Below are 72,089 nucleotides of genomic sequence, written 5' to 3' on the forward strand. Positions count from 1 at the left end.
AAAACAATCACTGTAAACATGATCATTTAAGGGAAGAATGTAATACAAAATATCAATACAAAGTGTCAAGACAGAATAAACTCTCAGAGTAAACAGAGATACAGTCTATAGGTCCCCAAGATATAGAGATATCTAATGTATTCATACATTGTTTATGTAGGATGTACGCATGTATATATAACCTAATCATATTGTTTCTTCAATTTAAAAATAGCTGACCGTTTTTTTCCCCCTTCTCTGGGATTATATTCCCAGTTTTGATCTCGGACGCATACTTGCCAACCTTGAGACCTCTAAATTCGGGAGATTTGGGAAGGGGGCGGAGGTGAGGTGGGCGGGGCCGGGGTTAAGGGGGGAGGAGTATATTTACAGCTAGAATTCACTGAAATTCTTATTTCTTATATATATATATATATATATATATATATATATATATATATAAGAAATACTTGAATTTCAGTGAATTCTAGCTATATATATGTATTTTATTATATATATATGTACCGGTATACAGGTAAAAGCCAGTAAATTAGAATATTTTGAAAAACTTGATTTATTTCAGTAATTGCATTCAAAAGGTGTAACTTGTACATTATATTTATTCATTGCACACAGACTGATGCATTCAAATGTTTATTTCATTTAATTTTGATGATTTGAAGTGGCAACAAATGAAAATCCAAAATTCCGTGTGTCACAAAATTAGAATATTACTTAAGGCTAATACAAAAAAGGGATTTTTAGAAATGTTGGCCAACTTAAAAGTATGAAAATGAAAAATATGAGCATGTACAATACTCAATACTTGGTTGGAGCTCCTTTTGCCTCAATTACTGCATTAATGCGGCGTGGCATGGAGTCGATGAGTTTCTGGCACTGCTCAGGTGTTATGAGAGCCCAGGTTGCTCTGATAGTGGCCTTCAACTCTTCTGCGTTTTTGGGTCTGGCATTCTGCATCTTCCTTTTCACAATACCCCACAGATTTTCTATGGGGCTAAGGTCAGGGGAGTTGGCGGGCCAATTTAGAACAGAAATACCATGGTCCGTAAACCAGGCACGGGTAGATTTTGCGCTGTGTGCAGGCGCCAAGTCCTGTTGGAACTTGAAATCTCCATCTCCATAGAGCAGGTCAGCAGCAGGAAGCATGAAGTGCTCTAAAACTTGCTGGTAGACTGCTGCGTTGACCCTGGATCTCAGGAAACAGAGTGGACCGACACCAGCAGATGACATGGCACCCCAAACCATCACCCAACCATGCAAATTTTGCATTTCCTTTGGAAATCGAGGTCCCAGAGTCTGGAGGAAGACAGGAGAGGCACAGGATCCACGTTGCCTGAAGTCTGGTGTAAAGTTTCCACCATCAGTGATGGTTTGGGGTGCCATGTCATCTGCTGGTGTCGGTCCACTCTGTTTCCTAAGATCCAGGGTCAACGCAGCCGTCTACCAGCAAGTTTTAGAGCACTTCATGCTTCCTGCTGCTGACCTGCTCTATGGAGATGGAGATTTCAAGTTCCAACAGGACTTGGCGCCTGCACACAGCGCAAAATCTACCCGTGCCTGGTTTACGGACCTTGGTTTATGTGTCCTTTATCATAGCTACATGTATGACAAAAAAAACACACGTGAAAATCAGTGTTATTCAGTGAGGTAAGATTAATTAAATGCTCCTGCCAAATGAATTGCACTGAGTGGAGCGGATCACCACTCCAAGATGGCGACCCCGCGTCTCGTTAGCGCCAGTAAGCAGTAGCGCTCGATGCTGCGTACCCTTATATAAGATGTCTATGATTTTAAACGTCACACAAAACTCACGTTGGATGCCGGATGCTCTTCTTCTTTGACCACAGCGTGTGTCTCGGCGGATGAGCTCGTGTAGTCACTAGGAGGCAACAGTTGATGAATAAATACTTACTAACACGGCCATGATGGCACCAAGCAGCCGTACCTCTGAGTCACATGTGCGCTCCAGTCGGGCTCCAGCAGCACGGAACCCTCCAAGCCGACCACCACGTCCTGCCTGCCTCTCTGGGCCAGGTGCAGCAACTTCTCCATTAGATGGAGCTTCTCGGTGAGGGAAACGATCTCGTTTCGCCCGCGGGTGATCTCGATTCTCAGCATCTTCGACTCAATTTCCACCAGTTTGCCAATCTCCATCACAGCTGCTTTGGACAGCGCGTCCATGATGGCTACTAACTGCGTCTGGAAGCAGAAAGTAGACATGTTGTGCACGGCGGAGGACGTTGCAACACAGCAAACTGTGTGTTTCTGTGCAGCGCTACAGGAAGTGCTGCTTCCATCTAGCGGTTGGGAGGAAATCTTACACCTAAAAATAAAAATTATGCTGAGAAGCAGTCACCATTTTAAGAATCGTTTTAACAATTTTTGGTCAATATTTTTTCCTCCTTGGCCACTGAATCATAAAAACCTTAATTAACCACAATTCCCCACGGTATAAACAGAGCACGTGATTGGCTACACTCGTTACAGGAAGTGATTGTCTATCGTATTTAATTAAACCGTTTTAGCATTTACTTTGCAATGAAATATGTGTGTGGTTGAAATATGTTTTCTTCTCAACAACTTGCTAATATATGAAACATTCCCAGCTCTCTCAGTGAGAGAGATTTACGTGGACCCCGACTTAGTTGAAAAGTTGAAAAACTTAAGCGGGTTGTTACCATTTAGTGGCCAATTGTACGGAATATGTACTGAATTGTGCAATCTACTAATAATAGATTCAATCAATCAAAAAAAAAAGTTGGATACTCCGTTTATTTATTTATTTATTATTATTATTTTTATTTTATTATTATTAATATTAATTTATTAATAATATTTATAAATGTATAATATTTATGTATTTGCTATTATTTATTTATTTATTATTATTTATGTATGTATTTTTTTAAATTTTAATTTAGGGCAGCACGGTGGTACATGGGTTAGCTAGTGCAGGGGGTCGGGAACCTTTTTGGCTGAGAGAGCCATGAAAGCCAAATATTTTAAAATGTATTTCCGTGAGAGCCATATAATATTTTTTAACACTGAATACAACTAGATGCGTGCATTTTTAAGTAAGACCAACATTTTTAGAGTATAACAAGTCTCTTATACTTTTTAATAACATTGTTATTCTGAAGCTAACCAATAATAAATAAAATACTTCTTAACATTACTTCTTGAACAGGTGCGGTAGAAAACGGATGGATGGATTAAAATGCATGAGAATGTTTTATATTTTGAAAGTTATTTTTAACACTGTGATTACCAGCGCAATTATTCATTACTTATCGTGTTAAACAATGTCAGCTAAGATTTATCTGAGAGCCAGATGCAGTCATCAAAAGAGCCACATCTGGCTCTAGAGCCATAGGTTCCTCACAATACGATACGTTTATCCATCCATCCATTTTCTACCGCTTATTCCCTTCGGGGTCGCGGGGGGGGCTGGAGCCTATCTCAGCTACAATCGGGCGGAAGGCGGGGTACACCCTGGACAAGTCGCCACCTCATCGCAGGATACGTTTATTTATGTATTTATTATTATTATTTTATTATTATTAATATTTATTTATTTATTATTATTATTTATTATTATTTATTATTATTTATTATTATTTATTATTATTTATTTATTATTGTTTATTTATGTATTTTTATTTTTATTTTTATTTTAAATTTAGGGCAGCACGGTGGAACAGGGTTTGGTGCATGTGCTCCACAATACGATACGTTTATTTATTTATTTATTATTATTCTTTTATTTTATTATTATTAATATTTATTTATTTATTATTATCCATCCATCCATCTTCTTCCGCTTATCCGAGGTCGGGTAGCGGGGGTAGCAGCCTAAGCAGGGAAGCCCAGACTTCCCTCTCCCCAGCCACTTTGTCCAGCTCTTCCCAGGGGATCCCGAGGCGTTCCCAGGCCAGTCGGGAGACATAATCTTCCCAACGTGTCCTGGGTCTTCCCCGTGGCCTCCTACCGGTCGGACATGCCCTAAACACCTCCCTAGGGAGGCGTTCGGGTGGCATCCTGAGCAGATGCCCGAACCACCTCATCTGGCTCCTCTCCATGTGGAGGAGGATGTATTTATAATGATTTATTTATGTATTTATTTATTTTTTTAATTTAGGGCAGCACGGTGGTACAGGGGTTAGTGCATGTGCCTCACAATACGAAGGTCCTGCGTAGCCCTGAGTTCAATCCCGTGCTCGGGATATTTCTGTGTGGAGTTTTCATGTTCTTCCTGTGACTGCGTGGGTTCCCTTCCACCTCCAAAGACATGAACCTGGGGATAGGCTGATTGGCAACACTAAATTGGCCCTAGTGTGTGAATGTTGTCTGTCTATCTGTCTATCTGTGTTGGCCCTGCGATGAGTTGGCGACTTGTCCAGGGTGTACACCGCCTTCCGCCCATGTGCAGCTGAGATAGGCTCCAGCACCCCCCGCGACCACAAAAGGAACAAGCGGTAGAAAAATGGATGGATGGATGGATATTTTTATTTTTTTATTGAACAACATACATACATTTATAATTCACACAAAAACCCAAGGCACTTTCAACATCAAGAAGAAAAAAAACAACTATAGATAGAGTAATAATACTAAAAGAAATATGAAAAAAAGGGGGGGGGGAAAGGCCTACCTAAATCACTTTAAATGTTTTTAATAAGGATATCAATTTAAGGGCTTTTGTACTATAATTTTCCAAGATTTGATTGATAATTTTTACCCATTAAGCCAATTGGAAAATGAAGGCCTTACTTTCATAAAACGACATTTATGTAAAAAAAAAAAAAAAAAAAAAATTTTGCCTGGAGCATAATGATGTTGACCAGCATTTCTATGTTACAGTCGTTTATAAAAAATACCAAATGTGATCTCTTCTATAGAGAATGGGGATATCTCCACACCCTTGTTTCTCAGCCACTCTCTGATCTCCTCCCAAAACACATGTACATTCTCACATTCCACAAACAGATGATTGACATCCTCTACAGCTCCACAGATATAACAGGCATCAAACTCCATGTTGAATTTCAGTTTCAAAAAATCATTTTAAGGGTATATTGCATTAATAATTTTAAATTGTATTTCTTTAATTTTGTGAAGAATTGGTGTGTAATATATCTTGTCCTTATTTTCCTTAGCTCAACTTTTGTAAACTCCTTTCAGGATATATTGTCTATGAACTGTGCCCCGGAAAATATTCTGTCACTAAAACTGCCCTCCTATATTTGTTGGAACATTTTTCATCACAGAAATGAACATTTTCAATAACTTTTCAGACAAGGGGTAGTATTTGAAAGTAAAACATCTTGAGTCACCATAGATTTTAAGGATAGAGGTATTGTTTTGGTGATCTTTTGAAAGAGATTTTTTTAACAAGTTGGATACTCCGTTTACAAAAAAAAAAAAAAAAAGATACCTCATTTACCACAATGCACCGCGGTCCAAACACAGAGCATAATTGGCTATTTAATCTCGTTCAAGGACGTGATTGCTATTTAACGATTTAAATTAATAGTTTATATAGCGATTACGTGTCATATGGGTACCAACATTTTTGGAATCGTTTCAGTCTTCTTTTTTACTTTCTAAACTAATTTCTTTTCCTCAGGCCACTTAGTTGGACTTTACCATAATGCACCGCGGTCCAAAAACGGAATGTGATTGGTTATTTAATCTCGTTCCAGGAAGTGATTGCTATTTAACGATTTAAATGAATAGTTTTAGCATTTATATAGCAGTTACGTGTCATATGGGTACCAACATTTTTGGAATCTTTTCAGTGTTCTTTTTTACTTTCTAAACTAATTTATTTTCCTCAGGCCAAGTAGTTGGATTTTACCATAATGCACCGCGGTCCAAAAACGGATGTGATTGACTATTTAATCTCGTTCCAGGAAGTGATTGATATTTAATTATTTAAATGAATAGTTTTAGCATTTATACAGCAATTCCGTGTCATATGGGTACCAACATTTTTGGAATATTTTTAGTGTTCTTTTTTACTATTTAAACTAACTTATTTTCCTCAGGCCACTTAGTTGGATTGTACCATAATGCACCGCGGTCCAAAAACGGATGCGATTGACTATTTAATCTCGTTCCAGGAAGTGATTGCTATTTAATGATTTAAATGAATAGTTTTAGCATTTATATAGCAATTACGTGTCATATGGGTACCGATATTTTTGGAATATTTTCAGTGTTCTTTTTTTTACTTTCTAAACTATTTTATTTTCCTCAGGCCACTTAGTTGGATTGTACCATAATGCACCGCGGTCCAAAGACGGAATGTGATTGGCTGTTAAAAATTCGCTGCAGGAAGTGATATTACATTCGCCGACTGAAAATCTTCGTCCTCCACTTTCAACGCCCTTGTATCTGGTAAATGCTGTTTTTAACCTCATAAACTGTAGTTTGAAGATAGTTTGGACCGTATTTGAAATGAGAAAATAGTTATTTCCTTCATGTTTACAGATTTTTAAAACGTTTTTGTACCCCGCCTTCCGCCCGAATGCAGGGACAATCGGTAGAAAATGGATGGATGGGTGTGTTTTGTAGATTCCTGTTTCACTGTTGAAAATCAAATAATTAACTTCACTGTTTCCTCATTGCTGCAAAAAAAAGGACATGTGTCACGGTGACTTGCAAAAACTGTTTCCTCACATACTTGATTGCAACATTTGTATCTGTTCTTTCGTCCAGGCAGCATGGCTGGCAGGAGAGTTGTGGTGTTCCCCTCCTTAGCAGAGCTGGGTCCAGCACTGGCCCACCTGGTGACCTCTCGGGCTGAGAGGGCCATCACCTCCAGGGGCAGGTTCACCCTGGGTCTCTCGGGAGGAAGCCTGGTGACCACGCTCAGCAAAGAACTGCTGGCCACGGCGGGCCTGGACTGCAGCAAGTGGTTGGTGGGGTTCTGTGATGAACGAGTGGTACCTTTTGACAACCCCGAAAGCACATATGGGCTCTATAAGGTACTAGTGCATAGTTTTGTTGATTTGGTTGCATCCATTGTAAATATACTTGCTCACATGAACTAAACTACTGCTCTTTTCCCTCCAGAATCTTTTATTTTCCAAGATTAATATCCCGGAAGATGGAATTTTGTCCATTGACTCCTCCCTACCAGTGAACGAGTGTGCTGAAGATTATGCTCGCACACTACAAAAGGTGCGTCATCTATTTACAGGGCTCGAATGCAACCACGGCAAAAGCCGCGACCGCCTTCATGACTTGCCGTCATGCCCTAAAAAATTGACCAACATCCGCGACAAGAACATGCCGTGACCGACCTTGACTTTTTACATGTTAATGGACAAGGGATGTAACAGTAAAGGGTATAATTAGAGATGTCCGATAATGGCTTTTTTCCCGATATTCCGATATTGTCCAACTCTTAATTATCGATTCCGATATCAACCGATACCGATATATACAGTCGTGGTATTAACACATTATTATGCCTAATTTTGTTGTGATGCCCCGCTGGATGCATTAAACAATGTAACAAGGTTTTCCAAAATAAATCAACTCAAGTTATGGGGAAAAAATGCCAACATGGCACTGCCATATTTAGTATTGAAGTCACAAAGTGCATTATTTTTTTTAACATGCCTCAAAACAGGGGTTAGTGCATCTGCCTCACAATACGAAGGTCCTGAGTAGTCTTGGGTTCAATCCCGGGCTCGGGATCTTTCTGTGTGGAGTTTGCATGTCCTCCCCGTGACTGCGTGGGTTCCCTCCGGGTACTCCGGCTTCCTCCCACTTCCAAAGACATGCACCTGGGGATAAGTTGATTGGCAACACTAAAAAATTGGCCCTAGTGTGTGGATGTGAGTGTGAATGTTGTCTGTCTATCTGTGTTGGCCCTGCGATGAGGTGGCGACTTGTCCAGGGTGTACCCCGCCTTCCGCCCGATTGTAGCTGAGATAGGCTCCAGCGCCCCCCGCGACCACAAAGGGAATAAGCGGTAGAAAATGGATGGATGGATGCCTCAAAACAGCAGCTTGGAATTTGGAACATGCTTTCCTTGAGAGAGCATGAGGAGGTGAGGCGGGCGGGGTTGAGGTATATTGTATATTGTAGCGTCCCGGAGGAGTTAGTGCTGCAAGGGGTTCTGGGTATTTGTTCTGTTGTGTTTATGTTGTGTTACGGTGCGGATGTTCTCCCGAAATGTGTTTGTCCTTCTTGTTTGGTGTGGGTTCACAGTGTGGCGCATATTTGTAACAGTGTTAAAGTTGTTTATACGGCCACCCTCAGTGTGACCTGTATGGCTGTTGACCAAGTATGCTTGGCATTCACTTGTGTGTGTGTGAAAAGCCGTAGATATTATGTGATTGGGCCGGCACGCAAAGGCAGTGCCTTTAAGGTTTATTGGCGCTCTGTATTTCACCTCTACGTCCGTGTACACAGCGGCGTTTTAAAAAGTCATGAATTGTACTTTTTGAAACCGATACCGCTAATTTTGAAACCGATACCGTTAATTTCCGATATTACATTTTAAAGCATTTATCGGCCGATAATATCGGCAGTCCAATATTATCGGACATCTCTAGGTATAATGATAATTCGCAATAAAATTCCTAACGGTTAGTAATACCGTCTAATTTTTGAATTATCGATAAAACTTAATTTATTAATGCATTTTAGGCAACACGAAGTCAGGCGCATGCGCACTAGCGTCGTTTGGCTTGATAATCATGGCGGACAAGCTACACGGACTTTGCTCGGGAGATTTCCCCTCGGAGTAAACGGAGCCAAGCGCTTGGTTTAGCGTCATTTTCCCTCTCTTCCCGCCGTGCGTTTAAGAGCGCACTGTTGTATTTAGATGGAGACAGGTGTGGACAATATTGGAGACACTTGTCCCCACACTAAAAGTACACAGCAAAGGAGGAAACTATTTGTTGCTTTCATCTTCTCAATACAGTGTTCATCAGCTGCTGTGACTGAGAGTTAATGATGTGAGGAAACATGCAGCAACTTCTTTATAAAGTCTTTAGTTTGTTGACTGAGATGTTCACTCGTCCTTTATTTAACTGCAAACTGTATCAGTGTTAGAGATGCGCGGTTTGCGGACACAACCGCGGAGTCCGCGGATAATCCGCGGGTCGGGCGGGTGACATGACGAAAAAAATAGATTTTAAATAGATGCGGGCGTGTTGCGGTTGAACCAATTCGGAAATATATATACATAGTTAAATGTTGTTACCCACATACGAAAAACGTTTAGATTTTATCGGTCCTTTAGGTGGAGCTGATGATGCATCACCGAAAAAGAAAAGGATTGACTTCACAGAATGGGAGGAGGATACACCTGTGCTTGTTGATGAAGTAGAGGATTATTCCTCTACAAACTTCCATCTCGACGGATCAGCAGAGGAAAATCTACTTTCCTTTTGGGGGAAACAAGGACAATCATTCCCACGACCACAACACCTTGCCAAGAGAATCCTATGCGTCCCAGCAAGTGAGCGCTCCTTCAGCGCAGCAGGGCGCATTTTAGAGGCCAGGCGCTCTCGCCTGAATCCTGGCACTGTAGATGCCATTTTATTCCTGCATAGTGCTAACAAAAAAAAAAAGTAAGTAGACATACGGTTGGATATGTTAAACGAATTAGTCTACGTTACCTAGGCTATACCAAATAAGCCCATGTCTAACCGATATTGAGTTCGGTCAGCTGAATAATTTTGATGGTTACGTGTTGTTTGGGCGCACTACAATGCAAAGGAATTAAGGCAATTGCGTTGTTTATTGTGTTTTTTTCTATTCGAGATGTACTACTGTGTGTTAATTATTTGGCCTCGCTTTCAAGTGAAGCGCATCTCCGATTGGCGACAATGTAAGGCTATTTAGCCTGCTTTGTTTGTCGCGACCGTCTATTTTCATTATAATTCAAGTTTGATGATAAAGTGCAGTCTGATGGGTTTGATTTCCCCCCTTCAGCTTTTTGCCTTGGCCAATAAGTTGCAGGCAATTTATTATTATTATTTATTTAATTTATTTTTGTTTAAATAGGGATGACATACATATGTTATTTGTATAATTTAAGTTTGTGCGCGTGATTGACAGCCTAAGGCTTATTGGATCAGTCTCCTTTCTTTAACAGGCAAAAGCTTTCTAACCTCACTAATGCCTTGCATTGTCTATATTAGATATATAACAACTGACGGATGGCGGGCGGGTGTGGTTTTGATAAAATGTTGGTTGGGTGGATGGCGGATGGATGACGACTTTTGTGATGCGGTTGCGGATGAAATAATTGCCTATCCGCGCATCTCTAATCAGTGTTCAAATAACATCAAAACTAGCTCAAATGTTTTGTCATCTCTTTGAATTGAACGCAGGCTGTGAAGATTGTGTATTCGATGTGAGAGGTGACACTCCTCTTTATTTTTGTTGGCCAAACTGTTGCACTGAACCATAAGGAGGCGTTGGAGAATAACCAAGCTTGTTTATTAGACTTCAACTTCATTAACCAAACTGCTTTGAGTTTTATATTAATATTAAAAAGTAAACTCTATGCTTTTTTACATTACTTGTTTTTTTTATGTCACAAAGGTACTACTTTAAAAACCATTCATGTGACACAGCATTTTGTTATTGTGTAAAGTTAATTCCTATACAACATATTTCTGATCTTTTAACTCTTAATGGATCTGTCCCGATACAGCATCTGCATGTACATAACTTAAAAACATAAATAAATAATTATAATAAATACCTCCTTCTATCAAAATGTATAAATAGAGATAAAGGCATCATGTAATGACAAAAAGCTGACAAGTTGATCTGCGGTTTATCCGTTATACAGTGCTCAATACCGGAATAGAATGTTAGGCCAGGAAAGAACACAAAAGCTATATCATCCCTGCTTGGTACTCAGCATCAAGGGTTGGAATTGGGGGTTAAATCACCAAAAATGATTCCTGAGCGTGGCCACCGCTGCTGCTCACTGCTCCTCTCATCTCCCAGGGGGTGAACAAGGGGATGGGTCAAATGCAGAGGACACATTTCACCACACCTAGTATGTGTGTGACAATAATTGGTACTTTAACTTTAACTTAACTAACTAAACCCTGCGAAACAGGCTTGCAGGGATGATATAGCCTTTTGTGTTTTTTCCTGACCTCATATATATATATATATGTATGTATGCACTGTATATGCATGCATGCTTTGGCGCCCCTGCCTGGAAAAAATATAATGTTTGCCTTGGTGCCCTAAAATGTGAGCCCTCTTTTAAGGCAACGCTTGCCTTGACCTTAAAAAGTTAAAATTCGAGGCCTGCATTTAATTATGTTTACATTACAACCCTCAAACACACAGGCCTTCCCTGATGGTGACGTGCCCGTGTTTGATCTGCTTCTTCTGGGTATGGGGCCCGATGGACACATCTGCTCTCTCTTCCCAAACCACCCCCTTCTAGAGGTGAGCATTTCAATATTTTAGTTGTTGTCTGCAATACAAATAATTGGCTTTCATCCCACCCAACTACCAGGAGAGTGAAAAAATCGTGGCTCCTATCAGCGACTCTCCCAAACCACCGCCACAGCGCGTGACCATGACGTTGCCGGTGTTGAATGCAGCACGCTGCGCTGCGTTTGTGTCCACAGGAGGCAGCAAAGCATCAGTTTTAAAGGTAAAACTATCACAAATTTGACTCAAGAGTGTGAGATTTTGAATGTGTTCTTTTGCAGGAGGTACTGGAGGGAGGAGAAGGTCCAACGTTCCCAGCAGTACGCGTCTCCCCGACTAACGGCGAGCTGTTCTGGCTCATCGACGAGCCCGCCGCTGCGTCCTTGACTATGCAGGTGGAGAAGCCGGGCCATGGCGTCAAACTCTAGAACAGGGTTGTCAAACTCATGGAGGAAAATCTGTTCCCACGCGGGCCCGACGGGTAAAATCACGGCATAATAACTTTAAAAATACAACTTCACATTGTTTTTTTTTTCTTTTACTTCAGCCCAAAATAGAACAAGGACATTCTGGAAATGTACACATGACAAATAATCCTCTTGACAAAGCACTTCAAGTTAGTCAAAAATTCTGAGGGAAAAAATTGGTGCAGTTTCAAAAACAGCATGAAGAACACAATGAAATTAGACTTCATCTCAGTGTTTCTACAAACCAATTACACTTTAAGTCACAGCCCATTTTTGACTGAGAAAAACAAAATGAAGCAGAAATAAAAACGCTTCTATGTATCAACTACCTAATTTGTCATTTCCATTGTGGACTTTCTTTAAATTTGCAAAGAATACAATAATTTTCACAGAACTATATCAATGTGCTGTCTTATGCAGCATTTTAAAGGGGGTTACTAATTGTCAGAGGTGGGTAGTAACGTGCTACATTCACTCCGTTACATCTACTTGAGTAACTTTTGGGATAAATTGTACTTCTAAGAGTAGTTTTAATGCAACATACTTTTTCTTTTACTTGAGTATATTTATGGAGAAGAAACGCTACTTTTACTCCGCTCCATTTATCTACATTCAGCTCGCTACTCGCTACTGATTTTTATCGATCTGTTAATGCACGCTTTGTTTGTTTTGGTTTGTCAGACAGACCTTCAAAGTAGGATCCATCGCATGCCTGCGTTTCACCAATCAAATACAGTCACTGGGGACGTTTGACTCCGTTTCACCAATCAAACAGAGCCAGGCGGTCACATGATTAACTGAACATAAAGTTTCAGCGGCAAACAACAAGCTTAAGCTTTCCTCAATGTCAAATTTGAGGAAGCACATCGCGGTAACGTTAGTAGATATTTTGGCTGCCACCTTAGGCTGATGTTAGCTTCCCTGCTATGAATCACTGTCAATTGTACATCGTGTGGGGACATTTATTAATGCACTGCAGCCTCATAGACACACACGCATTCTTAGAAACACCAATCAGTGTGTTCCCAGGTGCAGCCCACACCTATCAGTTTATGGTTTGCGTAAAGGCTAACTTGTTATTTTCCTTTGTAATCTCTGCCTACTGAGCCTATGGTGCTGTTAAATTATTGCAGCTCAATTTGCCGTAATTTTTTTATGTTAATGTATAATTATTTAATATATATTATTGTTTTAGTTGCTTAAGAGATATTCCTGGCTCTGAATTTGCTCATTGCTATTTTTATGTTTTTGTGCATTATTTGTTGCCGTCATCGTTAAACGAACAGGTTACTCATCAGTTACTCAGTACTTGAGTAGTTTTTTTCACAACATACTTCTTACTTTTACTCAAGTAAATATTTGGGTGACTACTCCTTACTTTTACTTGAGTAATAAATCTCTAAAGTAACACTACTCTTACTTCAGTACAATTTCTGGCTACTCTACCCACCTCTGCTAATTGTTTATTTTACTCCTGTTTGTTTTACATTTGCTTGCCTAATATAATTGCTATTGGGACATCCAGTGGACACATTTAGAACAGCAGTTTCTTTAATTTAAAACTGCAGCTTAATTTTACACTAGGAAAACTCATCTCACGGGCCAGATTGAACCTGTCCGGGCCGCATGTTTGACATCCCTGCTCTAGAACATTCCAAGCACATATGAAGAAGATATTTTGTGCACTTCTTTTTTGTTATTCCTAGACAAAATAGAGACTGACTAAAGATGCTGATAGATGACTGAAAAGGTGCTTGTCGAATGTATAATATTTAGTTTTATACCTGCAGTATGAAGACACAAACAATAGAAGAACCAATAAAACTACATATCTCATTCCTGACCTTTTTGAGTTTTATGACTGTGCAAGTCCTTTCGACTATCTAAATTAAAATGCTAGGTTTTACAGAGCTATTATGTTGGTTGTAGTTTAGTCAGACAGACAAGTGTCCTAATATTTAGTGGCACAGTGACAGGAGTCAAAATGCAATAAACAAAAACACAAACTGTGCAAAATATTGTCTTTTTGAAGGCTACATTTTTACGACAGCATTTTTTGGGGGTCCTATTAGGTTGTGCGGGTGTACAACATCTCCATGACAAGCAAAGTGTTTGATCCTATTAAAATGTTACTAATGGTCCCAAGATATGCAGTGTTGAGTGGGACACATTTTTTAATAGATATTACACCTTTTATATATTAATTTAAATGTGTCAATATCATGGGAATTACGTGTATAAATGTGTCATTCATTAATTTAATGTAAAAGTAAATGATGTTGTTTTTTTTCAGTATTCATTTCGCAATTTACTTATTTCATTATTTAGTGATTTATTTAATTATTACATGAATTTATAGTCCGTGTCAAACAGCCATCAAATTACATGGGCGGGGCTATAGGGAATGTAGTCCAACTATTGCCTTGGTCTGAAGCCTGGAACTCTAGAGGTCTTTAAAAACTTGGTGGTAGAGATTTTTTGACCTTGTGGAATATGTGGAAGCAAGACCTGTTGATCCAGAGCATGTAACAGTTAAAGTAGAGACATCTATTGAAGATATCGGCCAGTGCGCCTCCGCTTCTCTGGTCCAACTTCCACAGATTAGTGGGAGTGTCGGTAAACTAATCAGGTGTTAGCCCCGCCCACTAACGTTGACGGCTAGGTTTGACAGAAAAATAAATGTATGTTTATGAAATACTTAATTTGACCCGTGAAATAATTAGATATTGAAATGGTTAAATTATTGAATCTAATTTTACATACATTAAATTAATGACATATTTAGTAATACATCTGTTTTTAATTTCAATTTTAATTAATTGATGACACATTATTAAGATATACTTATTTAATTAATTTTGACCTTCTGTTATGCCACACCAGGCTGTGCCCATTTGTGTTAGTTCCTGTTCTGTGCTTTTATTTTAGCGGCTTTTCCGATTTTCTTGGTGTTTTTTTTCCTGCGGCTGCTTCACTCTTGTCACAGAGAATTTCCCCTCACCTGCTTTGTGTTAGGGATCAAGACTATTTAAGTTGATCCTTTTTCCTCGCTTCGTTGTCGGGACATTGTTTGTTGGTGGATGTTTTCGACTCCCTTTTCGTTGTTGACCAGAGACGATCCTTTTTGGTGCTTCGCAATCCCACGCGTATGTGCGGATGCCATCTGCTCCTCATCTGCCGTAAGTGTTTAGCATTTTGCTTTGTTTTTGTCACAGCCTGTTTCGGTTGGAGCACTTCCTCTTTGCTGTCACTTTTTGTTCATTTATTAATAAATACCCCTTTTACTTTACGCTGCGACCTCGTTAATCGTTAAATGGGGCGGCATAGCTCGATTGGTAGAGTGGTCGTGCCAGCAACTTGAGGGTTCCAGGTTCGATTCCCGCTTCCGCCATCCTAGTCACTGCCGTTGTGTCCTTGGGCAAGACACTTTACCCACCTGTTCCCAGTGCCACCCACACTGGTTTAAATGTAACTTAGATTTTGGGATTCACTATGTAAAGCGCTTTGAGTCACTAGAGAAAAGCGCTATATAAATATAATTCACTTCACTAATCTGCATCCTTAAAATCACGTCAACCTCTGCCGTCTCCCATGACGCACCGCTTGTCATCGCTTGACACACAGGTTCATTGAATTATTCAAAAAATCATTAAATAACTAAATATGAAACATTTAAATTAATTAAATGGTTAAATAATTAGGTATTGAAATTATTAAATCAATTATAAAATGACCTTTTACTAAATACATTGATAAAACATGGATTTAATTTCAATTATGACTCATTCATGACTCATTTAAACAATTAAATATATATATATTTTTAATATGTCCCAGTTTGCCCTCCATAATGCCACAAAGTGTCATGGAATAATTAATTAAATAGTGAAATAATTTGTTATATCATTGAATAATTAATTAAATGTAATTATTAGATAAATACAATAAGTAAATGTACTTTTACGTTGAATAAGTAAATGCCACATTTATTACCACAATTAATTGTTTAATTCTAATTATAATAAATGCTAATAATGATTTAAATGTTTATTTAATTTTGTCCCCGTTTGACCCTTCGTAATGCCACACAGGGTAATGGAATATTTAAATAAATTATTCCATCCATCCATTTTCTACCGCTTGTCTCTTTCGGGGTCGCGGAGCGGGGGTGCTGGAGCCTATCTCAGCTGCATTCAAATTATTAAATTATTTTAAATGAAATCAATAAGTAATTAAATATTGAAGTAATTATTTAAATAGTAAAATGTTGAAATCAATATTTAAATAATAAAATGTATTTTCACATTAAATGCATTAATGACACGTTTAATAACACACATATATATGTACATGTATATATGTATGTATGTATATAACACACATATATATGTACATGTATATATGTATGTATGTATATAACACACATATATGTACATGTATATATGTATGTATGTATATATGTATGTATGTATGTATGTATATATGTGTATATATATATCTATATATATATGTGTATGTATGTATGTATGTATGTGTATATATATATATATATATATATATATATATATATATATATTAGTACTGGCCAAAAGTTTGGACACTAGAGATGCGCGGTTTGCGGGCACAACCGCGGAGTCCGCGGATTATCCGCGGATCGGGCGGATGAAATAAAAAAAAATTAGATTTTATCCGCGGGTCGGGTCGGGCGGTTGAAAACAAAAAAAAAAAAGATTTTAAATAGATTCAGGCGGGTGGCAGTTAAACCAATTCGGAAATATATATACATAGTTAAATGTTGTTACCCACATACGAAAAACGAGCAGGCACCTGCAGCATATGCCACAACAGAAGAAAAAAAAAAAAGAAGAGATGGACACTTTTACGGAGCGGAGAAGGGACGCCTCGCCGGGGTCCGGGACCGAGGCCCCTTCCCCCGAGAGGGCCCCACCGGGAGCCGTAGCTGAGGCGATCCGCGAGAAGGGCCCGACGCACGTCCAGGGTCACCACCGCGCCCACCGCACCGACACCCCGCCTCGTCCGCCTTCGCCGCGGCCGGCGTCACGCGCAGCAGGTAAGCAGCTTACCTGCCCGCCACCCCCGTGGCCGGGGGCTCGTAACAGGGGTCACTCCGCGCGCTCCGCCCGCGCAGCTTACCTGCCCGCCACCCCCTTTGCCGGGGGCGCGTAACAGGGGTCACTCCGCGCGCAGTGCGCTCACGAAAGGGGTGGGGCTCACCCTGGTTGATAAAGACAGCAGCTAGGACGGTGGCCATGGAAGTCGGAACCCGCTAAGGAGTGTGTAACAACCCACCTGCCGAATCAACTAGCCCTGAAAATGGATGGCGCTGGAGCGTCGTGACCATACCCGGCCGTCGCCGGCAGCGAGACGCGCTTGGAGGTGCGCTCAGCGCGGCTCCCATATGATTGCGCACTGGTGTGCGTCTGGGCCGTGACAGCGTGGCACGCGAATGTCTGCACTGCATTGGATCAGTCTCCTTTCTTTAACAGGCAAAAGCTTTATAACCTCACTAATGCCTTGCATCGTCTATATTAGATATATAACAACGGGCGGGTGCGGGCGGATGCGATTCTGATTAAATGTTAGGTCGGGCGGATGGTTGACGACTTTCTGATGCGGTTGCGGATGAAATAATTGCCTATCCGCGCATCTCTATTGGACACACATCATTCAATGCGTTTTCTTTATTTTTCACTGAAGGCATCCAAACTATGAATGAACACATGTGGAGTTATGTACTTAACAAGAAAAGGTGAAATAACTGAAAATATGTTTTATATTCTAGTTTCTTCAAAATAGCCACCCTTTGCTCTGACTACAGCTTTGCACACTCTTGGCATTCTCTCGATGAGCTTCAAGCACACCTGTTTGATTGATTGATTGATTGAAACTTTTATTAGTAGCTTGCACAGTACAGTACATATTCCGTACCACTGAATGGTAACACCCGAATAAGCTTTTCAACTTGTTTAAGTCGGGGTCCTCGTTAATCAATTCATGCTAGTGTGAAGTGAAAACCATTGCAGGCGACGACCTCTTGAAGCTCATCCAGAGAATGCCAAGAGTGTGCAAAGCAGTAATCAGAGCAACGGGTGGCTATTTTGAAGACACTAGAATATAAAACATGTTTTCAGTTATTTCACCTTCTTTTGTTAAGTACGTAACTCCACATGTGTTCATTCATAGTTGTGATGCCTTCAGGGACAGTAAATAGTCATGAAAACTCATGGAGGAAGGAGGTGTCCAAATCAATTCCATTTAGGGGATTATTTAAAGATGTATTTTTTTCCATTATTTTTGTCCCATTAGAGCCTCCATACAGTTACATCCCTTCTCTCCCGCAGGGCCCATCCCCTTTAACGTGACACCCGTCTCGTCCTCCCCTTTAAAGCTCCAACTTTAGCAGCTTTTCTTTCAATTTCCCCCCCCCCCCTTCTCGCCAATGATGTCCCCACAGCACACCTAGTGTCCACCGACCATTTATCTATCTATGTTCTTCTCCTCCCTCCGCGTCTTGTGGAAACCATGAGCGGAATGCACGGCCTCGCCTCGCTGCTGCTGCTGCTGCTGTGCCGCTGCACTCCTTCCCGGGGATACTTCGCCGAGGAGCGCTGGAGCCCCGAGTCCCCGCTGCTCGCTCCCCGGGTCCTGCTCGCCCTCATCTGCCGCAACTCGGAGCACTCCCTGCCCTACGTGCTCGGCACCGTGGAGCGTCTGGACTACCCCAAAGAGCGCATGGCTGTGTGGTGAGTAGTTGCTAAGGGAATCTTTTCATGTGATTGCATGCATGGTGAACAATATTTATAAAAAGTTCCTAATGTGTTGGTAAAGTGTGCATGAAAGCAGCATACATTGATGTGTATACGTGGAGGGGAAGGGGCGGGTGCACATACCCCAACTGTGCACAATTCCCCGGCATGCACCTTAGCAACCAGTCTAACTGTCTAAATATGAAACCATACAGTTTGACCCATGGCCACCAGAACCAAATTGGGGCCCGGAGCAGAATTTTATTTTGAGCCCCTCCACCCCCTTATTGGGGGACATTTCTTAGTATATTCCTATCACCAGTGTTGGGAAATCACTTTTAAAAAGTAATCAATTATGCTTACTAGGGATGTCCGATAATGGCTTTTTGCCGATATCTGATATTCCGATATTGTCCAACTCTTTAATTACCGATACCGATATCAACCGATATATACAGTCGTGGAAATAACACATTATTATGCCTAAATTGGACAACCAGGTATGGTGAAGATAAGGTACTTTAAAAAAAAAATAATAATAATAAGATAAATAAATTAAAAATATTGAATAAAAAAGAAAGTAAAACAGTTACATTGAAACTAGTAATTAATGAAAATTAGTGAAATTAACTGTTAAAGGTTAGTACTATTAGTGGACCAGCAGCACGCACAATCATGTGTGCTTACGGACTGTATCCCTTGCAGACTGTATTGATATATATTGATATATAACGTAGGAACCAGAATATTAATAAACAGAAAGAAGCAACCCTTTTGTGTGAATGAGTGTAAATGGGGGAGGGAGGTTTTTTGGGTTGGTGCACTAATTGTAAGTGTATCTTGTGTTTTTTATGTTGATTTGAAAAAAAACAGGAAAAAAACGGGAAAAAAACGACACCGATAATAATAAAACTGATACCAATAATTTCCGATATTACATTTTAACGCATTTATCGGACATCTCTAATGCTTACTCATTATTTTTCCCTAAAAAATAATTGAATTATTAGCATATTTAGTAGAGATGTCTGATAATGGCTTTTTTGCAGATATTCCGATATTGTCCAACTCATAATTACTGATTCCGATATCAACCGATACCGATATATACAGTCGTGGAATTAACACATTATTATGCCTAATTTGGACAACCAGGTATGGTGAAGATAAGGTACTTTAAAAAAATAATAATAATAAGGTAAATAAATTAAAAATATTTTCTTGAATAAAAAAGAAAGTAAAACAGTTACATTGAAACTAGTAATTAATGAAAATTAGTGAAATTAACTGTTAAAGGTTAGTACTATTAGTGGACCAGCAGCACGCACAATCATGTGTGCTTACGGACTGTATCCCTTGCAGACTGTATTGATATATATTGATATATAATGTAGGAACCAGAATATTAATAACAGAAAGAAACAACCCTTTTGTGTGAATGAGTGTGAATGGGGGAGGGAGTTTTTTTGGGTTGGTGCACTAATTGTAAGTGTATCTTGTGTTTTTTATGTTGATTTAATTAAAAAAAACAAAAAAAAAAACGATACCGATAATAAAAAAAACGATACCGATAATTTCCGATCTCACATTTTAACGCATTTATCGGCCAATAATATCTGTAGGCCGATATTATCGGACATCTCTAATGCTTACTCATTATTTTCCCCTAAAAAATAATTGAATTATTAACATATTTAGTAGAGATATCCGATAATGGCTTTTTTGCCGATATTCCGATATTGTCCAACTCATAATTACCGATTCCGATATCAACCGATACCGATATTTACAGTCGTGGAATTAACACATTATTATGCCTAATTTGGACAACCAGGTATGGTGAAGATAAGGTACTTAAAAAAAAATAAAAATAATAATAAGATAAATAAATTAAAAACATTTTCTTGAATAAAAAAGAAAGTAAAACAGTTACATTGAAACTAGTAATTAATGAAAATTAGTGAAATTAACTGTTAAAGGTTAGTACTATTAGTGGACCAGCAGCACGCACAATCATGTGTGCTTACGGACTGTATCCCTTGCAGACTGTATTGATATATATTGATATATAATGTAGGAACCAGAATATTAATAAACAGAAAGAAGCAACCCTTTTGTGTGAATGAGCGTAAATGGGGGAGGGAGTTTTTTTGGGTTGTGCACTAATTGTAAGTGTATCTTGTGGTTTTTATGTTGATTTAATAAAAAAAACCCAAAAAAAACCGATACCGATAATAAAAGAAACAATACCGATAATTTCCGATATTACATTTTAACGCATTTATCGGCCAATAACATCGGCAGGCCGATATTATCGGACATCTCTAATGCTTACTCATTATTTTCCCCTAAAAAATAATTGAATTATTAGCATATTTAGTAGAGATGTCCGATAATGGCTTTTTTGCCGATATTGTCCAACTCATAATTACCGATTCCGATATCAACCGATACCGATACATACAGTCGTGGAATTAACACATTATTATGCCTAATTTGGACAACCAGGTATGGTGAAGATAAGGTACTTTAAAAAATAATAATAATAATAAGATAAATAAATTAAAAACATTTTCTTGAATAAAAAATAAATTTGTGAAATTAACTGTTAAAGGTTAGTACTATTAGTGGACCAGCAGCATGCACAATCATGTGTATTTACAGACTGTATCCCTGCAGACTGTATTGATATATATTGATATATAATGTAGGAACCAGAATATTAATAAACAGAAAGAAGCAACCCTTTTGTGTGAATGAGCGTAAATGGGGGAGGGAGGTTTTTTGGGTTGGTGCACTAATTGTAAGTGTATCTTGTGTTTTTTATGTTGATTTAATAAAAAAACAAAAAACAAAAAAAACGATACCGATAATAAAAAAAACGATACCGATAATTTCCGATATTACATTTTAACGCATAAAATCGGCAGGCCGATATTATTGGACATCTCTAATGCTTACTCATTATTTTCTCCTAAAAAATAATTGAATTATTAGCATATTTAGTAGAGATGTCCGATAATGGCTTTTTTGCCGATATTCCGATATTGTCCAACTCATAATTACCGATTCCGATATCAACCGATACCGATATATACAGTCGTGGAATTAACACATTATCGTGCCTAATTTTGTTGTGATGCCCCGCTGGATGCATTAAACAATGTAACAAGGTTTTCCCAAAATAAATCAACTCAAGTTATGGGGAAAAAAATGCCAACATGGCACTGCCATATTTATAATGGAAGTCAAAAAGTGCATTCTTTTTTTTAACATGCCTCAAAACAGCAGCTTGGAATTTGGGACATGCTCTCCCTGAGAGAGCATGAGGAGGTTGAGGTGGGCGGTGTTGGGAGGGGCGGCGGGTGTATATTGTAGCGTTCCGGAAGAGTTAGTGCTGCAAGGGGTTCTGGGTATTTGTTCTGTTGTGTTTATGTTGTGTCACGGTGCGGTTGGTCTCCCGAAATGTGTTTGTCATTCTTGTTTGGTGTGGGTTCACAGTGTGGCGCAAATTTGTAACAGTGTTAAAGTTGTTTATACGGCCACCCTCAGTGTGACTTGTATTGCTGTTGACCAAGTATGACTTGCATTTACTTGTGTGTGTAAAAAGCCGTAGATATTATGTGATTGGGCCGGCACGCAAAGGCAGTGCCTTTAAGGCATGCCCCCAATATTGTTGTCTGGGTGGAAATCGGGAGAAATTCGGGAGAATGGTTGCCGCGGGAGATTGTCGGGAGGGGCACTGAAATTCGGGAGTCTCCCGGGAAAATCGGGAGGGTTGGCAAGTATGGCTGGGAAACGCAACTGCTGTGTACTTCTCCATATGTCCGTGTACCACTCCGTACAGCGGCCTTTTAAAAAGTCATAAATTTTACTTTTTGAAACCGATACCGATAATTTACATTAATTACATTTTAAAGCATTTATCGGCCGATAATATCTCTAATTAGAAGTATGCATACTTCCAGGGGAACCATTTCTGACTAAAGCTGTTGTCAACTCAGGCACCTTTGCAAGAAAGTGCCACAGACTGAAATCAGAGGGAACATTTAACAGCTTTTCCCACATGAAATGAAGCTTTAAGTGGAGTTCAGAGGATTTAAATACGGGTGGGCACATTGTAAAGCTATTAGGATGGAAACACTTCACCTTCTTTTAGCAACCTCTCACTTTTACATTCACCAAGGGGATCTAAAACGTCCTTTTTCATCAGAAAACTTGAGCACCAAGCTGGATTCAGCTGGCACTTTCTGTGTGGTAATGCTGAGAGATGTCGTCACCGAGCCAAAATCTCAATGAAAAAAATGATTATACATTATAAAATTGTTGAAGGTTGAAAAACAGTTGTATTCGTAAATTGAGACAACGTTGGATCCACGTTGTTTGTTGGGAAATGACCAAATTTCAACGGTCAAATCAACGTCACAACCTGACATTGGTTAAACGTCGTCAAAAAGATTAAATGAGATAGTACTTTATTAATCCCCGAGGGGAAATGAGATTTTCAGCACAAACCCGTTCAAGATTAGACAAACAAACAGAACAGGAACGCTGATGGGTCGCCACAAGGCGCTCCATAAAAGATGGGGGAAAAAAGGTCAACGCTGGGGGAGGATGAGTAAAAAAAATACAATTCAGACTGGGCTCCTAAGGGGGGAAAAAACCTCCGTAACAAAACATAAACACAACAGAACAAAAACCCAGAACCCCTTGCAGCACTAACTCTTCCGGGACGCTACAATATACACCCCCGCTTCCCCCTACCCCGCCCACCTCAACCTCCTCATGCTCTCTCAGGGAAAGCATGTCCCAAATTCCAAGCTGCTGTTTTGAGGCATGTTAAAAAAAATAATGCACTTTGTGACTTCAATAATAAATATGGCAGTGCCATGCATACTTGCCAACCCTCCCGGATTTTCCGGGAGACTCCCGAAATTCAGCGCCTCTCCCGAAAACCTCCCGGGACAAATTTTCTCCCGAAATTCAGCCTGTTTTCACGTCCGCTTTCCCACAATATAAACAGCGTGCCTGCCCAATCACGTTATAACTGTAGAATGATCGAGGTCGAGTTGTTGGTTTCTTATGTGGGTTTATTGTTAGGCAGTTTCATTAACGTCCTCCCAGCGCGGCAACAACACACAACAACCCCGGGGTTACCCACATATGCGGTCCTCTCCAAGGTTTCTCATAGTCATTCACATCGACGTCCCACTGGGGTGAGTTTTTCCTTGCCCTTATGTGGGCTTTGTACCGAGGATGTCGTTGTGGCTTGTGCAGCCCTTTGAGACACTTGTGATTTAGGGCTATATAAATAAACATTGATTGATTGATTGATTGACAACAACAGCAGTCACGTTTTCGTCTACCGTAAAGCAGTTTGTCTGCCGTAAACAGCAATGTTGTGTCACTCTTAAACAGGACAATACTGCCATCTACTGTACATGCATATGTGACAATAACATCTAGGGCTTTTAGAGAGTGCAGTGCTCAACTGCGCACACAACAACGAGACGAAGCAGAAGAACGAGGAAGATGAAGAAATACGCTTGTAAGTTCCAAGCCGCAGCTGGATAGCCTCCGGGAAGAAGTAGTGGACTACCAAGTGCTTGGCAGTGAAGATCTTCCTCAGGAAGCAAAGATTGACCGGTTTTGGGCCATGCTAGGTAGAGATGGAATATTCCAGACTCTAATGCATTTGATGAAAGCACTTTTGTGCGTGCCACACGGCAATGCATCATCAGAGAGGGTGTTCAGCATGGTTAGAAAAATAGTGACAGAGAATAGAACAAGGATGGACAATTCAACCCTTAACTCAACAATGAGTAGATGAGTGTTATGTGTGTGTATATGTGTAAATAAATGAACACTGAAATTCAAGTTATTATTTTATATATATATATATATATATATATATGAATTACTTGACTTGGTGAATACTAGCTGTAAATATACTCCTCCCCTCTTAACCACGCCCCCCAGCCCCCACCTCCCGAAATCGGAGGTCTCAAGGTTGGCAAGTATGGTGCCATGTTAGCACTTGTTTCCATAGCTTGAGTGGATTTATTTTGGAAAACCTTGTTTTTTTGTTTGGTTTTTTTTCATTTTATTTTTATTGACATCCAGCATCAGACATTCCTATCCATTACATCATATTCACATATATCATATATCTATTGTCTGCCCTAAATGTCAAAATATTTTTGTTTATATCCCACCCATACCCCCCCCCCCCAAAAAAATACAACAACAAAATCAAAGTAATATCTACAAATACATCAATTAAATAAACAAAGAAAAAATAAATAAATAAAATAAAAATAAATAAATAATAAAACATTAATAATAATAGTAATCAGAAATAAAATAAAATATAAACCGATACATATATATATATATATATATATATAAATATATACATTTTCTGCAATACAATCACTAATTCGAAAAATTAAAGTCAGGTTTATAGGGCGTGACATAGTTGACCCAATTTTCCCAGTATGAAGTAAATTTCTCCAATTTATAAAATTATAAATTGAAAAACCTTGTTACATTGATTAATGCATCCAGCGGGGCATCACAACAAAATTAGGCATAATAATGTATTAATTCCACCACTGTATATATCGGTATCGGTTGATATCGGAATCGGTAATTAAGAGTTGGACAATATCGGAATATCAGATATCGGCAAAAAAGCCATTATTGGACATCTCTACTTCTAATCAAGATGTACTGTAGCTCTTGGCTGTCAGTGACGATGCATGCAGGGATATTCTATGAGATGATAATGTGTGGTATGTTCGTGATTTGGAAGGTGGCTCAACTAGGAGCTGCAGAGTTCTCACGCTTCCTTGTGAAATATGTCCCATTCCAGACGTCCCTGGCTGTCTCCTTGTGAGCCAAATACCAACTCTGCAGCCCATAACACAACTAAGATCTTTAAAGGTGGCTGTGTGCAAAAGCAGGTTTTTTTTGTTTTGTTTGGTTAGTCCTGCATCAATTATGGAACAAGCCGCTTCAAACTTGTGGCCATGCAGCCTTGTTAGCGCAGTAGGTAGCGCGTCAGTCTCATAATCTGAAGGTCGTGAGTTCAATCCTCACACAGGGCAATATTTTAGTAGGTGTGTGTCAGTTCCGCAGCTTCGCTGTTTACTCAAGCATTTTGACCCCCGCTGACCTCTCGGCGGGAGGGAATGAGCTGAGGTCACATAATCATGTACACAGAAAGTGTCTTGTGTAACGTATTGATGTGTTTTTTTATACAAATAGTTGGGTTTGAACAACAAATGAGGCTGTGAGAATTGTTTCGTGTATTCTTGTATTTTATTTAAGAGTAGGGTTGTCCCGATACCGATATTTTGGTACCAAAATACCTTTCGATACTTTTCCAAATAAAAGGGACCACAAAAAAAATCATTATTGGCTTTATTTGAACAAAAAGTCTTCGGGTACATTAAACATATGTTTATTATTGCAATTTAGTCCTTAAATAAAATAGTGAACATACTAGACAACTTGTCTTTTAGTAGTAAGTAAACAAACAAAGGCTCATAATTAGTCTGTTGACATATGCAGTAACATATTGTGTCTTATCTACCTATTATTTTGTCTACATTATTAAGGACAAACTGTAAAAAAAAATATTATTAATCTACTTGTTCATTTACTGTTAATATCTGCTTATTTTCTGTTTTAACATGTTCTATCTACACTTCTGTTAAAATGTAATAATCACTTAATCTTCTGTTTGATACTTTACATTAGTTTTGGATGATACCACAAATTTAGGTATCGATCCGATACCTAAATATAGTTTGTCTGCGTTGGCGCTTATGATAATATCACTAATACTTGTTCATATTTATAATAACAATATCACTAATATGTGTTAATATTTATAACATCACGAATACTTGTTAATATTTATAATAACAATATCACTAATGCTTGTTAATATTTATACTAATATCACTAATACTTGTTAATATTTATATTAATATCACTAATACTTGTTAATATTTATAATAACAATATCACTAATACTTGTTAATATTTATAATACCAATATCACTAATACTTGTTAATATTTATAATACCAATATCACTTGTTAATGTTTATAATAACGTCTCTAATACTTAACATTTATAATAACAATATCACTAATACTTAACGTTTATAATAACAATATGACTAATACTTGTTAATATTTATAACAATATCACTAATACTTGTTAATATTTATATTAACAATATCACTAATGCTTGTTAATATTTATAATAATAATATGACTAATACTTGTTAATGTTTATAATAACACTATCTCTAATACTTAACGTTTATAATAACAATATCACTAATACTTAATGTTTATAATAACATTACTAATACTTGTTAATGTTCATAATAACAATATCACTAATACTTGTTAACATTCATAATAACTATCACTAATACTTGTTAATGTTTATAATAATATCACTAATACTTGTTAATGTTTATAGTATCACTAACACTTGTTAATGTTTACAATAATATCACTAATACGTGTAAATGTTTATAATAACAATATCACTAATATGTGTTAATGTTTATAATATCACTAATATGTGTTTATGTTTATAATAATATCACTAATACTTGTTAATATTTCTAATAATATCACTAATGCTTGTTAATATTTATAATAACTATGACTAATACTTGTTAATGTTTATAATAACACTATCTCTAATACTTAATGTTTATAATAACAATATCACTAATACTTGTTAATGTTTATAATATCACTAACACTTGTTAATGTTTACAATAATATCACTAATACGTGTAAATGTTTATAATAACAATATCACTATGTGTTAATGTTTATAATATCACTAATACGTGTTAATGTTTATAATAATATCACTATGTGTTTATGTTTATAATAATATCACTAATACTTGTTAATATTTCTAATAATATCACTAATTCTTGTTAATATTTATAATAACTGACTAATACTTGTTAATGTTTATAATAACACTATCTCTAATACTTAATGTTTATAATAACATCACTAATACTTGTTAATGTTCATAATAACAATATCATTAATACTTGTTAACATTTATAATAATATCACTAATACTTGTTAATGTTTATAATAATATCACGAATACTTGTTAATGTTTATAATATCACTAACACTTGTTAATGTTTATAATATCACTAATGTGTGAATTTTTATAATATCACTAATATGTGTTTATAATATCACTAATACTTATTATTGTAAACATGAACAAGTATTAGTGATATTATAAACAACACATATTAGTGATATTATTGTAAACATTAAAAAGTATTAGTGATATTATAAACATGAACATCACTAATACATGTAAATGTTTATAATAATAACACTAATGCGTGTTTATGTTTATAATAATATCACTAATACTTGTTAATGTTTATAATAATATCACTAATACTTGGTTAATATTCTAGTCACCAATGGAGTAGTTTTTGGCTGGTTATTTATGGGCAGAATAGAGGACCTCAGATTGGCTCCGGATTTTTATTTTATTATTTTATTTACAAGTTAGAATGCATTAAAAAAAACAAATGTTGTGGCCTGTGAGCGTTTGTTGTGCTCAGTCCCACAACTGCAAACAAAAGCATCGTGTTTCTTCCACTGACATTGTTGCATTATGTTTATACATCACATTGTTGTGTTTCAACAGGGTAGCGACCGACCATAACGAGGACAACACGACGACCATGTTGCGGGACTGGCTGGTCAAGGTGCAGAATCTCTACCATTATGTGGAGTGGAGACCCAAAGAGGAGCCCAGGTGGGTTAAGAAACATTTATGTTTTTAAATTATGAAAATAATACAAATGCATTGGTTGTGTTTATTGCAGTCATTATGATGATGAAGAGGGTCCCAAGCATTGGATCGAGCCACGCTACGAGCACGTTATGAGGCTCCGGCAAGTTGCGCTGGAGTCAGCCCGTGAGATGTGGGCCGACTACTTCATGGTGAGATGACGTTTGGGGGAAAAAAAAAAATCCACTTTTTCATGTTGAGAAAATATCCCAAGCTTTGAGAGTGTGTCCAATAACAGGAGCGGGATAAGTAAGTACAGGGCCCTTTTTGGCTCTGAATCATGTTGGAAGTAGACCCTGTCATATTTGTCTGCCTGTGTTGGTTACATATTATCTGATGTGCTTTTTCTGGATGCTTCCTCACACAGTGGCACAAAAAAGTGCATCTTTCTATTTGTACTCACTGCTGCTCCAGCTTAGTGTATAATTTAGTGGCGTGTTCCCTCCACAGAGGAGAGCTGCAACATTGTTGTATGAAACACACTTTGGCCTCTCATAAGTGCTTTTTGTTGGTCATTTTAATGTGTCAAGTATCAACACATGACTGAGGTAGGGTTGTCCCCATTCCAAAATGTAGATACTAGGGATGTCTGATAATATCGACGATAAATACGTTAAAATGTAATATCGGAAATTATCGGTATCGGTTTTGTTATTATTGGTATCGTTGTTGTTTTTTTTTTTTTGTTGTTGTTGTTTTTTTAAAGTATTGGGACACTTAGGACTTAAACTGGACAAAAGTTTTGGGACACTAAGAACCAGAAATTGACTAAAGTATTGGGACACTTAGGACTACAACTTGACATAAGTATTGGGCCACTTGGGACTAAAACTGGACAAAAGTATTGGGACACTTAGGACTACAACTTGACAAAAGTATTGGGCCACTTGGGACTAAAACTTGACAAAAGCATTGGGACACTTGACTACAACTTGACATAAGTATTGGGACACTTCGGATTACCACTGGACACAAGTATTGGGACATTTAGGACTAAAATAGGCGTGCGTGTAGAGAGGGTCCACACCTTCAGGTACCTTGGAGTCCACATCTCTAATGACTTCTCCTGGACAGTCAACACCACATCAATCATCAAGAAGGCTCAGCAGCGGCTAGACTTCCTTAGAGTCCTCGGGAAGTACAACCTGAAGCCTGACCTGCTGCTGACCTTCTACCGCTCGTCCATCGAGAGCCTGCTGACCTACTGTATTACGGTATGGTACGGCAGCTGCACTGCAGCAGACAGGGAGAGGCTGCAAAGAGTGGTCAAGACAGCTCAGAAGATCATCGGCCGCCCTCTCCCCTCTCTGACGGACATCTACACCTCCCGCTGCCTCAACAGAGCCAGTGCCATCATCAAGGACAGCACCCACCCTGGCTCTGACCTGTTCCACCTGCTGCCCTCTGGGAAGCGCTACAGGTGCATTAAAACCAAAACAAACAGGCTAAAGAACAGCTTCTTCCCCAGGGCCATAACCATCCTGAACGGACTGCCCCATTGTCCCTCATAACTGCCTTCTCTTCGGTGCAATAACCCATTCCACCAACCACCCTGTTTTTGTTTTGTTTTTTCATGTATATATTCATTTCACACCATATTCATTGCACTTCTACATTTTTTAAATTTTTATATATTTGCACATTGTTTTTCTAGCATGCACACATCGCACTGTATGGAATGGCCTCAATCTCGTTACCTTGCGTAATGACAATAAAGCTGATTCTGAAAACTGGACAAAAGTATTGGGACACTTACGACGAATACTGGACAAAAGTATTGGGACACTTCGCACTAAAAGTAGACTAAAGTATTGGGACACTTAGGACTACCACTGGACACAAGTATTGGGACACTTACACTGGACAAAAGTATTGGGACACTTGGGACTAAAACTTGACAAAAGTATTGGGACACTTAGGACTAGCACCTGCCAAATACGCGGGCCCGACCAATGCTGCTTGCAGCTTTAATTTTTTGTTTGTTTTTTTTGTTTTTTTTAATTAAATCAACATAAAATACACAAGATACACTTAAAATTAGTGCACCAACCCAAAAAACCTTCCTCCCCCATTCACACTCATTCACACAAAAGGGTTGTTTCTTTCTGTTATTAATATTCTGGTAGGTTCCTACATTATATATCAATACAGTCTGCAAGGGATACAGTAAGTAAGCACACATGATTGTGCGTGCTGCTGGTCCACTAATAGTACTAACCTTAATTTTACTAATTTTCATTAATTACTAGTTTCTATGTAACTGTTTTTATATTGTTTTACTTAATGTTTTTAATTTATTAAACTTATTTTATTAATTTTTTTAAAAAGTACCTTATCTTCACCATACCTGGTTGTCCAAATTAGGCATAATAATGTGTTAATTCCATGACTGCATATATCGGTATCGGTTGATATCGGTATCGGTAATTAAAGAGTCGGACAATATCGGAATATCGGATATCGGCAAAAAGCCATTATCGGACATCCCTAGTAGATACTTTTCCAAATGAAGGGAACTATGAAAAAATGTACATTTTGGCTTTATTTTAACATATATTCTTACAATACTATAAGAATGTTTCCTATTGCACTCAAGGAACAATTTTATAAGGTTAAAATATCAAGGAAAAGGCAAATGTGTTTTTCTTGTTACACTCAAAGAACAATTTACAATTATCCATAATCAAGAATTAGGTTAGAATATAGAAAAACACTTTAACGTATTAAATTATTTGATTTATGGTTGCCAATCCTGGTCTGTGCTTTAATAAAAATACAATTATTAGTAAGTACTAAAAACTAGGGATGTCCGATAATGGCCTTTTGCCGATATTCGATATTCCGATATTGTCCAACTCTTTAATTACCGATACCGATATCAACCGATATATGCAGTCGTGGAATTAACACATTATTATGCCTAATTTGGACAACCAGGTATGGAGAAGATAAGGTACTTAAAAAAAAAAAATAAGATAAATAAATTAAAAACATTTTCTTGAATAAAAAAGAAAGTAAAACAATATAAAAACAGTTACATAGAAACTAGTAATTAATGAAAATGAGTAAAATTAACTGTTAAAGGTTAGTACTATTAGTGGACCAGCAGCACGTACAATCATGTGTGCTTACGGACTGTATCCCTGCAGACTCTATTGATATATATTGATATATAATGTAGGAACCTACCAGAATATTAATAACAGAAAGAAACAACCCTTTTGTGTGAATGAGTGTGAATGGGGGAGGGAGTTTTTTTGGGTTGGTGCACTAATTGTAAGTGTATCTTGTGTTTTTTATGTTGATTTAATAAAAACAAAACAAAAAAAACGATACCAATAATAAAAAAAAAACGATACTGATAATTTCCGATATTAAATTTTAACGCATTTATCGGCCGATAACATCGGCAGGCTGATATTATTGGACATCTCTGATGCTTACTCATTATTTTCCCCTAAAAAAATAGTTGAATTATTAGCATAATTAGTAGAGATGTCCGATAATGGCTTTTTTGCCGATATTCTGATATTGTCCAACTCATAATTACCGATTCCGATATCAACCGATACCGATATATACAGTCGTGTTTTTTATGTTGATTTAATAAAAATAAATTAAAAAAACGATACCGATAATAAAAAAAAAAAACGATACCGATAATTTCCGATATTACATTTTAACGCATTTATCGGCATCGACATCCCTACTAAAAACAAAGCTATGGATAAAAGTACCCAGATAAAACATGTAGCAGGTAAAACACATTTGTTAAAGACAAAAGAAATTGTAGCAATTTGTTAGAAAATATAGTAATTTTACTTGCATTAGTTGACGTTATATGGGCGGTTTTAACTCTGCTAATATTTGGCATCAAGCCAAGCAGCTGTGTACAGGTCTGGGTATCGACGCGTCGGTCTGGGTATCGACGCGTCGGTCTGGGTATCGACTGGGTGGCACTGGGAGCAGGTGGGTAAAGTGTCTTGCCCAAGGACACAACGGCAGTGACTAGGATGGCGGAAGCGGGGCTCGAACCCGGAACCCTCAAGTTGCGGGCACGGCCACTCTACCAACCGAGCTATACCGCCCCGCAACTCGTGCACGTGTAGCGAGGAATATTGAAATGTAATTGTGTAGGAATCTTTCACGTGAGTACACTCTTTAACCATGTAAATGCGGTTAAATTTGTATTGAATTTTTATTTGTTTCATTTTTTGGCATGTTTACTGTTAAAATAATTGTATCTAAGTTATCACAAAACTTTTGTGTTTCAATGAGTTCCCGGCGAGAGGACAAAAGCTGTTTTTGATCCTACCAAGAAGAAGGCTTGTAAAACTCCACTGTGTAGGATGGGAAGCAACATGAAGGTGTTCTGTTTCTTTGATGTATTGTAATCAACAGAAATATATTGTCTTGACCCGAGATCTACAAAGCGAAGAGGAAGCAGGACTTGACTCCCCTCTCGGGACCTCTTCTTTGAACTGTTTACGACCTTTTCTTTGAACTGTTCTGTAACCAAAGGCGATGGCTGTTTACGACCCCCCTCCCTTAGAAACAGCTGTTGCCATGTAATCAGGGAAAGTCCAAATAAAAGAGGAGGCGTACAATCTTTCGTCAGAGCGTGGTGAGACTGTGCAAGAGTACAGCCCAGACGTTTCTCCTCAATTGAGCCAAATTGAATTCTGTCTCTGTTTAATTCCTTGCTTCTTGTCTTGTTTAATAGATGTCGTCAGTGTTTGAACCTGACATCTTCTTTATAAATTTAATGACGTCCTTGTGCAGGTGATGGACTGCGATAACCTGCTCACCAACCCCAATGTCCTGTGGAGCCTCATCAGTGAGAATAAGACGGTCATCGCTCCCATGCTGGACTCGCGTGCGGCTTATTCCAACTTCTGGTGTGGGATGACCAGCCAGGTACGGGACCACGTGGTTGTCAGTGACGACCGTGACTTGACTAACGCCACTTGGGCCTCCCCAGGGCTACTACAAACGCACCCCGGCCTACATGCCGGTGAGGAAGCGCGTGCGTAAAGGTTGTTTTGCAGTTCCCATGGTGCACTCCACCTTCCTCATAGACCTCAGGAAAGAGGCATCCAGGCAGCTGGCCTTTCACCCGCCTCACCCAGAATACACTTGGGCTTTCGACGACATCATTGTGTTCGCCTACTCGGCTCGAAGGGCAGGTAAAAGCTTTAAAACGTATTTGGACTTTATTGTGTAAACATAAGACTGATTACATATCATTGTTTTACTTGTACATTCAATTGTGATAGTGACACTACAATATTCCACATTAGAGCAGAGCAGAACAGAACTTTTAAAATCCACATTAATGATTGGGCTTCGGCCTATGCTTCCTGTGGTGTCCCCCAGGGTTCAATCCTAGGACCAATCCTGTTGTCAGTATACATCCTGCCCATTCAACACAATTTAAAAAAATTATGATACATTATATCTTTATGCGGATGAGATGCAAATCTATGTTGCTTTAAAAAAAAAAACTTGTTTAAAATCACTTTTAAATTGTCTTGAGGACTTAAAAGCATGGTTGGCGGTAAACTTTCTAAACTTAAGTGAGAACAAGACGGAAATTATTTGATTTGACTCAAAAGTCAAACAGAATGCTGCCCCCAGTGACCTGGACCCCCTGATGCCTTGTTTAAAACCCACGGTCACTAATCTTGGTTTTAAGTTGGACAATGATTTTAAATTGGAACATCAGATTAAGTTTTTATCGACTTAGACGTAAACAAATTTTATTGATCCACAAGGGAAATTGTTCCACACAGTACCAATGATTGTCACACACAAACAAGAGGTGTGGCAAAATTATTCTCTCCATTTGACCCATCACCCTTGATCACTCCCTGGGAGGTGAGGGGAGCAGTGAGCAGCAGCAGTGGCCGTGCCCGGGAATCATTTTTGGTGATTTAACCCCCAATTCCAACCCTTGATGCTGAGTGCCAAGCAGGGAGGTAATGGGTCCCATGTTTATAGTCTTTGGTATGACTCGGCCGGGGTTTGAACTCACAACCTACCGATCTCAGGGCAGACACTCTAACCACTAGGCCACTGAGTAGATCAGTTATAAAGGATGGAAAGGATAATGCAGGTATAAAGTAGATAAAAAATGTACCATAGTACATATATATATATATATATATATATATATATATATATATATATACATACATACATACATACATACACACATTAGGAATGTCCAATAATATCGGACTGCCGATATTATCGGCCGATAAATGCGTTATAATGTAATATCGGAAATTATCGGCATCGTTTTCAAAAAGTTAAATTTATGACTTTTTAAAACGCCGCTGTGTACATAGACGTAGGGAGAAGTACAGAGCGCCAATAAACCTTAAAGGCACTGCCTTTGCGTGCCGGCCCAATCACATAATATCTACAGCTTTTCACACACACAAGTGAATGCAAAGCATACTTGGTCAACAGCCATACAGGTCACACTGAGGGTGGCCGTATAAACAATAAACAACTTTAACACTGTTACAAATATGCGCCACACTGTGAACCCACACCAAACAAGAATGACAAACGCATTTCGGGAGAACATCCGCACCGTAATACAACATAAACACAACAGAACAAATACCCAGAACCCCTTGCAGCACTAACTCTTCCGGGACGCTACAATATACACCCCCCGCTACCCCCTACCCCCCACCTCAACACCGCCCTACCCAACCCCGCCCACCTCAACCTCCTGATGCTCTCTCAGAGAGAGCATGTCCAAATTTCCAAGCTGCTGTTTTGAGGCATGTTAAAAAAATTAATGCACTTTGTGACTTCAATAATAAATATGGCAGTGCCATGTTGGCATTTTTTTCCATACCTTGAGTAAGATTTATTTTGGAAAACTTTGTTACATTGTTTAATGCATCCAGCGGGGCATCACAACAAAATTAGGCATAATAATGTATATATATATATATGTATATATCGGTATAGGTTGATATCGGAATCGGTAATTAAGAGTTGGACAATATCGGAATATCGGCAAAAAGCCATTATCGGACATCTCTAATTAATTTATATATATATATATATATATATATATATATATACACACACACCACACATATAGTACAGGCCAAAAAATTTGGACACACTTTCTCCTCATTCAATGAGTTTTCTTTATTTCCATGACTATTTACATTGTAGATTGTCACTGAAGGCATCAAAACTATGAATGAACACATGTGGAGTTATGTACTTAACAAAAAAAAGGTGAAATAACTGAAAACATGTTTTATATTCTAGTTTCTTCAAACTAGCCACCCTTTGCTCTGATTACTTTTTCGCAAACTCTTGGTGTTCTCTCCATGAGCTTCAAGAGGTAGTCACCTGAAATGGGTTTCACTTCACAGGTGTCATAGTTTTAATGCCTTCAGTGACAATCTACAATGTAAATAGTCATGAAAATAAAGAAAACGCATTGAAATGAGGTGTGTCCATACTTTTGGCCTGTACTGTCTGTGTGTGTGTATGTATATATATATATATATATATATATATATATATATATATATATATATATATATATATATATATATACACACACACACACACACACACACACACACAATTTAAAACCAAAATAATAAAATGGAACAAAGTTTTAACAGAACATTTACAACAATGTACACTTTATCCCATGCTTACATCTCATTGTGCAACATGAGACTGTTTTAAGGGGAATGAAATGTGATCTTTGAAGGGTACAAATTATTTCCAAAGTAGCACCCCCACCCAGACATACGATACTGGTACATAGCTCATGAAAACCAAAATGTTTTTATTGTAAGTGGGCTAAATCACCTATATTAGAAATGAATATCATACAATATTATAATTATAAGACATTTCAATTGTTGTGATGTCAGGTGTGAGACAGGTGTGTGCATCTGTTGTCGCTCACATGTGCTCCACTCAATGCTCAGGGAGTTTTTGAGTTTGAATAATTAGAGGGAACATTGCCGATGTACAGTACCACACTTTTTATAACCCCAAAGCTAAAATGGTCTCATGGTTAGAGGTTATAGCGCCTCCTATACATTTCTATCTTTTTTTACCACCGTTATTAAGGACTGCCATTTGTTTTCCAAACCACAAACATTTTCAACTTCAAGAATGTACGCGCCTCCTTTTGCGAGGGAGAACTTAACAAAAGGTTTGTCATCCTCTGCTGTCAACAGACGTGCAGATGTTCGTATGCAACAAGGAGACGTACGGTTTTCTCAGCGTGCCGCTGCGCTCCCACAATACTTTGCAGGACGAGGCCGAGAGCTTTTTGCACACCATGCTGGAGGTTAACGGTGAGTGCGTCACTTTTGTTGGCTGTCATATTCTCATTTCTTAACATACTATTTATTTTTCTTCTTTCAGTGCGCCATCCTCCAGTCTTGCCGTCCGAGTTCATCCCTGCTCCCGCCAGACATCCGGACAAATTGGGTTTCGATGAGGTGAGCGAAGATGCCACCTCGCAAACGTGTAGTTGTATTACAATTGACTGCAATCTATTTGTGGCTCGATGACATCATCTGATTTGCATAATTGTCCATGGCATACATGCATGTCATTTTTGAAGAAAACATATTACCAAGGAACACGTTGTATGACTTGAGGTGGAAGCATGCAAAATTTGCTAAAAAAGTTATTATGCTAATATTAGCATGTTAACAATTAGCATGCTAACAATTAGCATGCTAGCACGTTAAAGTTAGCATGCCTCCCTGCTTGGCACTCAGCATCAAAGGTTGGAATTGGGGGTTTAATCACCAAAAATGATTCCCGGGCGCGGCCACTGCTGCTGCCCACTGCTCCCCTCACCTCCCAGGGGGTGATCAAGGGTGATGGGTCAAATGAGGAGAATAATTTCGCCACACCTAGTGTGTGTGACAATCATTGGTACTTTAACTTTTTATTTAACTGTTAGCATTTGTCAAGTACCACCAAGTTTTATGGCACTGAGGTGTGTGCATGCAAAATTAGCCAAAAACATTAACATGTTAATATTAGCATGCCAACAGTTAGCACGTTAACGTCAGCATTTGTCAAGTACCACCAAGTTTTATAGCACTGAGGTGTGTGCATGCAAAATTAGCTAAAAACATTAACATGTTAATATTAGCATGCTATAAGTTAGCACGCTAACCACATTAACGTTAGCATGCTAACAGTTTGCATTTGTCAGTTACCACCAAGTTTTATGGCTCTGAGGTGTGTGTGCATGCAAAATTAGCTAAAAACATTAACATGTTAATATTAGCATGTTAATAGTTAGCATGCTAACAGTTAGCATGCTAACTGTCAGCATTTGTCAAGTACCATCAAGTTTTATGGCACAGAGGTGTGTGCATGCACAATTAACTAAAAACATTAACATGTTAATATTAGCATGCTATAAGTTAGCACGCTAACACGTTAACGTTAGCCTGTTAACAGTTAGCATTTGTCAAGTACCACCAAGTTTTATAGCTCAGGTGTGCGCATGCAAAATTAGTTAAAAAAAAAAAAATAAAATAAAAAAGTTAACATGCTAATATTAGCTTGCTATTCAATGTTTCAATGTTTATTTATATAGCCCTATATCACAAGTGTCTCAAAGGGCTGCACAAGCCACAACGACATCCTCGGTACAAAGCCCACATAAGGGCAAGGAAAAACTCACCCCAGTGGGACGTCGATGTGAATGACTATGAGAAACCTCATAGTCTATTATGTTAATGTTAGCATGCTAACTGTTAGCATTTGTCAAGTGCCACCAAGTTTTATGGCACTGAGGTGTGTGCATGCAAAATTAGCTAAAAACATTAACATGTTAATATTAGCATGCTAACAGTTAGCACGTTAGCGTTAACATGCTAACTGTCAGCATTTGTCAAGTGCCACCAAGTTTTATGGCACTGAGGTGTGTGCATGCAAAATTAGCTAAAAACATTAACATGTTAATATTAGCATGCTAACAGTTAGCATGCTAACTGTCAGTATTTGTCAAGTACCATCAAGTTTTATGGCACTGAGGTGTGTGCATGCAAAATTAGCTAAAAACATTAACATGTTAATATTAGCATGCTATAAGTTAGCACGTTAACGTTAGCATGCTAACTGTCAGCATTTGTCAAGTACCATCAAGTTTTATGGCACAGAGGTGTGTGCATGCACAATTAGCTAAAAACATTAACATGTTAATATTAGCATGCTATAAGTTAGCACGTTAACGTTAGCATGCTAACTGTCAGCATTTGTCAAGTACCATCAAGTTTTATGGCACTGAGGTGTGTGCATGCAAAATTAGCTAAAAACATTAACATGTTAATATTAGCATGCCAACAGTTAGTACGTTAACATTAGCATGCTAACTGTCAGCATTTGTCAAGTACCACCAAGTTTTATGGCACTGAGGTGTGTGCATGCAAAATTAGCGAAAAACATTAACATGTTAATATTAGCATGCAAACAGTTAGCACGCTAGCACGTTAACGTTAGCATGCTAACAGTTTGAATTTGTCAGTTATCACCAATGTAACCCGGGTGACAAAACCCCATTTAAATATCCTTTCTATTTATTTTTCGTCGTCTAAACTGTTCTTGCGTGCGTCATTACGTCATGCGGTCACGTGACTTGCGTGCGTCATTACGTCACGCGGTCACGTGACTTCATGCGGCTGTCAGACAGCATAAAACCCGGAAGTCAGCTGCTACCGGTGAGAGCGAGAGGAACACACTGTGTGAGGTTGCTGCAGGAGCCGACTACCGGAGCCGTGGGTCGTCCGCGGCAGTGTTTGAGAGTGATTTATCTGCGGAATTGGCCAGGTTGGATGGCGAGCTTAGAGCCCTGAACTAGAGTCTGAAGCCTTATGCCTGGAACCGAACTACTGAACTGAATCCACCCAACCGAACCCCGGGCTGGTAGGAGGCTTCTCAGCAGCCGCCCTCTGTTTTCCCTTCTTTTTGCCAAAACGCAACGAGTTCATTGCAGTCCTCCTGAACCTTCACTTTTTCCCCGTCCCTTCACTAAAACCCTTCTGGACACTGCCACCACAACGTGGACTTTGCGGGGCTGTTTAATGTACTATGAATTTGTGTTGCGCTCATACCACCGTTGGTAAAAAAACAAGGACTAAATCACGTATGCTGATATTGTAAATAACTGAACGTTGTGTGAATTTATGTATATGTGAATGGCCATTTGAATTTACATGTTTAATGTTGTTTGTTATTTTTCCTATTATTCTTTAATATAATTTGGTACCACTTAAACTCAAAACCTGTGTTCAGTCTTTATTACTCTCCATTCCTAGAGCTGAATTTAGTTTCTTCTGATCTAGCCTAGACATATCATTTACTGTTTATTTAGTACTTGTACAGTGCTTTATTGAAGTAACATACAGGTTACATAACGTGGCGAGCTAGCCAGGAGTGGAGGGAAATAACTGAACAATTTTTTTTTTTGTGGTACTTATATTATTGTTTTGGAGAAATGGAAATATTCGAGAAACATGGCATTAAGATTCCAAATGCAGTTTTGATCGAAGACGCGACAGAAACTAAAACCGACGACGAAGTAGTTGAATTTTTACAGCAGTATGGGTCTATTTCAAAAAAAGAAATTATAGATGAACCCGAATCTGATTTTCACTGTTCGATTGTCGTAGAGTACAGCTCAGGCGCCGCATTGGTTGCGTTACGTCCACTTCTGCCGTATACGTATGTGTGTGATACGGAAAAAGTGGCTTATAAAATTTCAGAACTGGCTACAGTCTACGCGGACGAGGTAGGGAAGCGAAAGACCAATGATTACCTCTCTGAGCTAGAAAGAGTTGCGAAACTGACCGGCCAAGATTTTTCAATCATTCTAAGTGGGGTGATGTCTCTGCTTGGTCAGAAGGTCAACAAGCTCCACACCACCGCCACTGAGGACGAGGATCTTTCCGAAGACAGTAAAAAGCATTCGGCTGATCTTGCCGCTTCGAACCAGCACGTGGAACTGCTGCCACGAGTCCAGCCAGATCCTACAGCCCAAACCAGCACAAGACCCCCTCCGCCAGTCATGTTGCACGGTAATCTCAACCCACCTGAAGTTCAACGTTATGTAGTCGAACATATCGTGAAGAACGACGATAGCGCTATGAACCTGTCAGCGCAGCGTCTCAGAGCCTTCTCAGGAAGATCGCCCAGATCTCCAACAGAGTCCGATTATGACACATGGCGTTCTGGGGTAGAGCTGCTACTGAAGGATCCTGCCGTGTCCGACCTACAGCGCTCACGCAAGATCTTCGATAGCTTGTTACCACCTGCTGCGGATATGGTGAAGCACCTGAAACCGGACGCTCCTCCAGCCGTGTATTTACAGACACTTGACTCAGCATACGGCACGGTCCAGGATGGTGATGAGCTATACGCCAAGTTTATGGACACGTTCCAGGATGCTGGAGAGAAACCGTCTAAATATTTGCAACGTCTACAGGTGGCGCTGAACCAGGCTGTGAAACGAGGCGGTGTACTGAATAAAGACTTTGAAAGACATCTTCTGACTCAGTTTTGCCGTGGCTGTTGGAACAACTCCCTAATAACAGAACTCCAACTGAAACTAAGGAAAAAGAACCCCCCAACGTTTGCTGAATTTCTGCTCTTGCTGCGAACTGAAGAGGATCGTGAAGCAGCCAAGTCCATCCGCATGCAGCAACATCTCGGCTCTTCACGCTCCAGGGCTGCAAACCATGCGCAGTACGCCTACACAGACAGTGCAGAGAGGGGAGAGATTGCTGCTCTCACCAATGTCACGCAGCAACTTGCTAAACAGCTGGCTGACGTGCAGAAGCAGCTCGCATCACTCACAGCTGCTCAGTCAAGATCCTGTCAGTCTGCTGCTTTCAAGCCCACGCCTGGTGGTATGTCGGGTAAGGGCCAGGGGGCGGGCAAGCAACCAAAGAACCCGTCTCCTGTTCCCAAGCATGGCTACTGCTATCGGTGTGGTGAAGATGGTCATATAAGGACATACTGTGATAACCCCCCGAACTCTGCATTGGTTGCTGCCAAGAAGAAACAGTTCGCAGAAAAGCAACAAAGCTGGCAAAGATCGAACTTCTCGTCCAGACCATCTTTAAACTAGAGTCAGTTCCAGTTGTGGGGCAAACCGGAACTGTTGTGGACCCACAATGTCCCAACCCGAAGAAGAAATATGTCAAATGTCAAGAAATGACCCAAAGCACTATTGCTGTTCCATCCCGGTTACCTAAAGGCTTGGTCGGATCCCGCTGTACAGCAAACATCAAAATCGCTGGCGAAGAATTCAACTGTTTGTTGGACACCGGATCGCAAGTAACTACGATCCCAGTCTCGTTCTACAACCAGCATTTTGCGGACCAGCCGGTGAAACCCCTGCGTGACTTACTGCAAGTTGAAGGAGCTGCAGGACAGGTCGTTCCGTATCTCGGATATGTGGAGATGGTGGTCACCTTTCCAAGAGAGTTCCTGGGAGCTGATTTTGACGTCTCAACCCTAGCGCTGGTTGTTCCTGACGACAAAGCTCATCAGTCCCAGGTATTAATCGGCATGAATACACTGGAGCCGTTATACAACCAGCATTTGGGGAGTGACTTCTCCAACTTCCAGCCGACGGCAAATGGCTACAGAGCAGTGCTGCAACTGCTGCAAATACGCCACCAGCAACAACAACAAGGCTGCGACGGCGTTGTGAGGTTAGCCAGTAAGTCGCCTGTCCTCATCACTGCTGGGCGCACTACCGTCGTCGATGGCTCCATCCCCACCAGCATGTTGTCTCTCGGTCAGTGGGCACTTGTGGAGCATCCCGCCTCACCACTGCCAGGTGGGCTGTGTGTAAAAAATTCTTTGATTATGCTCCCAAGCCAATCCCACAAGAAGATTCCGGTCATCCTGAGTAACGAGTCGGACCAGGATGTGACCATCCCACCTCTCTCCACCATCGCAGAACTTGCCGTGTCACCGCAGATCTTGTCGCACAGCGTGTCAACAAGCTGTTCACTATCTGAAAGTCCTCGCATCAATCTAAAGCTGAACTTTGGAGAGTCACCTATTCCACCGGAGTGGAAGACAAGAATCACGGAGAAACTCCATCAGATCCCGGACGTCTTCGCACTCAGTGAACTGGACTTTGGACGCACGAACAAAGTGAAACATCACATAAAGCTGGATGACGAAACTCCGTTCAAACACAGAGCCAGACCCATTCACCCTCATGACATCGAGGCCGTCCGACAACATCTCAGAGACCTGCTGGAGGCTGGTGTCATTCGTGAATCAGAGTTGCCATTTTCGTCACCAATCGTCGTGGTCCGTAAGAAGAACAGGGACATACGCTTGTGCATCGATTACAGGAAGCTGAACCTTCAAACGGTTAAAGACGCCTACCCCTTGCCAAATCTGGAGGAGTCTCTTTCCGCTTTGACCGGTTCAAAATGGTTCAGCGTTCTGGATTTGAAATCTGGATACTACCAGATCGAAATGAATGAAGAAGACAAAGCTAAGACAGCTTTTGTAACGCCCATCGGATTTTGGGAGTTCAACCGAATGCCCCAAGGGGTAACAAACGCTCCATCCACATTTCAGCGGTTAATGGAGAAAAGCATGGGGGATCTCCATTTAAAGGAAGTTCTGGTTTTTCTCGACGATCTCATTGTATTTTCGGATTCACTGGAAGAACATGAGCGGAGGCTGCTGCGGGTATTGCATCGTCTAAAAGAATATGGTCTGAAGCTCTCTCCCGAGAAATGTACATTTTTCCAGAAGTCTGTCAAGTACTTGGGACATATAGTTTCGGAGAAGGGAGTCGAGACCGATCCGGACAAAACCCTTGCTTTAAAAACCTGGCCAATTCCAAGAACTTTGAAGGAGCTCAAGTCGTTCCTAGGATTTGCTGGATATTACCGGAGGTTCATAAAGGGGTACTCCGTCATTGCCAAACCTCTCAATGATTTGACGCGGGGCTATACACCTACCTCCAAGTCCCAGAAGAGATCAAATCCAGCAAAGTTTCATGACACGAAACAGCCCTTCGGAGAGCGATGGACACCTACCTGCCAGCAAGCTTTCGAAACACTCATTGAGAAGTTGACCAGTTCCCCAGTCCTTGGCTTCGCCGACCCAAAACGTCCATACATCTTGCATACTGACGCCAGCACCACAGGGCTTGGAGCGGCTCTTTACCAAGACCAAGAAGGCCAGCTGAGAGTAATCGCTTACGCCAGCCGGGGCCTGTCAGCAAGCGAATCGAGGTATCCTGCACACAAGTTAGAATTCCTTGCGCTGAAGTGGAGTGTGTGTGAGAAGTTTCATGACTACCTATACGGGGCCCACTTTGTGGTAGTGACTGACAACAACCCGCTCACTTACCTGTTAACATCGGCAAAGTTGGATGCCGCCAGTCATAGATGGCTTGCTGCTCTGTCCACCTACACTTTCAAGCTGCAGTATCGAGCCGGAAAGCAGAACCTCGACGCCGACGCTCTATCACGCCGCCCTCACAACCAACCTGCTGACCTGTCAGTGCAGAAGGACTGGGACCTCATTAACAAATTCACGGAAGAACATGTTGAACAGAATGAAGTGGAAGAACTCGACCCAGACATCGTATCTGCCATCTGCCACCGCTGTCTTGTCACCAGTCAGCCCAGCAGTTCCGCAGGAAGTCAGATTACCCTGGTCGAGTCTCTGAGTTTGTCAGCCAACGCAGTCCCTGACTGCTACGCCAGTGAAGACCATCATGGCCTACCAGTTGTTCCCGCCCTGTCACATCTGGACCTCAAGGTAAAGCAACTAGCTGACCCAGTTATCAGAGAGGTCATTCACCAGATTGACACTGGGGAAAATGTTCCCCCAACGGCAAGGAGCGAACTCCCGGACCTTGTGCTGTTGCTAAGGGAGCTGAATCGTCTCGAGATACAAGAGGACATCTTGTACCGGAGGAGGCATGACGGAGAACAAGTCTCTTTCCAGCTGGTGTTACCGGAGGAGTTGAAGTCTGTAGTCCTGACCAGTTTACATGATGACATGGGTCACCTGGGCATTGAGCGGACTTTGGACCTCGTACGCACCCGTTTTTTCTGGCCTCGTATGGCAGCTGACGTGGAGAATAAGATCAAGACCTGCAATCGTTGTGTGAGACGCAAGGCACTTCCTGAAAGATCTGCACCACTCGTTAACATCAAGACGAGTCGGCCCTTGGAGTTGCTCTGCATGGACTACTTGTCACTCGAACCCGATCAAAGCAATATTAAAGACATTCTGGTTTTCACCGACCACTTTACAAAGTTTTCAATAGCCATACCCACCGCAAACCAAAAGGCGAAGACAGTGGCAAAGTGTCTATGGGAAAACTTCATTGTGTGCTATGGAATACCTGAACGTCTCCACACGGATCAAGGACCCGACTTCGAGTCTAAATTGATTAAAGAACTGTGCCAACTCGCTGGGATTGTAAAGACCAGGACAACCCCTTACAATCCTCGGGGAAACCCAGTCTCGAGGTTCAACCGGACCCTACTCAGCATGCTTGGGACCCTTGAGAACAAGAGGAAAGCCAAATGGAAGGAACACGTAAAACCGTTAGTGCATGCTTACAACTGTACGAGAAACGATGTCACCGGTTTTACGCCATACGAACTGATGTTTGGCCGTTCACCGCGACTCCCGGTAGATCTGGCCTTTGGCTTACCTGTGCGGGGAAGACAGGCCACCTCTCATTCCCAATATGTTGAGAACCTGCGGTCCAGACTTGAAGAGAGTTTTGAAATTGCTTCGAGGAATGCTGCTAAATCTGGCGGAAGGAATAAAACTCGTTTCGATCAGCGAGTCACTCCGTCGAGTCTGGAGGAAGGAGATAGAGTTCTTGTGCGAAATGTCAGGCTGCGTGGCAAGCACAAGATTGAAGACAAATGGGAGCACGATGTTTACGTCGTTGTGAAGCGTGCCGGGGACCTGCCGGTGTACACAGTTCGGCCTGAGAACGGGACAGATAGACCGAGTCGTACGCTCCACAGAGATCTACTCCTCCCATGCTCCTTTCTGCCAGCCAGTGGTGGTCCAGATCCATTGCCAGTTACACCACCACATCGCCCTGTAACCCGGAGCCGGAAACCAGTAACCGTCGATCAATTTGAAGACCTGGAGGAAGAGGAATGGAATCGACCTCAAGTTCTGATTCCGTCAACCACTTTTCAGTTCCAGAGTTCGCACGCTGTCGAACCTGGAGCTGAACACCGCACTCAGCCGCTGCCCAGGGCTGTGTATTCCTCACCTGTGCCTTCAGTCATTCTTGTCGATCCTGTCTTAGAAACTGAAAGCTCACCTTCTGATGGGGAGTCCTCTGCCAAATCTGAAGCTTCTTTACCTGTGGAAGAAGAGGAACTCAAGCCTGGTGAAAACCCACCTGAGCCTGTCAGAACACCACCAACCGGTCTATTTGAAGACCCACCTGTGGATGAACCAGAGCTCCTTGACCAAGCAGAGGCATCAGCCTGCCAAACCGAGCCGTTGCTCAGTCCAGCAGAATTACCACCTGAAGCTGCGAACTTGCCTGATCGTGTTGTTGAAACCACGACTGTGATCAGTCATCCTAGTCGTCAGCGTCAACCTCCTAATCGCCTTCAATATGCGGTGTTAGGTAATCCTCTCATTTCCGTTGTTCAGACGTTATTTCATGGTTTAGTCAATGCCTATGACGAAGCGTTCACTACCTATGCAGCAAACAACCTTTTGAAATCGGATGTTCGCGACGTTTAGCATGCATCAGGAGTTGCATGATCTAAAGGGGGGAGGATGTAACCCGGGTGACAAAACCCCATTTAAATATCCTTTCTATTTATTTTTCGTCGTCTAAACTGTTCTTGCGTGCGTCATTACGTCACGCGGTCACGTGACTTGCGTGCGTCATTACGTCACGCGGTCACGTGACTTCATGCGGCTGTCAGACAGCATAAAACCCGGAAGTCAGCTGCTACCGGTGAGAGCGAGAGGAACACACTGTGTGAGGTTGCTGCAGGAGCCGACTACCGGAGCCGTGGGTCGTCCGCGGCAGTGTTTGAGAGTGATTTATCTGCGGAATTGGCCAGGTTGGATGGCGAGCTTAGAGCCCTGAACTAGAGTCTGAAGCCTTATGCCTGGAACCGAACTACTGAACTGAATCCACCCAACCGAACCCCGGGCTGGTAGGAGGCTTCTCAGCAGCCGCCCTCTGTTTTCCCTTCTTTTTGCCAAAACGCAACGAGTTCATTGCAGTCCTCCTGAACCTTCACTTTTTCCCCGTCCCTTCACTAAAACCCTTCTGGACACTGCCACCACAACGTGGACTTTGCGGGGCTGTTTAATGTACTATGAATTTGTGTTGCGCTCATACCACCGTTGGTAAAAAAACAAGGACTAAATCACGTATGCTGATATTGTAAATAACTGAACGTTGTGTGAATTTATGTATATGTGAATGGCCATTTGAATTTACATGTTTAATGTTGTTTGTTATTTTTCCTATTATTCTTTAATATAATTTGGTACCACTTAAACTCAAAACCTGTGTTCAGTCTTTATTACTCTCCATTCCTAGAGCTGAATTTAGTTTCTTCTGATCTAGCCTAGACATATCATTTACTGTTTATTTAGTACTTGTACAGTGCTTTATTGAAGTAACATACAGGTTACACCAAGTTTTATGGCTCTGAGGTGTGTGCATGCAAAATTAGCTAAAAACATTAACATGTTAATATTAGCATGCAAACGGTTAGCACGCTAGCACGTTAACGTTAGCATGCTAACAGTTTGAATTTGTCAGTTATCACCAAGTTTTATGGCTCTGAGGTGTGTGCATGCAAAATTAGCTAAAACATTAACATGTTAATATTAGCATGCTAACAGTTGGCATGCTGACAGTTAACATGCAAACTGTCAGCATTTGTCAAGTACCATCAAGTTTTATGGCACAGAGGTGTGTGCATGCACAATTAGCTAAAAACATTAACATGTTAATATTAGCACGCTATCACGCTAGCACGTTAGCGTTAACATGCTAACTGTCAGCATTTGTCAAGTGCCACCAAGTTTTATGGCACTGAGGTGTGTGCATGCAAAATTAGCTAAAAACATTAACATGTTAATATTAGCATGTTAACAGTTAGGACGCTAACTGTCAGCATTTGTCAAGTATCACCAAATTGTATGGCTCTGTGTGTGCATGCAAAATTAGCTAAAAACATTAACATGTTAATATTAGCATGCTAATATGTTAATGTTAGCATGCTGTTAGCATTTGTCAAGTACCACCAAAATTAGCTAAAAACATTAACATGTTAATATTAGCATGCTAATATGTTAATGTTAGCATGCTGTTAGCATTTGTCAAGTACCACCAAGTTTTATGGCTTTGAAGTGTGTACACTACTGAATTGGGGTCTTACGGCCGCTTATGTGGACACTTATACTGCCATCTGGTGGTGTCAGAAGACTATAGCATACAATGAAATTTGGAAAAAAAAGTGTAAAAATAGGAATTAGCATGTCACTAAACACGAAGTACACGTTTGTGTAATTAAATGATAAATAAATAAATGGGTTGTACTTGTATAGCGCTTTTCTACCTTCAAGGTACTCAAAGCGCTTTGACACTACTTCCACATTTACCCATTCACACACACATTCACACACTGATGGAGGGAGCTGCCATGCAAGGCGCTAACCAGCACCCATCAGGAGCAAGGGTGAAGTGTCTTGCTCAGGACACAACGGACATGACGAGGTTGGTACTAGGTGGGGATTGAACCAGGGACCCTCGGGTCGCGCACGGCCACTCTTCCACTGCGCCACGCCGTCCCTACTTATGGACTAAGTACATCATATCAAAAGATGTTTTTTAGTTTTTATTCTAATTAGGGTCCAATAAGCCCAAATAGCAAAGAGAAATAAAAAAAGCATGTAAACAGCTTGGGCCTTAAGAGGTTAACGTGTTAATATTAGCATGCTAACAGTTAGCACGTTAACGTTAGCATGCTAACAGTTAGCATTTGTCAAGTACCACCAAGTTTTATGACTCAAATGTGTGCATGCAAAATTAGCTATAAAAAAAAGTTGACATGCTAATATTAGCATGCTAGTATGTTAATGTTAGCATTCTAACAGTTAGCATTTGCCAAGTACCACCAAGTTCTATGGCTCTGAGGTGTGTGCATGCAAAATTAGCTAAAAACGTTAGCATGCTTTTCAGCATTCACACAATAATGCCAACTTGTGATTGTTAGAAACCAAGTTAAAGTTAAAGTCCCAATGATTGTCACACACACACTAGGTGTGGCGAAATTATCTGCATTTGACCCATCACCCTTGATCACCCCCCTGGGAGGTGAGGGGAGCAGTGAGCAGCAGCGGTGGCAGCGCCCGGGAATCATTTTTTGGTGATTTAACCCCCAATTCCAACCCTTGATGCTGAGTGCCAAGCAGGACCTCCCTTGTATCACTTTTTAAACTGAACTATGGTCGGGCATTTTTTGATGAGCAACACTGCATTAAGCGTCTGCATTGCGTGGCCAGGTGTTCATGATCAACCTGAAGCGGCGCACCGACCGCAGAGACCGGATGCTGAGAGCTCTTCACGAGCACGAGATTGCTTGCAAGATCATGGAGGCTGTCGATGGAAAGTAAGTCGCACTGATTCCCAGCATCATTTTCCCAGGTGTCATTTCACTGTTAGTCCTCCTACTCTCCTGTCAGGGCTTTGAACATGAGCGACGTCCACACCATGGGCATCACCATGCTGCCTGGCTACAGCGACCCTTATCACGGCCGCCCGCTGACCAAAGGAGAGCTGGGATGCTTCCTTTCCCACTTCAACATCTGGAAAGAGGTAACAAATTAATTATGCCAGGATAATAAAACCCAAAAGCAGTGAAGTTGGCACGTTGTGTAAATGGTAAATAGAAAGAGAATACAATGATTTACAAATCATTTTCAACTTATATTCAATTGAATAGACTGCAAAGACAAGATATTTAATGTTTTTTTTTCCTGCAAATAATCATTAACTTAGAATTTAAAGGGGAACATTATCACCAGACCTATGTAAGCGTCAATATATACCTTGATGTTGCAGAAAAAAGACCATATATTTTTTTAACCGATTTCCGAACTCTAAATGGGTGAATTTTAGCGAATTAAACGCCTTTCTATTATTCGCTCTCGGAGCGATGACGTCACATCGGGAAGCAATTTGCCATTTTCTCTGGAGCTTTTTAAAAAATGTATGAAAAATGGAAAAAGATGAGGGGAAAAAAATATGTTTTTTGTTTTAATATGGTTTCTGTAGGAGGACAAACATGACACAAACCTCCCTAATTGTTAGAAATCTCACTGTTTATATTAAACATGCTTCACTGATTCGAGTATTTGGCGAGCGCCGTTTTGTCCTACTAATTTTGACGGTCCTTGAACTCACCATAGTTTGTTTACATGTACAACTTTCTCCGACTTTCTAGGACGTGTTTTATGCCACTTCTTTTTCTGTCTCATTTTGTCCAGCAAATTTTTAATGTTGTGCGTGAATGCACAAAGGTGAGTGTTGTTGACGTTATTGACTTGTGTGGAGTGCTAATCGGGCATATTTGGTCACTGCATCACTGCAAGCTAATCGATGCTAACATGCTATTTAGGCCTCATTTGTAGGTATATTTGAGCTCATTTAGTTTCCTTTAAGTCCTCTTAATTCAATTTATATCTCATGACACACTATCTGTATGTAATATGGCTTTTAAAGGGGAACATTATCACCAGACCTATGTAAGCGTCAATATATATACCTTGATGTTGCAGAAAAAAGACCATATATTTTTTTAACCGATTTCCGAACTCTAAATGGGTGAATTTTGGCGAATTAAACGCCTTTCTAATATTCACATCGGGAAGCAATCCGCCATTTTCTCAAACACCGAGTCAAATCAGCTCTGTTATTTTCCGTTTTTTCGACTGTTTTCCGTACCTTGGAGACATCATGCCTCGTCGGTGTGTTGTCGGAGGGTGTAACAACACGAACAGGGACGGATTCAAGTTGCACCAGTGGCCCAAAGATGCGAAAGTGGCAAGAAATTGGACAAAATTTGTTCAAAATACGAGGCTGTGGGGAAAGCCGACGAAAATGGTCAGTCGTTTGTTCTGCACACTTTACCGACGAAAGCTATGCTACGACAGAGATGGCAAGAATGTGTGGATATCCTGCGACACTCAAAGCAGATGCATTTCCAACCATAAAGTCAAAGAAATCTGCCGCCAGACCCCCATTGAATCTGCCGGAGTGTGTGAGCAATTCAGGGACAAAGGTCCTCGGTAGCACGGCAAGCAATGGCGGCAGTTTGTTCCCGCAGACGAGCGAGCTAAACCCCCTGGATGTCTTGGCTCACACCGTCCCTTATGCCACCGAAAATGATCAAGAGAAGAATATCGACCCTAGCTTCCCTGGCCTGCTGACATCAACTCCAAAACTGGACAGATCAGCTTTCAGGAAAAGAGAGCGGATGAGGGTATGTCTACAGAATATATTAGTTGATGAAAATTGGGCTGTCTCTCAAAGTGCATGTTGTTGCCAAATGTATTTCATATGCTGTAAACCTAGTTCATAGTTGTTAGTTTCCTTTAATGCCAAACAAACACATACCAATCGTTGGTTAGAAGGTTGATCGCCAAATTCGTCCTCGCTTTCTCCCGTGTCGCTGGCTGTCGTGTCGTTTTCGTCGGTTTCGCTTGCATACGGTTCAAACCGATATGGCTCAATAGCTTCAGTTTCTTCTTCAATTTCGTTTTCGCTACCTGCCTCCACACTACAACCATCCGTTTCAATACATGCGTAATCTGTTGAATCGCTTAAGCCGCTGAAATCCGAGTCTGAATCCGAGCTAATGTCGCTATAGCTTGCTGTTCTTTCCGCCATGTTTGTTTGTGTTGGCTTCACTATGTGACGTCACAGGAAAATGGATGGGTGTATATAACGATGGTTAAAATCAGGCACTTTGAAGCTTTTTTTAGGGATATTGCGTGATGGGTAAAATTTTGAAAAAAACTTCGAAAAATTAAATAAGCCACTGGGAACTGATTTTTAATGGTTTTAACCCTTCTGAAATTGTGATAATGTTCCCCTTTAATGGCAGCAACACATTGCAAAAAAGTTGTCACAGGGGCATTTTGACCACTGTGTTACATGGCCTTTCCTTTTAACAACACTCAGTAAATGTTTGGGAACTGAGGAGACACATCATTGTAAGAGGCCCGCGGAAGCTTGGGAAAAGTGTGTGTTAATAAACAAAATGAAGTATTTTACGGGAATGTAAGTACATTTTTATTTAAACACTATAACTACAAAAAAAAAGGAAGTAAACAAAAGGCGCGCCCAATGGCGGAGAACAAACTATGAAACCAAAAAGACTATAAACATGGAACAAAAACTTACTTTGGCATGGGACATGAAGCAGGATCTAAGAGGATGAAGAGTGTGTAGAGCATAATTGTGGGATGTCGTCAGAACGACAAACTGAAAACAATGAACTTAAATACTATAGACATGATTAGTGAAAGCAGGTGCGTGACTCAAAACGTGAAGCAGGTGCGTGACGTGACAGGTGAAAACTAATGGTTGCTATGGTGACAAAACAAAAGTGCACAAAAAGTCCAAAAACAAAACCGAACATGACCAAAACAAAAACATGATCACACAGATATGACAAAGTGCAAATAATTATTTAGATTAAGGAAAAAAATGCTATTCTTTTAAAAGTTATTATCTAATCATGCCAAATATTACATTATTATATAGTGTATTACAAAAATATGTTAGTAAAGATAGCATTAGTTTGTACATGAAAAAAATCTAATAATCAAGTGCATAGGCAATAATGTAATAATATGAGGTGATTACTGGTACACATTTATGTATATCAATGCTGTTAAATGGTATTTTTTTTAAATAAGATAAATTAGACTTTTGATTAATCACAGGTTATTGCCCGCATCGATAATTTCAATTAATTTTTAAAAAGCGGCCCTCTGAAGGCAGCCATTACTGCAATTTTGCCCTCATTGAAAACCAGTTTGACACCCCCTGGTTTAAAAGAATGATCTAGCTAGAATCCAAATACCGTATTTTCCGGACTACAAGGCGCACTTAAAATTATTATTCTTCCCTCAAAACTCGACGGTGCGCCTTATGTACGGAATAATTCTGGTTTTGCTCACCGACCTCGAAGCAATTTTATTTGGTACATGGTGTAATGATAAGTGTGACCAGTAGATGGCAGTCAAACATAAGAGATGCGTGGCAAGAGGTATAATGACAATATGACTGAAGTAAACACCACCATCATTTTATATGTTCATTGAAAATATAGAACATTACACACGGCGCTCAAAAATCAGTCAAAATGTTTTAGTAGGACTTTGGTAAGCTATGAAGCCGCACCGCTTGATGGATTGTACTGTGCTTCAACATAGGAGTATTATTATGGTATGTGTATAAGGTAAGACATATTATCTGCCGTTTTGTTTTGCAATATTATGCAAAAGCAACTGTTCTTACCTTCTGGTACCTGCTGATCTGTATTTGGGATCTGCATAAGTTCTGAAAAGTTGCACGCGTCCGCCTTTGTAGTCGGAGCCGACGCCGTCGTCGATAAGCTTCTTCTTTTTCTCTATCTTCTTGTTATGTGACATTCATCCTCCGCTGTTGCCATTTCTAATATAAAGTAGTGTAAAGTTCTTATATCTGTCAGTAAACACCATGAAAGCGCTAAAACATACCGGTGTAGTGACTTTACATTATTCACCCAAGGAACTTTAGTTATTAGAGAGTTCCGGTCGGACGGTTTTTCACTGGACACATTTCTGGCCTTGTGGTTGTTTCCGAATGATGAGATGCTGCTCCGTTATTGATTGAAGTAAAGTCTGAATGTCATTAAAACAGTTAGCGCCATCTTTTGACACTTTTTCCACTCCCGTCCTTGCACGCTACACCGCTACAACAAAGATGACGGGGAGAAGACGTTGTCGAAGGTGAGCCACGTAAATAAGACCGCCCACAAAACGGCGCATCCTGAAGTGACTTGAAGATGATCTGTAAAACATCATCTATGCAACATTTTGACCAAAGAACCACCATTACATGTTATGTAGACCACAAAGAAGTCTTTTATATGTAGAAAAAAAATTATAATATGACTCCTTTAATGCGCCTTATAATCCGGTGCGCCTTATATATGAAAAAAGCTAATAAAAAAAAAAATCGACCATTCATCGGCAGTGCGCCTTATAATCCAGTGCGCCCTATGGTCCGGAATATACAGTAATAATTAGAGATGTGCGATAATGGCTTTTTTGCCGATTTCCGATATTGTCCAACTCTTAATTACCGATTCCGATATCAACCGATATATACAGTCGTGGAATTAACACATTATTATGCCTAATTTTGTTGTGATGCCCAGCTGGATGCATTAAACAATGTAACAAGGTTTTCCAAAATAAATCAACTCAAGTTATGGAAAAAAAATGCCAACATGGCACTGCCATATTTATTATTGAAGTCACAAAGTGCATAATTTTTTGTAACATGCCTCAAAACAGCAGCTTGGAATTTGGGACATGCTCTCCCTGAGAGAGCATGAGGAGGTTGAGGTGGGGAGGGTAGGGTTTAGCGGGGGGTGTATATTGTAGCGTCCCGGAAGAGTTAGTGCTGCAAGGGTTTCTGGGTATTTGTTCTGTTGTGTTTATGTGCGGACGTTCTCCCGAAATGTGTTTGTCATTCTTGTTTGGTGTGGGTTCACAGTGTGGCGCATATTTGTAACAGTGTTAAAGTTGTTTATACGGCCACCATCAGTGTGACCTGTATGGCTGTTGACCAATTATGCGTTGCATTCACTTGTGTGTGTGAAAAGCCGTAGATATTATGTGACTGGGCCGGCATGCAAAGGCAGTGCCTTTAAGGTTTATTGGCGCTCTGTACGTCTCCCTACGTCCGTGTACAAAGCGGCGTTTTTAAAAAAGTCACAAATTTTACTTCTTGATACCGATAATTTCCGATATTACATTTTAAAGCATTTATCGGACATCTCTAGTAATAATTGTCACGTTGGCTGTCAGGTGGTGGAGCGAGGCCTGCCCATCTCGCTGGTGATCGAAGACGACCTGCGCTTCGAGGTCTTCTTCAAGCGGCGCCTCATGAACCTGATGAGCGAGATCGAGGACGAAGGACTGGACTGGGACCTGATGTGAGCTTTGTCACGACTCGCCTCCCTGGCCAAAGTCCCAGTCGGACCTGCTTCTCAACCCCTTTTTCTCCTCCTTCTTGCAGCTACATCGGTCGCAAACGGATGCAGGTGGATCACTCCGAGAAAGCGGTGCCAAATATTCACAATTTAGTCGAAGCGGATTATTCCTACTGGACTCTGGGCTACATGATCTCCTTACAAGGAGCACAGAAGCTTTTAAGAGCGGAGCCGCTAAAGAGAGTGCTGCCCGTGGACGAGTTCCTGCCAATCATGTACAACAAACACCCGGTGTAAGTGACTTTATCTCCTAAATAATGATGACCTAAACCAGGCCTGGGCAATTATTTTGACTCGGGGGCCACATTTAGAGTCAAAAATGTGTCTGGGGGCCGGTATATCTATTTTTAGGAACACTAATACAAAACCTCACAATAATGTCTGATTGAATGCTAAAAACGTTATGACAGACCGCCTTAAAAAACGTAATGGAATTTTATTTTTTTCTATGAAAGATAAAACACTGAATATTGACAAAATATGAATGTCACACCCCCTTTCGATCGACATATTTGACAATCAAGTGAAACGCAACAAAAATGCAACAAACAGTGAAATATGAATGCGAAGGGTACAAAATAAACCCACCTACAGTCTGATATATGTGATATATCACTAAGCTTTAGAACTTTGTTGTTAAAATCTCCTTCCGCGTCTGTGGAAACGCTTCCCGCCCACACTGCTTGGTGCCTCGTCTGACTTGTTGTGATGTAGATTACCATAATAACTAATTAGATGACCGTAGTAACTAGATTACCATAGTAACTAATTAGATTACCATTGTATATCACCCAAAAGCGCAGATTCCAACCATTGAAATACTTTGTATAGTTCAAGACTTGTCACTGCACATCATAATGGCAGCTACAGTTTCCATCTTAAAGATCTAAAAAAATTATTTGGGCCATATTGAAAAGCTCAACGGGCCGCATGTGGCCCCCGGGCCTTAATTTGCCCAGGTCTGACCTAAACGATCCCAAAATGACATGAACATTCAGTATTTATAATAACATTTATTTCCCTTTAAATAATGATTAAGAGTGTAAGAAAAAGCTGCGTTTATGATCAAGAATATTGCACAACACAACGCAATGTTATAAATATGGAGGGCCAAATGGGATAAACTTAAATACATATTTAAATAATTATATTCAGGACTTATTCAGGATAGCCCCTTCAGATGCAGCATCTAAACCAATCAAGGTTGTTTTCAATATGACCTTCCAACTTCACAATGTACCTGAGGTGCTTTACAAGACAAGTTAAAAACAAGAACAGATTTAAAACACTTGTGGTAATTGTTAAATTGTTAAAAGCCAGTTTGAACAAATATGTTTTTGTTGAGATTTAAAAGCTTTATGTATCATTGATTTATTTAATGTAAATTTACATGTAATTATTTCATGATTGAATTATTTCATGATCACTTATTTTATCATTTAATTGATTATTGATAAAACAAAATCATATATTGATTCATCATTTCCTTTTTAATTGTTATTTTATGATTTATTGATTGTTGATTTCATGATATAATGAATCTTTTCATGATTTCATTCATTTTTTTATTTCATGACTTCAATAATTAATGTCATTATTTAATGGTTTAATTAATCGATTGCATTAGTTAATGATTAAATTATTGATTTCATGATCCAATTAATTATTTCAGTTTAATTCGTTATTGATTTTATTATTACATGTTTTTATTTAATTAATTAATGATATATTAAAGTAATTATTTAAAGATTTCTTTAATTTGGCAACTGTCAGCGCATCATGAATTTATTTTATCTGTTAAACTCCACTTTAATTAAATGATTAAATTAAATTATATAATTAATTCAGTAATTAAATAGTATATCTATATATATATATATATATGTATATATATATATATATATATATATATATGTATGTATATGTATGTATATATATATATATATATATATATATATATATATATATATAATTTAATTATCAAATAATTAAATCTACTTTTTGGATTACTTAAATGTGTCATTATTTAATTATAATTGGAATTAAATACACAAATACATGTATACATCTATATATGAATAAATACATAAATGTGTCATTAAGCTATATAATGTAAAAGTTATTAAAAGGATCACACATTTATGTATGTAATTCAAATTCAAATTAATGAATGCCAGATTTAAGTAATTATTCAAGGATTTATTTATTTAATTTTGTCCCATTTGGGCATCAATAGATACAGATGTTGACCGCTCAAATGCAGCTACTGCCATCTTGTTAATAAAAACCACATCAGGAGGTTGCCTACAGCCATACCTGTTACTGCCAAAGTTTTTTCACCTTATGCTAATTACAATTATTTTATTTTGCGGACAAGCTGACTACAAGAGACTCTGTGGTTAGTTGAATCTCGTTTTGCCCTTTAATGAGAATATTTTATGATTTATTGATTGTTGATTTCATGATTTCATTCATTTTTTTTATTTCATGACTTCAATAATTGTCATTATTTAATGGTTTAATTAATGGATTGCATTAGTTAATGATTAAATTATTTATTTCATGATCCAGTTAATTATTTCAGTTTAATTCGTTATTGATTTTATTATTCCATGTTTTAATGTTTTTATTTAATTAATTAATGATACATTTAAGTAATTATTTAAAGATTTCTTTAATTTTGTCTAATTTGGCTTGTCAGCGCATCATGAATGTATTTTATCTGTTGAACTCCACTTTAATTAAATGATTAAATTAAATTATACAATTAATTCAGTAATTAAATAGTGAATTTAATTATCAAATAATTAAATCTACTTTTTGGATTACTTAAATGTGTCATTAGTTAATTATAATTGGAATTAAATACACAAATACATGTATGCATCTATATATGGACCATGTATGTGTCATTAAGCTGTCTAAGGTAAACGTTATTAAAAGGATCACACATTTATGTATGTAATTCAAATTCCAATTAATGAATGCCAGATTTAAGTAATTATTAAAATATTTATTTATTTAAGTAATTATTTAAAGATTTCTTTAATTTTGTCTAATTTGGCTTGTCAGCGCATCATGAATTTATTTCATCCTTTAAACTCCACTTTAATTGATTAATTAATGATATTAATTCAGTAAATAAATAAATAATTATCAAATGATTAAATATACTTTTTGAATTACTTAAATGTGTCATTAGTTATTAATTGTAATTAAATACACAAATACATGTATACATCTATATATGAATAAATACATATATGTGTCATTAAGCTGTCTAATGTAAAAGTTATTAAAAGGATCACACATTTATGTATGTAATTCTAATTAATGAATGCCAGATTTAAGTAATGATTCAAATATTTATTTAATCTTGTCCCAATCCTGTTACTATTTTCACCTGATGCTAATTAGAATGATTTTATTTTGTGGACAAGCTGACTACAAGAGACTCTGTGGTTAGTTGAATCTAGTTTTGACCTTTTTATGAGAATATATTGTTTAAACAGCCACCTCTCGTCCACAGGTCAGACTACATGAAGCACTTTGAAAGCCGAGACCTCAAGGCTTTCTCAGCAGAACCCCTCCTGGTGTACCCCACCCACTACACGGGCGACTCGGGCTACATCAGCGACACGGAGACGTCCACCGTGTGGGACAACGACAAGATCCGCACAGACTGGGACAGAGCGCGCTCGGGGAAAACCCAGGAGCAGGCCGAGCTCAGCACCGAGGCCCAGAACTCCGACGTGCTCCAGTCGCCTTTGGACAGCACGGCGCGGGACGAGCTATGAGACCAAAACAAAAAGTACCATTTGGTTATTTTTAGTTTTTTTTTTAATAACGTAATATTGCTATGGCGTCACAGATTAAGGGATGTAAACAAAAAAATGTTAGTGTTTCATCAAAAAGGCACTAGACTTGCCACACAGGATGGCATTTGCAGTACCCAACTTGTGTCTGTCATACAGAAACTACTTCTTTTTGCACATCCTGTTGTGACGCTACACTGTGAATCAGGCTAGGAATGCATGTCACGCTGCAAAATGTACTTCAATGTAGTAAATGATGGCCTTCTCTGACAATCAAACCTTCCTCATTTCCCTCAAAAATTGCACATGGCTGCTGAGATGCCAAAAAGAGTGAATTTAGGACTGTACTCATCACAACACATGCACCGTGGTCATTGGACAGACTAGATGCCCCACAGAGACACTCCACATGTTTGCTGTCCACAAAACTAGTATGGAATAAACTAGAATAAATAATACTAAATTGAAAAATACTTTTTCAGAGAAATATTACAGGAGTAAAGTTGTACTATTAGAAGAAAAAAACAATATTACTAAATATTTGTTGTATTTTTAAGTATTAAAAAAAACTAACTTCTGATATTACAAAAATAAAGTTGTAATTTAAGTAAAAAAATACATATTACAAGATAAATATTCATGTGAAAAAAAATCACAATATGCAATAATTAATTGTTTTTAAGAGGAAAAAGATCATAGTATTTTTTTTTACATTAAAAACAGATATTAAACAATATTACATTACAATTGGAGTTGTACTATTAAGGACAAATTAATTAAAAAAATCCTAATTGACAAATATAAATTAGTGTTTTGATGATGAAATAAAATGTGTCACACAAATTAAGTACTTCTTCCAAAATAAAGTTGTTGTTTTTTTAGCAGGAAAACTAACCCAAGTACTTAAGTAAGAACATTTGCAATATAACAAAAATAGTTTCATTTTTCAAATAAGAAAATATTAGAATCAATTCTAATTTTTACTTGACAAAAGGTGAATAAAAGAATAAAGTTGTTTAAAATGAAAAAAAAAAACATACCGTAGTATTGCACCAGTCAAGTTGTATTTTTACATTAAATGACATTTTACTTATACTATTAAGAGACAAAATTAATACAAGAACAAAGTGCAATTTTTAATCTGAAAAAATCCTAATTGACAAATATAAAATTTGTTTTAATGATGAAAGAAATTGTGTACCCGTATTTTCCGCACTATAAGGCGCACCTAAAAACCACAAATTTTCTCAAAAGCTGACAGTGCGCCTTATAACCCGGTGCGCTTTATATATGGATTAATATTAAGATTCATTTTCATAAAGTTTCGGTCTCGCAACTACGGTAAACAGCCGCCATCTTTTTTCCCCGTAGAAGAGGAAGTGCTTCTTCTTCTACGCAAGCAACCGCCAAGGTAAGCACCCGCCCCCATAGAACAGGAAGCGCTTCTTCTTCTACTGTAAGCAACCACCCACCCGCGTAGAAGAAGAAAAAGCACGCGGATATTACGTTTCATTTCCTTTGTGTGTTTACATCTGTAAAGACCACAAAATGGCTCCTACTAAGCGACAGGGATCCGGTTCATGAAAAGACGCAATCTCTCCATCCGCACACGGACTACTATTTCACAGCAACTGCCTAAAGACTTTCAAGAAAAGCTGGCTACTTTCCGTGCATATTGTAAAAACAAGATAGCTGAAAAAAAGATCCGGCCAGAGAACATTATCAACATGGACGAGGTTCCACTGACTTTTGATATTCCTGTGAACCGCACTGTGGATACAACGGGAGCACGTACGGTGAATATTCGCACCACAGGGAATGAGAAGTCATCCTTCACTGTGGTTCTAGCTTGCCATGCTAATGGCCAGAAACTTCCACCCATGGTGATATTCAAAAGGAAGACCTTGCCAAAAGAGACCTTTCCAGCCGGCGTCATCATAAAAGCTAACTCGAAGGGATGGATGAAGAAAAGATGAGCGAGTGGTTAAGGTAAGTTTACGCGAAGAGGCCGGGTGGCTTTTTTCACGCAGCTCCGTCCATGTTGAGATACGACTCCATGCGCGCCCACATCACGCTGGTTTTTAATATATTATTAAAGTTTGACTGACCTATCTGACTGTTTTTTTGACATTCCTTTAGCGCAGTTAGATGCGGCTTACAACACGGGGCGGCTTATAGGTGGACAAAGTTTTGAAATATGCCGTTCATTGAAGGCACGGCTTATAACCCAGGGCGCCTTATGGTGCGGAAAATACGGTAATTAGGCTTAATACCAAAATAAAGTTGTTTTTTAGCATGAGTAAGTTGTATTTTTGTGTTAAAAAAATATGTGATATTACACAGTTTTATTTGTAAAATAAAAAAAATACTAGAATTAATTAGTTTTTACTTGAAAACATTTATAATTTACAAGGATAAATTAGTGTTTTAAGTGGAAAATTAATCATATTGCAAAGTCAATCAATCAATCAATCAAACTATTTATATACTTTAGCCCTAAAAGTGGAACTGCACTTTTGGGGAAATTGTGCCTATCATTCTCAATCCTTATGTAAGACAAAACACATGTTTTTATTTTTTTATGCATTCTAAATTGTAAACAAATACGAACAAAAGTCTGCTTACAATGGAGCCTATGGGAGTGGCTCTCTTCTGCCTATAAAGCCCTTAAAAAAGGCATCCAAACACCTATTAAAGTTGTATGTACACAATGTCAGTATAAATGTTATGTAGAAACAGGCACATTCTTAATAACTTGCAATATACTGTATATGTATTTTGCTCATTTGAGGAAGACGGCGGTGCATTAATTTAAAAAATGCATCACATTTGTTTTTTCCTTCGACGACATCACTGATTATTACTCACTGCAGACTTCATTCTTAATGATCTACAACAAACTTTCACCAGCAGATGATGTCATTGTAGTTTCATAAGCTAGTTACATCTCTGTGATCATGGCACCGCTATTAATAGTTTGTCTGCGTTGGCGCTTATAATAACATTATTACTCATACTTGGTTTGGATGGCTATTTAGAGGGTTTTATGGGCGGAACCTTCCATTGACTCCATTGTAAGCAGAGTTTTATTTTTGTTTATTTAATAGTTAGAATGTGTTTTCTTGTCTTACATGATTGTGAACGATAGGCAAAATTCCGAAAAAAGTGCAATTCCCCTTTAATCACAAGCGCCTCAAAGGGCTTTTACAAAGTCAAAACGACATCCCCTAATGTGAACTCTAAACTAAATTAAAGTTGTTCTTAATTATTCTTAATACAAGAAAAAAGTTGTATTTTTAATAGGAAAACAAACCCAAGTACTTAACATTTGCAAAATTACAAAATTTAAGTTTTCTTTTTAAAATAGGAAAATATTTGAATCAATTCAAATTTTTACTTGGGGGAAAAAAGGTGAATAAAAGAATAAAGTAGTGTTTAAAATAAAATAAAATAAAAACCATAGCATTGCGCAAGTCAAGTTGAATTTTTACAGTACAAAACACGTAATATTAAGTAAAATAATTAAAATACAGTTGTATTTTTAAGAAAGAAAAAATCAACACAAGAACAAAATAAATATTTTATGTAAAATTATAATTTACTAAAATAAATTGGTGTTTTGAAGAGGAAAAAGAATACAAAAATAAAATACAATTTGTAATACAAGAATAAAGTTTTAATTTTTAAAGAGAGAAAATAAACAATAACAATAAAAAGAAGAAAAGCGAAAAAATAATTTTTTTTAAAGAAAAAGATGTACCATACTTAACAATTGCAATATTACAAAAATTACGTTTTCTTCTTAAAATAGGAAAATATTTGAATCAATTCTAATTTTTACTTGGGGGGAAAAAGGTAAATAAAATAAAGTAGCGTGTTTTAAAATGGAAAAAACAACAACATAGCATTGTGCAAGTCAAGTTGAATTTTTACAGTACAAAACACGTAGTATTAAGTAAAATAATTAAAATACAGTTGTATTTTTAAGAAAGAAAAAAATCAACACGGGAATAAAATAACTTTTATGTGAAAGATAATCATAATTTACTAAAATAAATTGGTGTTTTGAAGAAGAAAAAACAAAAAACATATAAAATACAATTTGTAATACAAGAATAAAGTTTTAATGTTTAAAGAGAGAAAATATACAATAAAATAAAAAGAAGAAAAGAGAAAAAAAAAATTTTTTTGAGAAAAATATGTATATATTTAAAATAACAATTTGAATTCCTTTTTCTAATAAAATTGTGCAATTTTCTCTTAAAACCTCTAAAGGCCTTATAGGCCACATGCGTGGACAGCACCTTTTAGCTCTTATTTCCAAAATTGTGTACACTACTGAATTGGGGTCTTATGGCCGCTTATGTGGACACTTATACTGCCATCTGGTGGTGTCAGAATAGTATAACATACAATGGAATTTGGAGAAACAAAAAGTGTAAAAATAAGAATTAGCATGTCACTCAACATGAAGTACACGTTTGTGTACTTATGGACTAAGTACATCATATCAAAAGATGATTCTTAGTTTTTTATTCTAATTAGGGTCCAATAAGCCCAAATAGCAAAGAGAAATTAAAAAAACAAAGCATGTAAACAAACAGCTTGGGCCTTAAGAGGTTAATATTGCAACTTCATTGTCATTATATAAGGTCTTTTTTTCTTCTAACAACACCCTGAGGTGTCTTTAAAGTGTCCCACCACCGTGTCCTCTGCTGCCACTTAGCCTGCGGTTCCCACCGCGCCATACCAGGCCTGAAGGCAGAGCAGCTGTCGACAGCGTTGTCCACCAGGCAAACTGCGGTGAGCGCCTCAAATGAGCAAAGCGTTTGCAGATGCCCGTCAGACATTCACACAATTTAAGTTGCAGCTGAACACCTGCGTCGACATCTTGCCTTTTGCATCCTCTTTGCCCTGCTAAAGTGGTAGTAAGTTAGACACTTTACACCAGGGGTGTCCATTACGTCGATGGAGGGTGTGTCAGTCCACCACCAGCCAGGCATTAAAAAAATAGACCTAAAAATGAGCTAAGACGTCACTTTGGTCACTTGATTGACGTTAACGGCACCCGAGGATCTGGCTGCTGCCAGATCATTATTGTCAGGTTCAAACACTGATGACATTTATTAAACAAGACCAGAAGCAAAGAATCAAACAGAGACAGAATTAAATTTGGACTCAATTGAGGAGAGACGCCGTCGACCTGTAACCTCTTACAGTGTCTTAGCACGCTCTGATGAAAAAAGGTTTAAGTCGCCTCATTTATTTAGATATTCAATGTTTACACAACAACACATGTCTCAACAGGAATGGGGGGGGGGGGTATGTAAACAGCTTTTGTTTTTGGTCACATTGAAGACTAAAGAAGAAGATGCCTCGGGCTTGGGCTCGTCCTGCATTCGGCTTGAGCATAGATAACCCCCTCCCGTCACCTCCCATCGTACACGATGGAATTTTCCAAGCCTTTGCTTGGTGCAACAAAGACAGCCTCTTGTCTGTTCGTTGGGAACTCAGAGAACGGAAAGTGTTTTTGATAATTTACATACAATTTTTCTGACAATTATCAAGAAAAAATGACCGACGGGAAGGTGAGAAACAATTTTTATTTCAACACTCTCGCGCCGTACCTGCCGTCAAAACTCTAATACAGTTCCTGTCTTCGCAATGAAAGCCCTGCTTCATCCTGCCTGTGCTAACAAAATAAGAGTCCCCAAAAAGCTAGCAAGCTACGGAGTTTGCTGTCAATGTTTCTTGTAAAGTGTATAAAAAGGAGTATGAAAGCTGGACAAATAAGATGCCAAAAAGCAACCACTTTCATGTGGTATTGGACACAAAGGAGGACTTTTTTTTCTCCATTTGAAAATGTGGACGTTATCATCACTACTGTCTGATTCCAATCAATGCAAGTCATCACAATCACACCAACTTATATTCTTGTCTTCATGAAAGAAAGGAATGTTAAGCATGCTTGTATTATCATTAAACACCTTTAACTTGTTCACCTCACTTTCATAAATAAATCAATATAAATGATATATATATGAATGAGGTAGATCCCCTCCGCTTGGTCAATTGAAAAGTAGCTAAAAACAAAATAGTCTTCACTTAAGAACCAACATGTAAGCTCCAGGCATCTTTTCTTTGAACTGTTTTGTGACCGAGGGCAACGGCTGTTTACGACCCCCTCTCCCCTTAGAAACAGCTGTTGCCATGTAATCAGGGAAAGTCCAAATTAAAGAGGAGGCGTGCAATCCTTTCGTCAGAGCGTGGTGAAAGACTGTACAAGAGTACAGCCTGGATGTTTCTCCTCATTGTGCTAAATTGAATCCTGTCTCTGTTTAATTCCTTGCTTCTTGTCTGTTGGGAAATTGTGTTAGATGTAAATATAAACGGAATACAATGATTTGCAAATTATTTTCAACCCATATTCAGTTGAATGCACTACAAAGACAAGATATTTGATTAAAAAATGTGTCTCCTCAGTTCCCAAACGTTTACTGAGTGTTGTTAAAAAGAAAGGCCATGTAACACAGTGGTGAACATGCCCTTTCCCAACTACTTTGGCACGTGTTGCAGCCATGAAATTCTAAATTAATTATTATTTGCAAAAAAAAAATAAAGTTTATGAGTTTCAACATCAAATATGTTGTCTTTGTAGCATATTCAACTGAATATGGGTTGAAAAGGATTTGCAAATCATTGTATTCCGTTTATATTTACATCTAACACAATTTCCCAACTCATATGGAAACCGGGTTTGTAGTTCTTCTCCAGCAATGGTCATGTGGTGACATCAAAGATGGCATTCTGAGAGGTAATCATTGAAGTCGGACATCACTGACGGCCTAGGTGGGAAACTCACGGCCCGCCGCTGAATTTGACTAAATCTGTTGCAGGATGCTGCAAAAGTGCACGCTATTCTGAATGTCAAAACACGAGCAGGTTGAAGGCGGCGCCACGCCGAGAGGCACTTCCTCTTCTTATGGTGGCCGACAAACGCAGCAAAGAGGAAGACGCAATCGGCTCGGTTTCAGAGCGCCATGCCAGTCGTTTCCCCGCAGAGCAGATTCGGCGTTGTAAAGACGTGAACGCCTCAACACACACCCATGACGTCACGGTGAACTAACTGTCAGGTTGGGCAGCAGCAGGTGAAGAAATGGAAGAGGATCAAGAGCCATGTCAGGAGTCGTCTCCAGCTACAGGTGAGTTATATTTGTGTTTGCTTCCCTTGATGTGTGTTAAATGCAATAATATTCTTGCTGTGAATGTCAAACAGTCTGCAACATCCTCATTGTCAAACTTCCTGAAAATGTTCCTTTTTTCAAGTGTTACATTTTGAACAGCAGTCATCTGCAAAATAGCCACCAGTTCCTCTTGAGATAAACGCGCAGCACGGGGACCCGTTATATCTAAAAATAGTTGAATATGAATCCGTGAGTTGATGAGAAGGCAGCAACTGCAAACAGGATGCGGTTCACCACCGAGGAGACAAAAGAAGTTGCTTGTTCTCGTTTGTCGCAACAGTTGTGTTGGAAATTGTCGTTATCTGTGATGTTCTCTCACAGCCGAGGTTTTTTTTTCAAACGTCGGTGTCCAGGTTGAGGGTTCCAAGTTCAATCTCTGGCCAACTGTTTTGAACTATTCTTATACCCTTGTGTGTGTCTGTATACTGTACTCTATGTATTTATGTACACATTTTGTGTATGTTTCATTTTCTACTTATTATGTACATACATTTGTATATGTAGTACCGTATTTTTCGGAGTATAAGTCGCACCTGCCAAAAATGCATAATAAAGAAGGAAAAAAAGCATATATAAGTCGCACTGGAGTATAAATCGCATTTTTTCGGGAACTTTATTTGATAAAAGCCAACACCAAGAATAGACACTTGAAAGGCAATTTAAAATTAAAGCTGCAAGCAGCGATGGACGGGACCGACTTTGACGGCACATAAAATCCAAACCGGAGCAGTAATTAAAACTCTTTGGTCAACTTTCAATCAGAAGGGTTCAATCTCTCTCCTGTGCTAGTTTGAAGCCGACACGACAAACGCGCTCAGAGGAGATAATGTTTGAAAAAAAGGTGACCGGTTTTTACAAAATGTTTGTTTCGAAGGGGAAATTGCAAACTTCCTGTTGATTTTTGCTGAGGGTTGTCAATATATGAAATGTAGGTCTAAGTGAGACCGACATAGAGATTTTGATTTCATGTCTCCAAGACATTCCTACTGGAAGTTACAGGCAGTTTTGTCTGAGTTTTCTTCCTAGGAGCAGTTGTGTCTGTGTTTTCTTCCTAGGGGGCGCTAGAGCGCAATTTTGAGTTTTGGGGTTGGGTTTTTTATTAGATCGCAATTTTTGCCAGTCCTGATGTGTGTGTCTAGTTTGGTGAGTTTTGAAGCATGTTAAGGGGGGTCAAATTACAGCTCAAAGAGGCAAAAGTGACTGTTTTTACTAACTTTTTGTTTTGAAGGGGAAATTGCAAACTTCCTGTTGATTTTTGCTGAGGGTTGTCAATATATGAAATGTAGGTCTAAGTGAGACCGACATAGAGATTTTGATTTCATGTCTCCAAGACATTCCTACTGGAAGTTACAAGCAGTTTTGTCTTGAGTTTTCTTCCTAGGAGCAGTTGTGTCTGTGTTTTCTTCCTAGGGGGCGCTAGAGCGCAATTTTGAGTTTTGGGGTTGGGTTTTTTATTAGATCGCAATTTTTGCCAGTCCTGATGTGTGTGTCTAGTTTGGTGAGTTTTGAAGCATGTTAAGGGGGTTCAAATTACAGCTCAAAGAGGCAAAAGTGACTGTTTTTACTAACTTTTTGTTTTGAAGGGGGAATTGCAAACTTCCTGTTGATTTTTGCTGAGGGTTGTCAATATATGAAATGTAGGTCTAAGTGAGACCGACATAGAGATTTTGATTTCATGTCTCCAAGACATTCCTACTGGAAGTTACAAGCAGTTTTGTCTTGAGTTTTCTTCCTAGGAGCAGTTGTGTCTGTGTTTTCTTCCTAGGGGGCGCTAGAGCGCAATTTTGAGTTTTGGGGTTGGGTTTTTTATTAGATCGCAATTTTTGCCAGTCCTGATGTGTGTGTCTAGTTTGGTGAGTTTTGAAGCATGTTAAGGGGGTTCAAATTACAGCTCAAAGAGGCAAAAGTGACTGTTTTTACTAACTTTTTGTTTTGAAGGGGGAATTGCAAACTTCCTGTTGATTTTTGCTGAGGGTTGTCAATATATGAAATGTAGGTCTAAGTGAGACCGACATAGAGATTTTGATTTCATGTCTCCAAGACATTCCTACTGGAAGTTACAAGCAGTTTTGTCTTGAGTTTTCTTCCTAGGAGCAGTTGTGTCTGTGTTTTATTCCTAGGGGGCGCTAGAGCGCAATTTTGAGTTTTGGGGTTGGGTTTTTTATTAGATCGCAATTTTTGCCAGTCCTGATGTGTGTGTCTAGTTTGGTGAGTTTTGAAGCATGTTAAGGGGGGTCAAATTACAGCTCAAAGAGGCAAAAGTGACTGTTTTTACTAACTTTTTGTTTTGAAGGGGAAATTGCAAACTTCCTGTTGATTTTTGCTGAGGGTTGTCAATATATGAAATGTAGGTCTAAGTGAGACCGACATAGAGATTTTGATTTCATGTCTCCAAGACATTCCTACTGGAAGTTACAAGCAGTTTTGTCTTGAGTTTTCTTCCTAGGAGCAGTTGTGTCTGTGTTTTCTTCCTAGGGGGCGCTAGAGCGCAATTTTGAGTTTTGGGGTTGGGTTTTTTATTAGATCGCTATTTTTGCCAGTCCTGATGTGTGTGTCTAGTTTGGTGAGTTTTGAAGCATGTTAAGGGGGGTCAAATTACAGCTCAAAGAGGCAAAAGTGACTGTTTTTACTAACTTTTTGTTTTGAAGGGGGAATTGCAAACTTCCTGTTGATTTTTGCTGAGGGTTGTCAATATATGAAATGTAGGTCTAAGTGAGACCGACATAGAGATTTTGATTTCATGTCTCCAAGACATTCCTACTGGAAGTTACAAGCAGTTTTGTCTTGAGTTTTCTTCCTAGGAGCAGTTGTGTCTGTGTTTTCTTCCTAGGGGGCGCTAGAGCGCAATTTTGAGTTTTGGGGTTGGGTTTTTTATTAGATCGCAATTTTTGCCAGTCCTGATGTGTGTGTCTAGTTTGGTGAGTTTTGAAGCATGTTAAGGGGGGTCAAATTACAGCTCAAAGAGGCAAAAGTGACTGTTTTTACTAACTTTTTGTTTTGAAGGGGAAATTGCAAACTTCCTGTTGATTTTTGCTGAGGGTTGTCAATATATGAAATGTAGGTCTAAGTGAGACCTACATAGAAATTTTGATTTCATGTCTCCAAGACATTCCTACTGGATGTTACAAGCAGTTTTGTCTTGAGTTTTCTTCCTAGGAGCAGTTGTGTCTGTGTTTTCTTCCTAGGGGGCGCTAGAGCGCAATTTTGAGTTTTGGGGTTGGGTTTTTTATTAGATCGCAATTTTTGCCAGTCCTGATGTGTGTGTCTAGTTTGGTGAGTTTTGAAGCATGTTAAGGGGGGTCAAATTACAGCTCAAAGAGGCAAAAGTGACTGTTTTTACTAACTTTTTGTTTTGAAGGGGAAATTGCAAACTTCCTGTTGATTTTTGCTGAGGGTTGTCAATATATGAAATGTAGGTCTAAGTGAGACCGACATAGAGATTTTGATTTCATGTCTCCAAGACATTCCTACTGGAAGTTACAAGCAGTTTTGTCTTGAGTTTTCTTCCTAGGAGCAGTTGTGTCTGTGTTTTCTTCCTAGGGGGCGCTAGAGCGCAATTTTGAGTTTTGGGGTTGGGTTTTTTATTAGATCGCAATTTTTGCCAGTCCTGATGTGTGTGTCTAGTTTGGTGAGTTTTGAAGCATGTTAAGGGGGGTCAAATTACAGCTCAAAGAGGCAAAAGTGACTGTTTTTACTAACTTTTTGTTTTGAAGGGGGAATTGCCAACTTCCTGTTGATTTTTGCTGAAAGATGTCAGTGTATGAAATCTAGGTTTAAGTCAGACCTACATAGAGGTTTTTGTTTCATGTCTCTACGACATTTCTAACGGAAGTTACAAGCAGTTTGTTTGTGTTTTTTCCTAGGGGGCGCTAGAGCGCAATTTTGAGTTTTGGTTGTTTTTTGTTTTTTTTATTAGATGGCAATTTTTGCCAGTCCTGATGTGTGTGTCAAATATGATGAGTTTTGAAGCATGTTAAGGGGGTCAAATTACAGCTCAAAGAGGAGGCGGATTGATAATAATAAAACGGACGAAATACAATAGGGTCCTCTGTCCCAAAGGGACATTGCGGTCCCTAATAAATAAAGAATAGTGAACAACAGGCTAAATAAGTGTACCTTATATGAGGCATAAATAACCAACTGGTATGTTAACGTAACATATTATGGTAAGAGTCATTCAAATAACTATAACATATAGAACATGCTATATGTTTACCAAACAATCTGTCACTCCTAATCGCTAAATCCCATGAAATCGTATACGTCTAGTCTCTTACGTGAATGAGATAAATAATATTATTGGACATTTTACGGTAATGTGCTAATAATTTCACACATAAGTCGCTCCTGAGTATAAGTCGCACCCCCGGCCAAACTATGAAAAAAACTGCGACTTATAGTCCGAAAAATACGGTACATCATACTTGCCAACCCTCCCGGATTTTCCGGGAGACTCCCGAAATTCAGCGCCTCTCCCGAAAACCTCCCGGGACAAATTTTCTCCCGAAAATCTCCCGAAATTCAGGCGGAGCTGGAAGCCACGCCCCCTCCAGCTCCATGCGGACCTGAGTGACGTCAGGTGCGCAACACCACGTAAATCGTTGGCCAACCAAAAAGTAACCCCAGTACGCTATAGCCAACATTCACCAGGAGATGGCAACAGACAAACATAGATCACTCTATTACATTATTCCCCTTTTAGAAATGTATAGAAGTTACTCAAAATAAATAAACAACCCAACCAAAAAATGCAGCAGCTCAATTAAAAAACTTTTTTTTTTAATTTTTTTTTTTAGTACTGAACCCTCATTTGTAAAACAAATAACATGCTTATTATACAAACAGTATTTGTACACCTTTAACACAGATTTTTATACTGTCTTCAGAGATTCAGTTTTTTTGGTGGTACTCGAAACCTTTCTGGGTACCTGCGAAAGGGTGTTCAGCATGGTTAGAAAAATAGTGACAGAGAATAGAACAAGGATGGACAATTCAACCCTTAACTCAACAATGAGTAGATGAGTGTTATGTGTGTGTATATGTGTAAATAAATGAACACTGAAATGCAAGTATTTCTTTTATATATATATATATATATATATATATATATATATATATATATATATATATAATAAAATAAATATATATATATAGCTAGAATTCACTGAAAGTCAAGTATTTCTTATATATATATATATATATATATATATATATATATATATATATATATATATATATATATATGAAATACTTGACTTGGTGAATTCTAGCTGTAAATATACTCCTCCCCTCTTAACCCCGCCCCCTATCCCCCACCCCTCACCCCCCACCTCCCGAAATCGGAGGTCTCAAGGTTGGCAAGTATGCGGTACATGTTTTGTACATTTCTACAATAATGTAAACTGAATGAAAATAAGTTGAGCAATTAGCAAGATATGATTTATTTTCAATTTAGATGAGTTACCTTCATTGAGTACTTTGCTGTCCTTTAAAAAGGGCCAACTCACAGAACTTACTACTATGTGTGTATGGTCAAATCTACCTAGCAACAGCGGTCGGTCCTCACAACTACAAAAGTAAAATATTTGTTTTTACTTTTTTTGCATTCTGAAGTGAGGTTGCAACTCTCTACTCCCATCTAGTGCTAGATATATATTTTTCATCATTCTAGCTATAGTGGAAAGGGGGGCCCTCACAACCTACTGACCAAATCAGTGTGTGAATGTGTGTGTGAATGGGTAAATGTGGAAGTAGTGTCAAAGCGCTTTGAGTACCTTGAAGGTAGAAAAGCGCTATACAAGTACAACCCATATAAATGTGGGTCCACACAAAGTAGACAAGACATGTATGTATGTGTGTGTGTGTGTGTGTGTGTGTGTGTGTGTGGGTGTGGGTGGGTGGGTGGGTTCTGGCAATGCTTACTTAATGGGGACATCGCTCTGTTTACACCAGTGGTTCTCAACCTGGGTTCGATCGAACCCTAGGGGTTTCGGGGAGTCGGGCTCAGGGGTTCGGCGGAGGTCAAGACACACCCGACTCATCGTGTAAATAAAAACTTCTCCCTATCGGCATCCATTGCATCCGGTCTCCTCTAGGGCAGTGGTCCCCAACCTTTTTGTAGCTGCCCCA

General features: G+C 39.1%; 3 protein-coding genes and 1 non-coding gene across 5 annotated transcripts in view; all 4 read left to right on the plus strand.

Annotated features, from left to right (window-relative positions):
- Positions 1 to 6,255: 6,255 nt before the first annotated feature.
- Positions 6,256 to 13,740, plus strand: pgls (6-phosphogluconolactonase). 2 transcript variants are annotated; one of them, XM_061982038.2, is made up of 6 exons: positions 6,256 to 6,399; positions 6,721 to 6,989; positions 7,078 to 7,185; positions 11,341 to 11,442; positions 11,513 to 11,653; positions 11,712 to 13,740. In XM_061982038.2, exons 2-6 carry the CDS (start codon positions 6,726 to 6,728, stop codon positions 11,856 to 11,858), a joined length of 762 nt encoding a protein of 253 aa, XP_061838022.2. In that variant the 5' UTR covers positions 6,256 to 6,399; positions 6,721 to 6,725; the 3' UTR covers positions 11,859 to 13,740. The 2 variants fall into 2 exon arrangements, with proteins under 2 accessions (XP_061838022.2, XP_061838021.2); XM_061982037.2 differs by lacking the exon at positions 6,256 to 6,399 and adding an exon at positions 6,430 to 6,563.
- A 4,522-nt stretch (positions 13,741 to 18,262) lies between these two features.
- On the plus strand, positions 18,263 to 58,994 carry colgalt1a (collagen beta(1-O)galactosyltransferase 1a). The gene is made up of 12 exons (XM_061982031.2): positions 18,263 to 18,661; positions 28,392 to 28,502; positions 28,573 to 28,690; positions 33,321 to 33,455; positions 33,520 to 33,724; positions 36,776 to 36,895; positions 36,966 to 37,042; positions 49,134 to 49,240; positions 49,314 to 49,446; positions 54,717 to 54,844; positions 54,928 to 55,134; positions 58,431 to 58,994. Exons 1-12 carry the CDS (start codon positions 18,441 to 18,443, stop codon positions 58,696 to 58,698), a joined length of 1,830 nt encoding a protein of 609 aa, XP_061838015.2. The 5' UTR covers positions 18,263 to 18,440; the 3' UTR covers positions 58,699 to 58,994.
- Positions 25,701 to 25,773, plus strand: trnam-cau (transfer RNA methionine (anticodon CAU)). The gene has a single exon. It is a non-coding gene; the product is annotated as a tRNA-Met (tRNA).
- Positions 58,995 to 65,483: 6,489 nt separating the features above from the next.
- gmip (GEM interacting protein) overlaps positions 65,484 to 72,089 on the plus strand; it is a 57,238-nt gene continuing 50,632 nt past the window's right edge. The window contains exon 1 of the mRNA XM_061982039.2: positions 65,484 to 65,918. Coding sequence (XP_061838023.2) covers positions 65,873 to 65,918 — 46 coding nt within the window. The 5' untranslated portion in view covers positions 65,484 to 65,872. The remainder of the gene's footprint in view (positions 65,919 to 72,089) is intronic.

The sequence above is a fragment of the Nerophis lumbriciformis genome, linkage group LG24 (genome assembly GCF_033978685.3).
Source record: "Nerophis lumbriciformis linkage group LG24, RoL_Nlum_v2.1, whole genome shotgun sequence".
In the NCBI taxonomy this organism is placed as follows: domain Eukaryota; kingdom Metazoa; phylum Chordata; class Actinopteri; order Syngnathiformes; family Syngnathidae; genus Nerophis; species Nerophis lumbriciformis.

Bases quoted from the DNA above. Each gene is read 5' to 3' on its own strand.
- colgalt1a (XM_061982031.2), top strand. From the start codon at position 18,441: ATGAGCGGAATGCACGGCCTCGCCTCGCTGCTGCTGCTGCTGCTGTGC. The intron at 37,043-49,133 runs GTGAGCGAAGAT...TTGCGTGGCCAG, and splicing joins ACAAATTGGGTTTCGATGAG to GTGTTCATGATCAACCTGAA. The intron at 49,447-54,716 runs GTAACAAATTAA...GTTGGCTGTCAG, and splicing joins ACTTCAACATCTGGAAAGAG to GTGGTGGAGCGAGGCCTGCC.
- pgls (XM_061982037.2), top strand. From the start codon at position 6,530: ATGCAGGGACAATCGGTAGAAAATGGATGGATGG. The intron at 6,990-7,077 runs GTACTAGTGCAT...TTTTCCCTCCAG, and splicing joins GCACATATGGGCTCTATAAG to AATCTTTTATTTTCCAAGAT. The intron at 7,186-11,340 runs GTGCGTCATCTA...TCAAACACACAG, and splicing joins ATGCTCGCACACTACAAAAG to GCCTTCCCTGATGGTGACGT.